This window comes from Callospermophilus lateralis, chromosome 5, assembly GCF_048772815.1.
Source record: "Callospermophilus lateralis isolate mCalLat2 chromosome 5, mCalLat2.hap1, whole genome shotgun sequence".
NCBI classification, from domain to species: Eukaryota; Metazoa; Chordata; class Mammalia; order Rodentia; family Sciuridae; genus Callospermophilus; species Callospermophilus lateralis.
Genome location: NC_135309.1, coordinates 5,068,271 through 5,140,094, shown reverse-complemented (window position 1 = coordinate 5,140,094; position 71,824 = coordinate 5,068,271). Strand labels below are relative to the sequence as shown.

Here is a 71,824-nt window from a genome sequence, read left to right as displayed (position 1 = left end):
GTTTATTTCCATACTAATCAGATATGACTTTGTTTCAGGAAAGGCTCCGATTTCCTAGAAGCTGTGTGAGGCACAAGCCCTTCACATGACCACTGTCCCCATCAAAAAGACAGAGGAGTCAAGGCTGACTTTAGGGCCAGGAACACCAACAACATGAAGGTCATGAACCGTCCAGTGAGATGTTGGGAAGTGCTGTCACAGATGCCCATAACTTCCCCATGTTCCCTTGCATATCTCACGGGAGTTGACAGAAGTTGTGCCCGTGAGGTTAGAAAACAAATGTTGCAAAACCATCTCTGCACGTTACTCACACAGGGAAGAATCTTGAGAGAAAGGATGCTGAGCAACACTTTACAAATTGATAGGGTGTGAAACTAAACTTCAGAGAACCGGTAACACGGTATGCTAGCTGATGAAACTGCATGCTGTGTGGGCAAGGTTGATGATCCAGACCCTGCTGTGTGTGTGCTGGAGCTGCATCATGAAGTCAGTGGGTAAAGGAAGACGGCAGCTGTCCCCTCATTCCCGTGGGAATTCACCACCATTCACAGCAGAGATGGGAGTCATCTGCATGTCTCAGAGGAGAGCCTGTCAGTTGAGTGAGCATTAGTGTGACCCTAGTACAGACGTGAATGGTTCTACTCATAAACACGTGCAGACACGAGCTCTCAAGGTGAGGATACACACACGTGCCCTCCTCTGACTCCCGAGATGATCCACCCGGCCGCACAGGTGCCCAGAGAGCACCCAGAGCACCTAGCTCCCAGCCATGAGGTCTGACACCACCCTCCAGGAGGGCACAAAGGGACCCTTGGAGAGGTGGCTTCCAGGACTGGATTATAAAAGAGGAGGATGGAGCTTCCTAAAGTGTCAGAATGTAAGGAATTGGAAAAAACAAACAAACACACTCATCTAGATTTGTCAAGGTGACTAGATGGAATAATAATCTGCTGTATTTTTCAAAACAACTAAAAGAGTAAATCTCACTGTTAAAAAGATAAAGTGCAGCAAATTATATTTCTTGCACATTGATTACGTCAAAATAAACCCCAAGATTATGTATAACTATAATACACTAGCAAACACATAACAATGTTATTTACAATTTTTAAAAAATGACAGATGAGGTGAGGGCTATGTTAACTAGATTGATTTAACCACTCTGCACTGTATGCGTATATCAAAACATCGCATTCACGCCCTGACACAGCTGTGATTTGCCAACTAAAACAGTGCTGATAATATTAACTATAGTAATGATGAGAAACTCCCTGTGCCTAGAGTAGAACGGTTCCTCACAGGTGGCAAAGTGTCCCGTTCTGCAACCACAGTGTGGAACAGTGGTCCCCAGGTGCGCTGAGATCAATAAAGACCAAGGGAGAACCGGCGGGAGACATGTCTGCACCTGAATGTGCCAACTGCTCCAGACACCCTGTCCCCGGGACGTGGGTGCTTTCCTCCCCACTGAGACCTGCCCATTGTCCTCCTGTGGAGACGGCACCAGGGGACAGCACTGAGAGGCCAGGAGCCCTGGGGAATGCCACCTCACCCCTGAGCAAGGCCAGTGATATGGGCACTAGGGGAATGTTGTGGGAAGGCTGTTCTCTCTTGTGCCGTAGACAGTGTCCCTTTCACATTCTCATACCCTGCAGTGGGGTTGTTCTGCTTCTGTGGTTTTCACTGAAGAAATAGGCTTTTGTCTAACTGGGAGAGCAACTGGCAAATCCCATTGAGGGACTTTCTACTAAGTACTGCCCTCAAGACTATCATGGTCATCAAAACCAAGGAAAATCTGATAAGGTGACCATCCTGAAATGTGACGTGGTCACAGAAAATACAGAGGATGCTGGGGAGAGCAGCTTTTCCCCCGTCTGGCAGCGTGTTTGCAGGTGTGTTTGTCTTTTCTGTGTCATTGACCACCAAACCCAGGGCCTCTCACCCACAATGGTGGTGGGGGGCCTCTCCCACTGAGCAGCACCCAGCCAGGCCTCATTCAATGCCTTCATTTATCACTTTGCTTATTTCCACACTAATCAGATATGACTAATGGGGTTACAGAACTTAGGGTGAAACGGATTTCAATGTTTTATCTTTCCATTTTTTTTTCTGAAAATCAGAAACTCTTCTAAAAAATATTTTTTAAGTAAAAGGCTAAATGTCCCAACCAACAAGATTTTTCTTAGCTCATCAAATTTATTTTTCCAAATAGCAGGTTGTCGTATTGCAAAATGTATGATGTTTCCAGACTCTGGGGTGTTGTCTGGACTCGTGCTTCTTCCGCCGTGCATTTACCAATGAAATGTGTTTAAGACGCAGTGGGTTCTTTCCTTGGTGAATAAACATAAGTGACTCCATGACAAAGCCTCCATACTGTCCTCACAAGACCATCCTGCAAGTCTGATCCTGGAGTATTCAGATGTTTATTTGTATAATTAATTCATTATTTTGTTTTTTTTTTTTTTTTGGTCATTAAAAGGTGAGAAAATACCTTCAAATCGTTCTCTGATCAACAGTGAAATTTCTGCCATTCCACATAAAAGTGCATTTTTGTTGTACTTTCACTTGTTTTCAAAAATATTTTAGTCAAGCACTTAACATATGGTGATGTCACAAAAATGGGCCTGTGGCACGGGGAGCTCCCGGGACCTGTCGTACACAGAAGACCACTCTGTTGTCAAAACTGTCAGAAGGAAAGTGGAGGGACTGGGATCTAAACTGTGACAGTGATGTCACTGCTCAGTGAAGTGCCAGGTCAACCCCAAGGGAGCAGCGTCTGCTTCACCCCAGGCCCAGCCCAGGGGCAGCTGTGGGTCGGCCACACCCTGCGCATCCCTCCTTCTCAACAGAATGAGATCTTGGTGTTTTGAGCCAGCTGGCAGTGCCATAGGAGACGGGCCCAGAGGCTGGCCTTTGGTCACCTCCTGCCCCTTGAAAGCATCAGGATACACACCACCTACAGCACACTAAGCCTGGGACAGCGAGGGGGGTGTAGGGGACAGGGCAAGGGCCCGAGAAGGAGTCTGTGGAGAGGAGGATGCCCTGGGGAAGGAGGTCTAGTGGGGATTCCGCATACTATCATGGGTAGGGGTTGCGCATCTGTGGCTAGAAGGATACTGAGGAAGTGACCACAGGTCCTAGGCAAGCCCCCAGGCTGTCGCTTGGGCTCTGCTAAAGGAGAGGGCCCCACTGTGCACTGAAGGAGCGTCCAGCTGGGAACCACTCTGCAAAGCCTGGGGTTCTTCTTCCTGTCTGGATGCTTAAATTTAGGGAGACGTCAGTTAGCTCAGTGGCCAGCTGACGGAACTTCAGTGACCACACACAGGAATGTTGTAATTGCAGAAATAGTTTGGAAAAATCTCTAAACAATAGATAGAGAAAAGGCACTCAATAAAATTGTTTCAATATTCTTCCATTTGAAAACTCAGAAAACTAGAGAAAGAATGTCCTTAACACAATTGAGGCATGAATCCCAGGATGCTGGAGGCTGGGTCGTTGGAGGCTTTCCTCTGTACCTGGAACAAGACAAGCAGGCCCACTCGCCATTTCTGTTCCTCATGTTCCCGGCAGCCCTAGCTGGGCATAAGGCAGGGGAGGAAAGAAAAGTGCTGAGGACAGGGCAAAGCGCCCCCCCCCACTGCGAGAGTGCCTAGCATTTGCCCACAGAGCTTTTCTTTCAACCAACAAACAGGGCAAGGAAGCCTGTGTGGAGAACATGGAGATGTACCTTGTGTGCCCTGTGGACCTGCACACCTGAGTCCATCCAGCCCCAGGGACAGCATGAACGTCCCTTCATCATGAGTGTGTCACACAGCTTGGTGGACTTGTATGTGGCAAACATAAACTACACCAAAAGGACAAGCAGAACAGGCTTCCAAATAGTTCATTTTAGAAAGAAATTTAGCTGAAGGTTGTTTGTTGCCTTCACCAAGTGAAAGCCAGGTTGTAACCCCGTTCATTTGCAGATGCCCGCCCCCTCACAGTACAGAATGAACTTCTACAAATATGACTGCAATCTCCATCTCAGAATTCGTTTCCTGCCACCCTTTTTCTCTTAATTTTTTCATTCTTTGCCCCTACCCCCACCCCGGGACTGGGGATTGAACCCAGGGCCCTGCACTTGCCTGGAAAGTGCTCTGCAACTGAGCTCCTCTCTAATTTCTACTGGGACAGGGAGGAGACCCCACAGAAGTAATTGCTTTCCTAACAATGTCCACCTACTCATTCCTTGAGTCCCCTGCCAGCATTCCCAGGGTCTCTCATTATTCAGGCTCCCGCTCCATGAGGATATCTCCCTGGGAGGCTTCTAGTCTTCACGGCAGGTGATGACACCGAGGCCAAGTCCTCCGGTAATTGGTGATCAGTGCAGGCTGCTGATTGCTCCTCAGAGAGTCCTGGGGCTGCCATGTTGGCAGCCGGTCCAAGGTGCCCTTCCCTGGGGCCCCAGTGCTGGATCAGGGCCGTGGGCATGAGGGAGCTGGGACCCCCGCCCCCCGTGGCAGGTACTTAGCCCCGCTATCTTCACACTAGTGTCCCAGAGCACGTAGAGTCTCCATCTGAATCCTGGTGCCATGGCGGTGTGCTGCACAGAGCCACGGTGAGTGTGTGTGGACGTGCTGTCGGAAGGTCACGGTCACATGAAATGGCCTGAGCAGGGATGGCAGGGACCAGCAACACTTCACTTAGTTTTTCAGCTGCAGCATGAGACAAAATCCATCCACAGGTTGTAACATAACCCAAAGCCTATTTATCCCTCTGCCTGGGGGTGCGGCTCCGAGGCCGGGATCCCTGCCCTTGGCCAGCACAGGTTGGGTCTGGCAGGAAGCCAGGTGAGGGGAGCACACTGTAGCAGGAGCAGCTGGGGAACCCCTGGGGGAGAGCCGCTGTTTACACCATTCAGCACCTGTGGCTGGGTCGGCTACCCGGGCCTCCGCACTCCAGGGATGGTCTGTGCCAGTGCTCCTCGTGACCTGGATGTACTCCCCTCTGTTTACCCGAGTCTGTGGCTGGCTCTGCCACATAGCCAGTGGGGAGTCACAGTTGAATGATTGTCTCTGCCAAGCCTGGGAGACCGCAATGCTCTACAGTTCACGTGTGGCCAGAAAGCAGGGACTGAGGGGCTCCCTGGGATGTAGGACGCTTGGTAGCAGCATCTGGATGTAGGACGCTTGGTAGCAGCATCTGAATGTAGGACGCTTGGTAGCATTATCTGGACTGTTCCTAGGCTGTTGCTTGTAGAGCCTGGGCCTGTGTGCGGGTGCTGGCACCCTCCCTTGGCACTCACACGTCTTCTTTCTGTAATTCCATTGCCTTCCCGAGTGCTCTGATCTCCAATGCCTTCCTCTCCTTGATCACTGAGAACCCTATAAAACTGAGAAACACCCCACATTCACCTCCCAGTACTTGAGCTGCGAGGGAAGCCAAGCTGGAGAGAAGGTAACACGTTTGTTAGACCAAGCCTCAACTAACTGACTTCACATCACCTCTGAGAGCTGCCCAGGGGCAGGCTGTCCAGAGTCATTCAGGAGCCTGGGGGACAGCTTAGTGGGCACCCACCTGTCCCCGGAACCCAGTGGCGGCTGTGGTGTGCTGTTATCTCTTTACCTGCACCATGCAGCCCTTCACAAGAGTCTCTGTATTGTTCACAGAGATGGCACAGGTAAACACATCTGATAGCAGTGGGTGATGATGGTGATGGTGCTGAAGGTGCTGATGATGGAGATGTGTTGCTGCTGTTGGTGTTGGTAGTGATGGTGCTGATGGTGGTGATGTTGCTGCTGATGATGGTGCTGATGGTAGTGAGGGTGGTGATGGTGCTGATGATTGTGGTGCTAATAGTGATGGTGCTGGTGTTGCTGATGTTGGTGATGGTAGTGAGTGCTGATGATGGTGGTTCATAGTAATGGTGATAATGATGGTGCTGATAGTGATGGTGGGGATGATAATGATGGTGCTGCCGATGGTGGTGCTGCTGATGGTGGTGCTGATGGTGATGGTTATGATGGTGATGCTGATAGTAATGGTGGTGCTGATGGTGCTGATGGTACTGATGGTGATGCTGATAGTGATGGTGGTGATGGTAGTGATGATAGTGATGGTGGTGATGATGATGATGGTGGTGATGATAGTGATAGTGGTGATGATGGTAATGGTGGTGCTGATAGTGATGGTGGTGATGGTGGTGATGATCATGATGGATGATGATGGTGATGTTGGTGGTGATGATAGTGATGGTTTTGATGAGGATGATAATGGTGGTGGTATGCTGCTCCTGATGGTGATAAAGATGGAGCTAGTGCTGAGCTCTAGCAGTTGGTGGTGGCTGTAAGATCACAGCATGAGGGAATTCTGTCTTTAGCCTCCTTGGCTTTAGGTTTCCCTTTTGCCTGTGTGTGTGTGACAGTGAGTGCATCTATCAAACCTCAGCCCTCAGCTCATGTGGAGGATGAATGTTAACTGTCCTGGTGCTCGGCCCTGGCCTCAAGATTGAGTGAGGCAGCGGGTGCATGGAGGCCCTGCTGCTTGGTGTGTGTCTTCCATGTTGGTGTGCATGCTGGGCCTCGGTCCCCTCCTCTGCAGAGTGGCTAATGATTACTGGCAAGGAATTCAGATCAGCCTTTACATTTCCCTGTCTGTAGTTTTATGTGATTAAGATATTTATTTTATTCCAGCAGGTAGTAATTATAAATAAATCTTAATATTAAATTTAACTGGATGGATATTGTTCCACAAACTGAAGGCTCAGCCTTGTCTGAACCCTGTTGTCTCCCCTGAGCCCATCTGCTATGCTGCTTTCAGGGCTGTCCTCCTAAACTGGGCACGCAGCCTGCCTCCTCCTCTTCCTCCTCAGAGACTGGTACTTCTCCCCATCATCCACCTGTCCACAGCCAAGGCCTCAGCTCGTCATGGTCTGGGCCAGTCCTATGCTGTCACACCTCTGCTGTCACACTGCAAGGCACCCCAGCCCAGGAACTGACCCATCCTCTGAGGAAGCTGAGGGCCATGTCCTACTCCAGGCTTCTCACCTGTCAGCACTGTTCCCAGAGTGGTCCCTGCATTCTCTGCCCTCTCCCTTCACACTCCTCAAATGCTGCACACAGGTGAGCACAGGTGCACACAGGTGAGCACAGGTAAGCACAGGTGAGTACAATGTGCACAGGTGAGCACAGGTGAGCACAGGTGAATGCAGGTAAGCACAGGTGCACACAGTGCCACCTTGAGGAGCAGGAGAGAGGGAGAAAAATGGGGAAGGGACAAGGAGCACTGAGGGACCCAGGCTGACAGAGCAGGAGGCCCCAGGTTCCTGGCACACCACACTGAGTCACACAGTCCTGGACCCCACTCCCACCCCACAGCGATGAGTACAAATATGACCTGTGAATACTTGTTGAATGAAAACACCTTTATAACTAGAGTTAATTAAATCATGTTATGAACCAAACCTGCTCTGCTTATTCTTTTATTAACATATTTATTTGGTAATCTGGGAAAAAAATTTGGAAAAATATTCCACGAAATCATGAGACTGCCTGATTGTCCCTCCACTGTGCCCACTGTGTCCTCTGCCCTGCAGAGCTCTGTGCTCTTAGGGATCCACACTCCTCTGTCTGGCCCTGAGCCTGAGCTTTGGCATCCTCTCCAAACACACCCAGTCGGCGGCCCAGACCCCCGAGGCTGGGTTCCAGAGGCTCCCCTATTCCAGGTTCCAACTCATCCACTTCTGAGTAGGGCTTCAGTAGGGTCCAGCTCCATCCTTCACATGGTCACACAGACTGCCCTTCCCCGGGGCATACCTTGGCACCCTGAGAAGTGAGCTGACTATTGGTACTTGCATTTATTGCTGGGCTTTCTGCCTTGTTCTGTTGGTGGATGTGTTGTTTTTTATTAAAGTGAAACAGGCAAGCCAAGACCTCTTCACGTCACTTGAAAGCATTCAGCTCTCGATATCTTAAGTATTAATTGTCATCATATACATGACATATCCTTGTAATATCCAAATATTTGAATTAAATGCCAAGTACAAACTGCCTGTCTGCGTTTTCCTGCTCAGGATCCCCTCTCATGCTTAACACAGCACCCCTCTGCCTTCAGACTTCTGCATAATTAGGTTTTGTGTGCGTTCGTCACCCTGTTTGAGGTTTTGCCTGAAAGCGTCTAACAGAGGTCAAGAGCAACTTCTTTGGATTCAGACAACCCAGGTGCCCATCTCCGCCCTTCCACTGGAGACTGGTGCTCCCAGTCACGGTTACTGTCTCTCTCTTACAGTGTTTCTGTGTTCACTATACAGAGACAGGAGATTTAAAGTTTCCTTAGGTTGTGAGAACAAAAGGATAGCATGTCTGGAGTGGCCCCCACAGCTCATCACACCATGACAAGTGATTGGCACAGGGGCAGGTTCCCAGGGCTTTATCTGTGCATTCCAGTCTGAGGAGCTACACACGGAGCCTCGGCACTCTGGGTTTATTTAACACAGGTGACTGCAGGCTTGAGGCAGCAACCATACAGGTGGAGTCCTTGCAAGATGATTTTATTTAAGCCTTTTTAAATTTAGATATCAGAGATACAGCCCAATCTCTGGAAAGATCAAGGACATTGGTAAAACAAGAAAAGAATGAATTTACAACTGCTTGAACACTCTTCCCAGTTTCCCTGGATTGCTCTAGTGCTGAAAGATGGGAGCTCATGTCAGTGACTGTCAGTGCATAAAAAGAAAGGTATACAACAGCCTAAGGGCAGGCAGGAGACAGAATGCTGGAGATGTTTGGATAGCATGGAACCAGGTCGTCCGGAGTCCTGATGACTTGTTTCAGGAAGTGTCTGCAGCTGCCCCTATCCTTCAGGTGTCCTTCAGAAGTTCACCTATGTAATGTGGAATATCATATAAATTTATGCAGTTTTTAGAAAGATGCAACTGAAGCTTACAGAGGTGAAATGGCTAATTTACAGCTATAATGACAAACACACAAATCTAGGTCTTAACACTTTTAAGGATAATTCCTTTAACATGATATGACAGCAAAACACATAATCAGTTCATTCAATGTTAGTAATTTACTTATCAAACTGGAGAAAAAATGCCAACCCAGACATTTGATTGAATTGCTTATCATTTGGATTACAATAGATTTGCCCATGATTCCATGAATATACAGCCTCAAAATATTATACTGGGCATTTTTCCCTGAAAAGGCTGCCAGTATGATTGGCCTGCCAGGTTCCACTGTTGCAGATACTCCAACTCAGGTGTGTTTCAGGTAAGACCTGAATTGCATGCAGTCAGCGGGATGACCGAGATGCATGTTTTTGGCTTACATTGCACAGGACGTGTGTATTAGGACATAAGTGGAAATCATTCTCAGACGCGTGGCTGAGGCCACAGAACCACAGTACTGGAGCATATTAAGCCATTTTTTTCTCTTGTATTTTCTCCCCAATCTCTGTCGTCAGTTTATTCCAGTCTTCCATGGAAGACCACGCACCAGAGAGTGGAAACTGCCTGGAGAGTAGAGGACCCTGCCTGGACACCAGAGCTCCATCCTAAGGGATTTGGGCTGCAGCATTCACCAACCCATATTCATATCGCAAGGCACAACCCCCTCCCCAGTGTGCCCTGGCAACATCCCCGGGTCCTTTACCCCTGTGGTGCACCAAGCAGCCCCTGGCACTTGTCCCAGGCAGGATGAACCACACCGTGGTCACTCAGTTCATCATGCTGGGGCTCACCCAGAACCCTGAGGTGCAGAGCGTGCTCTTCTGTGTCCTCCTCCTCATCTACATGGTTGCGTTCCTGGGCAACATGCTCATTGTGGTCGCCATCATCTGCAATGCCACGCTGCACACGCCCATGTACATACTCCTCCTGGGGCTGGCCATCGTGGACATCGTCTGCACCACCAGCATCATCCCCGAGGTGCTGTGGACCATGCTGTCTACGGAGAGCACCATCTCCTATAGCAGCTGCATGTCCCAGCTCTTCTTCTTCACCTGGTCCCTGGGGGCCGAGATGGTGCTCTTTACCACCATGGCCTATGACCGCTACGTGGCCATCTGCTTCCCCCTTCATTACAGCACCATCATGAACCCTTGCACATGCATGGCCTTGCTCAGCCTTGTCATGGCCATCGCCGTCACCAACTCCTGGGTGCACACGGGTCTCATCCTGAGGCTCACCTTCTGTGGGCCGAATACCATTGACCACTTCTTCTGTGAGATACCCCCCCTGCTGGCCCTGTCCTGCAGCCCTGTGAGGATCAACGAGGTGATGGTGTACGTAGCTGACATCACCCTGGCCGTGGGGGACTTCACGCTGACCTGCATCTCCTACGGCTTCATCATCAGGGCCATCCTGCGCATCCGCTCCGCAGAGGGCAAAAAGAAGGCCTTCTCCACCTGCTCGTCCCACCTCATTGTGGTGTCCCTCTACTACTGCCCCTTGATCTACACCTACATCCGCCCCGCCTCCAGCTATACCTTCAAGAAGGACAAGGTGGTGGCCGCACTCTACACCCTGGTGACACCCACGCTGAACCCCATTGTGTACAGCTTCCGCAACAAGGAGATGCAGGCGGGAGTCAGGAAGGTGCTTCTGAAGTGTTAGCAGGTTCAGGGGGCATCACCTCTGTCCTCCAGAGTAGGTGTCACATGTCTCAGGCTTGAGGGGCTTTCATAGCTCCGTCCCCAGTTTCCCTTCCTGATGCTTCTTCCGGTCTCTGGTCTTCTCCACAACTCCGTTCTCCTCTTGTGGACATGTTTATGGTGCCACACGCACAGCACACTCACAAACACACCTCACTGCACTCTCCCAGTGTGTGTAAAATGCACACCTACAATTCTCCTGTGTGCATGGACACAGTGACTTACAGCAGCCCATGTGTCCCACGTGCATACATGATGAATGTCACCGCTGATGGGAAAGAATGCACTAGTCTATGAGCCAACCCCAATTTACACAGCAGAGAAATATATTTTGTCACTGTGGAAAATATTTGTCACAGGAACAGCACAGCTTTCCCTCCTTGAAATCCATGTCACAGTCAAGGTTTTGAGGCAGTAATTTTTAAGTATATGCAGATGAATTTTCCATAGTTATTAAAATAATACCATCATTTCATTGCTGTCTGCCATAGAAATTTTGGATACAAGAACTGTAAATTATCATTAAAAATGCTTGTGTTCTTAACATCAATTCTTAGTAAGCCTGCACCCAATGGCGAGAGGGTGAATCGCATGGTACCCTGCAGTGAAGGCCAGTGTGAAGGTTCGTGGGTCCACCGACCGGGCTCCTATGGGAGGCCACAACCAGCCTATGGGACACGGTGGCTGTGAAGAGAACTTACTTGGGATTGTGTGGGTCGAATTGGCGAAGGACCAAGGAAATGGGCGATTTCCCCTAGATTGAGTGGCTATGGGAAGGCAGTTGACTTGACACAGGTGGGGGAAGGTCACTAAGCAGTAATTGGTGAAGACACAGCGGTTCTTGTCTCTGCCAAAGGACCCTGCTCGCTCCTGAGGTGTGGGCAACCCGCTAACATCTGTGCTCATGGTGTCTATGGAGGGTCTTGCTTCTCTTTCCCTCCACATCAGTGGCCAGCTCTGCTCCCACTGTTCTCTGACCCAACATCACCAGGACAACAGCACCTCTGAACTCTTTAGGGTGACAGCTGTCCCTCAGTCCATCACAGGCACCCTCTTCCACTGCGCTATCCTCCCAAACACACAAGTCAGACTGATACAGGCCCATCTTTGCAGGAAAGAACAGGCTAGACAATCACATGAATGCGCGCCCCTTGTCTGAAGTGAAGAGCTGTGAGCGCGGTTATTTTGTCTAGTGCAACGGCACCTATTCCCAGCATGTTCCCAGCCCTGCTACAGCAAACTGAAGCCATGCAGCTGTGGTGAGCAGCCTGAGGCTTTGCATGCTCACAAGGGGAAGTGGTCACACCCAGCTGGGCAGTGTGCGTGGCTCCTCACACTCACCATCTATCTGAACATTCAGTATCTGCTCTCAGCAACTTTCAGTCACCAAAGCTATTGTCACCCATAATCGCCACACCCACCCCACCCCAAACCACATCACCCCTCACCTCACCTCACCTCACCTCACTATACCTCACCTTATCACACCTCACCTCACCCCACCTCACCTCACCACACCTCACCACACCTCACCTTACCACACCTTAACTCCCCACACCTCACCTCACCTCACCAAACCTCACCTCACCTCACCTCACCCCACCCTACACCACTCCACATCACCCCACACCTCACCTTATCTCACCACACCTCACCTCACATCACCTCACCACACCTCACCTCACCTCACCTCACTTCACCACACCTCACCTTACCACACCTCACCTCACCTCACCACACCTCACCTCATCTCACCACACCTCACCTCACCTTACCACACCTCACCATACTTCACCATATCTCACCTCACCTCACCTCACCATACCTTACTACACCACACCTCACCATACCTCACCTCACCTTACCTCACCATACCTTACTACACCACACCTCACCTCACCTCACCACACCTCACCACACCACACCTCACCTCATCACCTCACCTCACCACACCACACCTCATCTCACCTCACCTTACCTCACCACACTTCACCAGACCTCACCTCACCTCACCTCACCTCACCACACCTTACCACACCTCACCTCACCTCACCACACCACACCTCACCTCATCACCTCACCACACCACACCTCACCACACCACACCTCACCTCATCACCTCACCTCACCACACCTTACCACACCTCACCTCACCTCACCACACCACACCTCACCTCATCATCTCACCTCACCTCACTTCACCACACCTCACCTCACCTCACCTCACCTCACCTCACCACACCTCACCACAGATCTCCAAACAGTCTTTTTTTTTTCCCCTTAGTGTTTGAACACCTCAGTGGGGACGGGGAGCAGCTTGCGCAGTGCAGGCTTACCAAGAACAAGGCCCTGGGTTCACTATCAGCTCCTCTCAAGAAAACACTAAAGTGGAAAATTTTCAAACAGGATGTTTTCTCAACTCTCAGAACTTTTTACTGTTGCTTCCATGTTATTTTCTGTCAGTGTCACAGAGGGCACTGAGTCATGTGCTATGTGATATGTAAATACAGATATGGCAACTCCTTGTATTTAGGCTCTTATGTGATTCTCAGCAGCCCGTCACACCCAACATGCATTGGTGAAGCCCAGGAGGAGGCTAATCGCTGCTATCTACCTGACCAAGGTCCTGGGTGTGCACCTGCAGGTGTGTCGGATCTGCCCAGGGTCCTGGATATGTACCTACAGGCTGTGTCGGCTGGGTGGAGTTGGAGCTCCATCTTTACTCCCTCTATACACAGTGGCTAACACCTTAAACTGCACAAACATCCATCTATACTGTTGGGTCAGGGGTCATTTCAACTTTCCGGGTAAGGGTCAGCGTGGTTTGAGTGCTTTGTGCCATTTGTTTGTGGCTATGTGAACAGGAATAGAGAGGATCAGTGTGTAAGTTGGATTTGTTTCTCCACAAAGAGTTGCATTAATTCACTTGGAAGGCTAGGTGTGGGGTGTACACCTGCAGTTTCAGCGACTGGAGAGACTGAGGCAGGAGGACCACAAGTTCAAGGCCAGCCTGGCAACTTAATGAATCTGTCTCAAAAATGATGACAAGTTACTTGAGTGATACTTTAATTAGTCACTTCAATTATTGTGACTTGTTTAAAATCTTCTGAATCCATGATGTTCTTTAAATATTTAACCTCAGGGCCTTATTAAGGGAAGTCTTTGTAGTAACCAAAAAGACTTCCAACATTCACTGTCTCAGTACAACGGCGGTTCACTGCGTTTCTCAGCTTCCCATTGCTATGACAGAACACCTGAGAGGATGACCTTGAAGCGGGCAGGGAAAGGGTTATGGTTTCATAGGTTTCAGTCCATGCTTGATTGGCTTCCCTGCTGCGGGGCCTGTGGTGAGACAGATCATCATGGCGGGGAGGCTGAGCTAGAGGAGGCTGCTCGCCTCATGGTGGGTGGGAGACAAAGGAGAGAGACCAAAGAAAAACTAAAAGACACACAGACGAGCAAGGTGCAGGAGCAGAGTAAAAGGGGCTGCTCATCTGAGCTGCCAGCTTTACTCATATCCATAGGTTACATTAGGTCATTGACATCATCCATTCGTTTTGCTCATTGTGTGACGTTACTCTTGTGTGGGCAGGTTTAGGTGCAGTGACACAGTGGTGTCTAAGAAAGTTCCTGTATTCCCAGCTGAGTGTCTGAGATCAAGGTCAAGGCTGATAAGACTCTAGCACAGAGCCCCCTCTCCAAGGACATTGCCATAGCAGCTAGCATTGAGCATGTATTAGTCATCTTACTAGTTCCAGGGAGAAACTGTAGAATATTCCTAAGTGGATAACAGAGTGCCTGTTACCCACCAGAGGAAGGCGCCTTGTACATTTCCACAGCCAGAATCCTTACAGCTTGCCTTTCTTGTTTTGTATAGACTTTTGGATGACTAACATTTGTTTTCTCTTTAATATTGGCAGAGGCAGAAAAAATAGAGTAGGTATTAACAGTATCAAGCCGAACATAACAATCCCAGTATTGGGAAACATCCACTTATGAACAAGGAGTCTGATTTTTTCTGGATTTCCCATAGCTGAGGTACATCAGCAGAACAACATTATCATAAGGATCAAAACATTTACAGAGTTTTGTGTGTAAGTTTGGCAAACAAAGCAGTGACCAAATTTTCTGCAGTGTGTTTTAACCCCTTTTTAGCCAACAGCCGTTGATCTGAGGTTGTTGATGATTTTTTATCTCCCAAAATCACTGGAGGTTGAATATCACAGGGTCCTCTTGTTCTTTCTTTTTTGAGGACAGTGGTTGTCTTTTGGTTCACTGGAATCCTCCTCATCCAAATGGAACTTGGGGATCGAATTGTGAAGTCCCTGATGCCAACTCATGATTGACAAGTCTCACCCACCGAGCTGGAGTCCACACAGGACCTGCTGGTGTGGGCACAGCAGTCCATCCTTCCCCATGTGATGAGAGGCATAGGGTCTTCTGGAATCTTATATTTTACATAAATTTTTTGGCAATGGATGTTTGGAAATAAAATGTCTTATCTAAGGCAGTTGAGCATTTGTGTGTAGTAACTTTGTATTGCATGTTGAGTGCTTTAACTGTAAATAAAGCAATATTCAAGGCATTATTAACATGAGAGAGTCTAGATCCCTTTTTTGTTTTTGTTTTAAGAGATATGTCTTCAGAGCAAAACGTTTACTTAATTAGATCTTGTCAGGAATTTTATAGGTTAAATTATATTTTAGTGAGTATAAGATTGTGCAAAACCATAGGATATGTATGCAGGGGCATTATCTGTTTTTTAGACTTTCCCACAGTGGCAAAGTAGAGTAATAAATAAGAAAGGTAAGTAGATACTTTTTTAGACCTGTGGGCACTACCCCAATAAACCCAGAGTGATTATCAACAAAAAGATGAAGAAAGGTTCAAGGATGAAAAGGAGGGAAATGGGTCACATCCACTCATCAAAGTACACTAGAACACAGGCCCATGGATTTACACACTCCCACACAGGAGCCTGGAAGGTGGGGGAACAGTTACTGACCACAGATGAGCCTGTTGGGAAGAAATGGAAACATCTTTACTAGTGAGCAAGGGTTTGGATGAAGAAATGCATGAGATTTTACAGTATCTGGAAATGAAGGGAAAGGGAATCTCATGCTTCGTCCATGTGAGTGTTACCCTCTGTCAGTGTGTGACAGAGGTGTGGCTGTGTATATGAGCAAGGAAGAGAGGAGATGTATGGTGCTGTAAAGGAGTTTAAAGGGTAAAAATAAAAGAGACGGTAAATTGGAATCCAAATGAGGGCATAACACAGCCATAAAAATATAAAGAACAAGTTTAGCTATGTATTGAGAATCTGTGATAATGTTTCAAGTAGTAGAAAATAACCTCAGCATCAGGATAAAGGTGACTAATTCAGCTTGCTATGGAGAGGTTTGAGGCAGGGTATAACAGTTATTTTTCATTAATAAAAATAGATATTACTCCCCTTTGTTTAGTTCCATCTGTATCTGTTAACCCATGTATAAGAGGAATGATAAAAATTAAGGAAGAGGGGAAATGTATAACCTGATATAACAAAGAGAATTGGCCATCAAGAGATGGTGAAAAGCAATTGGTGCTAAAAAAAAAAATCTGTTAATACAGCTTGATAGTAGAGGAAAACTGTAAGTTTTAGAGAAGTAAAGTTTTTTCATAAGTTAGGTATAAAATGTGAATGTCCTTGCCTGTTAAGGCTAAAATTTTAATATAATCATCAGCAATTAGTTGAGCATACATATTAGCAAAAGGCAAAACATTGCAGCCTAAAAAAATGAGGAGAATATAATTATTTTCATATATATATATATATATATATATATATATATATATATATATATATATAAAATTTTGTATTATAATTAGCAATAACTGCTATAAAAATCATAAGGTGTTTTAACAAAGATTATTAATAACAATAACATATTAGATACAGGAAGTCAATCCACCATTACTGTTAATAACTTTTTAAATTTTTTTTTGGTAAAATCTGTTTTAAAGAAGGAGTTAAATAAAGAAAGGAGGCAAGGTCTTGTTTCTTTCACAACTAGAAAAAAAGGAGAGACTCGTTGAGCGTAAGCTGTAATTTTTAATTTATTTATTTAAGAAACAATACTTATGAAGATTAGTCCCATTTATGTAGAATTTAATATACTCATTTTAATTGTTAAAAAAATTAAAATATCAGAAAAATGTAATTAACAGTATTAGTCATCTCTTTCCCATTGAAGAAAAATTTTAGAAGCAATGAATATTACATTACATCTTAGAGATTTACAGACATTAACACTTTATTAATTGTCTAACCACCTAGAAAAAATTTGGGAGTTGGAATTTTAAAGATATCCATATTTTTATTTGATTACTTGATTTGAATTAAATTATTTGTATCCATTTTTTGTTTAAATTTTCATTTATGAGTGCTCATTTGTCTAAATGGCAATTTTGATATTAAGTACCTAATACATAGACATAGGGCAGGTCTGTACAACTGGAAATGTTGGGTATAAAATCCAACAGCCATGATGAACACTGAAGTCAAAGGTTTCAGATAGCCATATATTTTTGTCCTTGATGGTTATCAGATTTATCCCCAACATCACCATGTCTAGATCCTCCTAAGGATTTTACTAAAAGAAAATTTTGAATGTATTTGAGAACTAACCCTGTAGAAATTGGCCTCTGGACAAGGACAGAATGTAGAAACCTTTATAGTTAGATAAAACTGATCAGAAAAATACATTAACTTATGCAGAGTATTAAAACACTTACATGGCCTCAATACTAACTTCTTCATCAGATAAAAGTGCACCTTTAGCTCAGATAAGAGTCAGGTGGAAGTCTGTGAAATTCTCAGGAAAAAAAATACTTTTTGAAAAAGAAAACTTGTACATTTGGAATCTCTCTACTTTCCTCTTTCTGAGCTGTAACATTAGGGAGGAGCTGGTTAAGAAAGCTGACTGAACAGAGATAAGAGCCAGCCAAGTGGCTTGGACTTAAAAGGGATACTTTTTGTCGTTTGTCTAAACTGGTTTTTCATAAGCCTGGTAAATCTTGTAGGCCTGTAATTCACATTTTAAATATAAGGCTAGGAGAGTCAGAGATCCAGCAGAAGACAGGAAGTAAGGAAAACTGCTGTGACCATTTTTTCTTTTGTAAGATTATTCTCTTAAAGCACAGTGTTGCAATTTATATAATTTTTCTTGGAGAGTTACTATTTTTTCTTTTTCTTTTTTTAAAATTGTTCATGCTGTTGCTGTTGCCACCAGTGCTCCTGGGCCTGTGGTGTGGCAGGGCATCTTGTCAGGGAGCACTTGGTGGAGGAGCCTCGTCACTTCGTGGCAGCCAGGAAATAAGAGAGAAAAGGGGGGGGGCCTTGCTTGCACCACACCTCCAAGGGCACACCCCAATGGCCCACCTCCCACCATTCCCACCCCTCACAGCAGTGCACAGGCAGGTGACCAGGGGCCTCTGGGGACACATCCATATAGGTCCATAGCCCTGGCCACATAGCAGGGCTGGGATTTCAGGTTTCAATACAAAATGGTGTGTTTCTCGCACCTCCTTGGGTCCATCCCTGACTCTGCCAAGTGTTTATCTCAGAGTGTGGAGCTTTATATACCATCTCCATTTTTACCACTGAAGGTAGAGAGTTTCTCATGCATGGATGTACATGTTTTTAAAATGTTTAGATTAGACACATAGGAACTGTAGGTGATCTTGGGGTGGAAAATGAATAATGGTATGTTTTCTTCTCTGAAAAACTGTTGTCATTGCCAAGAGATAAATATGGGTTAGGGGAACATGTAAGGAAGCTGCTTGGATACTTCTGGAGTGTCGTGGGCCTCCCTTGCTCTATGGCCTGTTGGTCAAGGTGTCTTTGGCTGCTGTTGTGTTTTCAGGGTCCTATGTCTCTGTGCTGTTCATGCAGTTGCAGAGACAGCCAGCTTCTGGTCTGACAGAGGCTCCTTGGCAGGCTGGACCTGCACTGTGAAGGCTTCTCGTGGTTCTGGGTGGACCAGCTGTAAACGACCCTGAGCAATCCCACCTGTCTTCCATACTCTGGGAGGCTGGGCTGCTGCCCTCACTCTGAGTTACGGCAGAGCAGTAGGCCAGGCTCTGCTGCCCAGCAGAACTGGCGAGCTCTGCATTCTGGCCAAGCTGCTGGTGGGCTCTGCAGTCACCTGATTTAACTCACAGGTAAAGTCCCTGTGTAGACGATGCAAACACCACCAGTATGTGTTTTCTGTTTTTTTTTTTTTAAAGACCCACATGCTGCAACCACATGCTGCTTACAAGGGACTCTTCTTGCCTATAAGGATGTGCTCAGACTGAAAGGGAAGCCAGGGGAAAAGACAGTCCACACAAACGGGAACCAGAAAGAAGCAGGAGGAGTCACACACATACCAGATTTAAAAAATCTATAAAAACAGGTGAACTCTAAAACAGGACCAAGTTAAATAGATAAAACTGTCAAACCAGCAAGAGGACAAAACAACTGTAAATGCATTATTCCTCTAAAATCAGAACACAAACAAAGCAAATATTAACAGGTCTGGAGGGAGTAGTAGAAACTAACTACAGATTTTAACATCTACTTTTGGTGTGTGCAGATCATCCAGATAGCAAATACATGAGGAAACATTCCACTTAATCTATAACAAAATCATCTACATATTCAATGTACTCATTATCAAAATGTTGATTGTATTAGTATTCAAGAGCTGGGAAAAACCTAAACTCCATGGCAAGTATAATCTTGTGAAAAATACAGCAAAGCTGAAAGCATAACATTTTCTGACTTCAAAACACGTTTCAAAGCTGTGATAACCCACACAGCAGGATACCAGGAAAAAATCAGGCACATGGATCAATGGACAGAGTAGAGAATTCAGAAGTGAATCCGCACATTTACAGGAACTGGTATTTGATAAAGTTGTCAAGGGCTCACAGAGAAAAGAATAGTTTCCTCAATAAATGGTACTGGGAAAACTGGTTATCCACACAGAGGGTGGAAATAGACCAGTACCCATCATCACATGCAAAACCATCCCCCCAATAGATGAGAGGGTTAAAACATAAGACCCCAAGCTATGAACCTACCAGGAGAAAACACAGAGAGAATCTCCATGACGTTGGTCTAGACAAGGATTTTTGTGGAAAAGTGACCTCAAAAGCACAGGAAACAAAGCAAAAAGAGAAAAAATAAAATTGCATCAAACTAAAAAATATACACACACACACACAAAAAAAAAAGAAAACAGCAAAGTAAAGAGACGATTACAGAATAGAAGAAAAGCTTTTCAACTGTCCCTCCAACAAAGGGCTAGTGTAGAAAAGGTACTAAAGTACTCAGTAGCAAGAAAGTACAGCACCAGACTAAAAATGGGCAAGACCTGCTTAGACGTTTCCCACAAGGAGTCAGATGAATGGCAAATAGGTCAATGTAAAGGTCTCCAGCAGCACTGACCATCAAGGAAATGCAAATAAAACCCAAATGAATATCTCTTCACTTCTATTAGAGCAGCTGCTATTTACAGACAGCCAGGGCAGCGGGCGTGTGGAGGGAGGGGTCCTTGCACACTGTCGGTGGGAAGGCATACATCTTCACGGAAGATGGCATGGCTCTTCTTCCTAAAGTGGAAGTCGGGCTCCTGTGAGCCTGCAAGCCCAGCGCTGATACAAGATGAATAAAATCTTGCCATTCCCAGACAATATCATAACCAGGAAGCTACGAAGGGGGCAATTTATGGCTGCCTATCTGAAATGAATACTTTCTCAAAGATTTTCTCCAACCCCGTGAGAAACGCCTTCCTGTTCTATGTGCATCCTGTGTTCTGTGTGCCTCGCGTGATACACCTATTTCTGTCAGGATGTTCGTCTTTTATGTTCCTAAGATGCAGCCATTTGGACAGGATGCTCTGTGAGGAGCACTTGCCCAGCTGTGGCACTAACCAGCGTGGTCCCAGCATTTATGCCAACATGCTCTGCTTTGTGCTGCCAAGCATCTCCCCGGCCTCAATCTCTCAGACCTTGAACCCAGTGCCTCTGGCACAGGTATTTCCACTGCGATGCTCTGCATTGCCAAGTTAATCTTTAGGAAATCTTTCTCTTCATGTTAGGTAGGTCTACATGATTTTTCATGTCAATAAAAAGTAACATTCAAAAATATGTTGAGGCTTGGGGAAGGTGAGATACTAAAGAAAGAATAGTGCTGTGGGCAGAATACTCACTGCGGTGGCAGGAAAGAGAGGAGCTAAGGGAACCTGCCGTACTCCAGGGTTTCTGCAGGGAAATCAACACTCCTCCTCGTGTGGGCTGACATGGAGCTAAATGGGCGAATACATTCTAGGATTTCCATATTTTCCCGAGTACATTGAATGTTTTGCCAAATGGGTAACCTTTGTTAGTTTATTTATTTATTTTGCCATGGGGGAGATCTTAGCCTCACTTTTTAGGTTTCTGAATAAGTAAAACTTGTGTGCAAACTCTAAGTAATTAAATAGCTTTTTGAGAATTTAAAGAACTAGACAGTTTCAACACTTAAATAAAATATTCAATTATGTTTTCAGTGCAATAGTAATTTTACTCTAAATGCTGTACAAGGAAGAAGGTGAGTTATGAATCTGGAGTTAAGTTCTACAGATACCAAAATCAGCAGCCGCTTGGGGAAAATAGGCTCATCCTAGAAGTCAATATTTATTGCATCAGGAAAAAAATCATGGGCTGATGAGTCCCATGAAGCACAAACACAGGGATTAAATGAGCCCTATCAAGGGACTCCGCATCAGAAGCCCCATGTCCATCCTGCTCCCAGCTAATGAGCCCTCGCTGCCTCCTTTCTCAGCCCAACAGACAGAACCTGCTGGATAATCAGCAAGGTTCCTGTGCTGTGTTTGGAATTGCACTAGGCCCAGAGAAACCGAGTTCCTCTTTGATCTCACTGTCCCCAAGCTCCCCTGGAGTGAACTTGGGCTTCATTACTGTCCACAATGCTGGGGGAGCTGACTGGAACCCCAGGGATGCAACCATCGTCCTTCTCCTGAGATCCGTGCAGATGCAAGCGCTCGCAATTCCTTCTATTCAATTATAAGTTTTTAATTGCTACATTGTAATGCTCTAACAAGTCCCCTGTCGCCTGCAGCAGAGGTGGAACTGGCAGGGATCCCAGACCCTGAAGCTGCCAAGTGAGGGAAACAAAGGCTGTCAGGTCACCCAACTCCTCTGTGTTCTACGAGGGACCATGTACCAGGTTGCTCCTCCCCACGTTTTTAATAAGCCCCAATCTTTGTTAAAAAAAAAAAAAAAAAAAAAAAGTTCTGTCTGGGAGGCCCCTTGATGCTCCAGGTAGAGAAATAAGGCTGCCCGGGAACGGCGCTGTGGCCATGGTGTCCCCAGAACAAAGCAGTAGGTCGCATATCAATTAGAACCCGTGGGACACTGCTGCTTGGCCCTGTCTCCCTTTGGGAAGGAGAACAGATGAAAAGACTCTGGAGGCAGGCGACAGCCACCCACACCCCTGCTCTGGAAAGCCAGTGTGATTTCTTAGCTGACTCGAAGGCACTGCAGGGCTCCTGAGCTGGCTTTTCCTCACCACTCCTCAGACAGGAGGAGTTTGTTAAATGGTTAAATGAACCAGTTAAATGGTTAGTAGGCAGACTGGACTTCCTAGCTTATGGCCAGCTAGTCACACATACAACTGGGATAGGGACAGGTCAGGCAGGGCACCTGAGGAAATGAGCTGTGTAAGCATCTTGGCTACAGTCTCCACACAGGACACCCCTGGTATCCTCACCAGGGTTTCCTGCTGTCACTGAGTTTTGTGGCCCCCACCTCCATTTGCTCCCATGTGTTTGAAATGCTATATGGTATTAATAATCTGTTGTTTCAAGACTCATGCACACACACACACACACACACACACACACACACATAAAATCAGGAGTGAAACTGTGCCACATTACTTTCATATTATAAGATCATACAAATAATAAGATAGCATCCTGGAAAGACCAGCCCCGCCCCCCATCCTGCCATCTTTGATATGGGCATATAGCACAAGCTATGTAAATCATGGATGTGTGGCTTTTCTGGAGTCTGTTCAAGTGGTCTGTGTGTCTTCACAGCAATAATTTTGTTAGTGGCTCCTGGATTATGAATGGAGAGCAGGAGGACAGTGCAGGGCCACTGAGAGCCGCAGGGAGCCTCATCTGACAGGCAGGCACCTGGTGGACGGGCCTGGTGTGTCAGACCTCCCCACGTTTAATGGAGACAAACCACGTTTCTAGGACCATGTCACGACCCTCCCTTTTCACCAAAACTATGTCACAGCCCAAACACCAAGACCCTCAATAAGAAAGCCCAATGGGGTTCTTCAAAGGGCTATGACTAAGGAGGCAGGAAATTGAGGCAAAAGAGGGGGAATCGATATTCTTAAAAACTCCAGCTCTGGGGCCGCACCACCCTCTCCTGGAGGAGGTCCATGCAGTGCCATGCTGTCAGCCAAGAGTCAAGAGGTGGACCAGGCAGGACTCCGGAGACTTTCAAGGCCCCAGTGAAACTGGAAGGCAGAAGAGGCACTCTGTCCCTCTCCCTTCTGAGAGGACTCGCTCTCCTTGAGAGTGTCCTCTTTCCCCTGTCCCTTCAAAAATCTTGTGCCTGTCACTTTGAGCGACAGGTCTGAAGTCGGTCTGGGGGCCTTGGCTGCCTCAGCAGTGCAGAGGCCCAGCCTGTAGCAAGTCCACCCGCCCGGCACTGCGCCCCGAGAGCTGGTCTTCAGTGCACTTTACCCCCTGCTTAGTTCTTCCTAACTGGACTCTCTAAGCACTGCTCCTTTCTTTGAGGATCTGGCTCTCAATGCAGAAAAACAAACTGAAGGAGTTTCAGCTAGATCTGCAGCTACGGAAAACTGGGGACAGAGATTTCTGATTTTCAGAATGTGAACCCCTCTGACCCACCACGTGGTCTATTCTTCTATTTATCTAAGTCACCTTAAATTTCTCTCCATAATATTTTCCAGTTTTCCTAATACAGTTTTTATATATCACTTGTTGGGTTCCTTACAATTTTTGAAGGAATTCTAAATTATATCTCAAACTAAATTTTGTGTTCTCTTTATTTTTTTCAAATAACAATTTTACATTTCTCATAGTTACATTGATGATTTCTCAAGTATATTTTAAACTACATTTTATTTCATTTCTTTCTCATATGACTATCTTAGTTTCTTCTCATAGTTATCTGTAGATTAATTTAGAAGTTCTACATTAAAAGTCATGTTGTCTATGAATAATGATTTTTTCCTTCTGTTTTGCATCTTTAACGCTTTTATTTCTTATTCTTGCTTTACTGAAATTATTTCACCTTCCAACAAAATGATGAATAGAAATAGAGACCAGGGGTGTCTTCATTTATTTCTCAAACTCTGGAGGAAGATGCTGCAATATGTCACCATTGTGTAAGTTCACTAAAGTTTTTAAAAATATTCCTTATTATGCTCTCAAGATTTCTAAGGGTCTGTCACGTGTCTACTGTTGTTTCTGAGTTAGGCCTGTTTTCAGATCTTTAAATATTTCCCCGTTTGCTTCCATGGGTTCCTGAGGGACTGATGTTACTATTTCCATTTCTGCACCAATGCTTCATATTTTCCCCTGTGGTGCTGGAGATGGAACTCAGGGCCTCACACATGCCAGGCAAATGCTGTGCCACCGAGCCCCATCCAAGCCCCCAAAGCTTACACGCAAAAAATCCCTCTTGTGCTTGGTGCACCAAGAGCAGCCAGTACAGCATGGTGACAGGTGCCAGTGACAGATGCCAGTCCTTGTGCCTGTCCTCGTGACTCCGTGCCACCGTTCACTCCACAGGCCTTCCTGCTCCCTGTGAGCTTGTGCTCCGGGGGCGAGAGCCCTCTCCTCACCTGGAATTCCAGCCCAACACTGGCATGTTTACTTCTGGCCGTTCAGGCTTGATTCTGTTCACTGGTCTTTAAGTGTTTCTGTGTTGCTAGTTTGTCCTGGTGCATTGTAATCCCGCACGGCAGGGGACTTCACTGAGACACATTCACGTGTATCACATGATCTGCTCCATACACTGTGGCGCTTCTGTTTTGGTGCTGAAGAAAGTAGAATTCTGAAATGTCCTCCATTAAGTTACAGGAGGGAGGAAAGAGACAAGAGGAGGCCCTTGGGTTAACCACAGCTTCAAACTAAATCAATTTTTTTAAAGAGAAAAAAAAAAACTGCTCACATTCCTCTTCTGAATGCTGAAGATCACCATCAAGGCCACTCTGCATTCTGGTTTTGCAGACAAATCTCCAAGAAGTGGCAGAAATGTCTCTGGGGACTGAACCCTATCCCAGGACGTCACCTCTTTGGCTGGAATGTGTGGGATCACTGAACTTTGGGACTTTCCAGTTCCCTGTAGGTTTTTTGGAATGTTGCAAAGCAGGAACAAGACCTCAAGATGTCCTGAGGAAGGAGACTGAGCGGATGATGTTAAGTGCATGTAGGAATAAGGCATAGGAACCGCACTATTAGGTCAAATTTTAATACACCAATAAATAGTTATAAAGTGTGGAAAGAAAAACAAAGAGAATGAGACCATCAACCTCCTGAGCATAGGGCCTCCCATTTGATTGGTCCATGACCCCCTGGCTCAGTCACCAGCTGGACCACTCCACCCCTGGACACAGACAGAGCCTACACACCAGACCAGGGTCCCGGGACTGAGAAGGCACAGCCTGGCTCAGAATGCCCATCCCCTTGGGATCACGCATGTCCGACCTCGTGTGCACCCTAAGAAACCCAAGCCCAGCCTTCTTCCTGGCCACTGAGACCTGAATCTTCCTTAAATTCTTTTCTGCAGTGAGTTAAGGACCTGAAAAGTCCAAGTACAGTCTTCTCTGCCTCTAGAGAGACCTCCTACCCCTGGAGGGTAATAAGAGGAACTAAGTTCTTCCAGCTTTGGACAATTGCTTTTAGAAACCAGTGTCACCACGTAAGAATAGCTGCCCAACATCCAGGATTTTAAAGAGCTGAGCATGGACATTACATGGCCAGTGTCTCCACTCTAACCTGCTAAGCCTCAGCCATCCTCGTTGCCCACCACGCTGGAGAGGTTGTGTGGCAGAGGGCATAGCCGCTCGCTGTCACAGCAAAGGAAGCCGCGAGTGTTCTTAGTCAGGCTTTCTACTGTCCAGTGCTCGAAGCTGTGTGACAGACGCACTTGCCCTCAGAGCTGATGTAGAAGAGAAGTCAACAGTGAATTTTGTAGCCTCAGCAGAACAGAAAAGGTGAAGCATTTTTCCACACAACAGTAAGGAATGAGCAGTTCTTGTTCCACAGAGGACGGAAACTGGAAGCCAAACATCCTCTGCAGGCTGGGATGATGCCCAGAGATAGAGGCTGGCATGGCGTGGTGAGGCTAGACCCGAGGGGTGCCCTTGGGACACCTTTGCATTCCAAAATGAGGTCACAAAACATTTTATGGTTTTCTCTTAAATTACTAAGAAGCTGGGACCCATTAATCTGTCTTCCAGAAAACCTCAATATAGCGCTGAATGAATGGTGCAAGCTGTCAGGGGGTAAGTGATCAGCTAACAGTTTTGCTAGCAATTGACTCATTTATCCCCAATGGAGTCACACAAACCCATGGGTGAGCTTCCTGGATTAACTAGCACAGGAAACAAGCTTTGGTAAATTCCAAACTGCTGGGACGTGATCCGTAGTTTCACATCTAGAAAGAGTGAATGTTTGCCATGTTCAGTTAACGTGCACGGGACTGTCACAGGCTGACCAATAGATTGCCCTGATTCATGCAGAATTAACAACCTATTGGAATAGTGTAGCTTCAATACTGTGCAGGTGATCCTTAGCCCAACAGTTAAAAGATGGACTTGAGACTCAGCAGTCTTGAAATTTGGATGGGGTTTTAAAAATTTGCTTTTAGGAGTAGCCCCATTTAACTTAAATTTCTACCACTTGGTACCTGGGCAACTACAATTAAAAAAAAAAAAAAGTAAAGAAAGACAGGGAAGAAAAAAATGAGTCAAAATTTATAAAATAAAGCACTTTTGATGTGAAGATTGTCATGGTGAGGCTATTGATGTGACCTAACTACGTGGGATACTGAGCATTCATTGGGATTGATCGAATCATCTGTTCACATTACAGTGCATTATATGCAACAGATGTTTTAGGTGGTGAACATGATAAGCGAATAAAGTCAGTGTAGCTTGATTTAAATAAAAGAATGATAGAACAGAGACAATGAAACTCCTGCCCTGCAGGGCAGAGCTGAGGGGTGTGCCTGGGTGGATTCTGGGTTGAGGCATTTGGGTCCAGGCACCTGCATTTCAAGGAGAAAGGGGACCTGGACACTTGGGGAATCTCTTTACTGCCATGGTGCTGAGTTAGGGGCACCTCCCGAGAGGAGGGGAGGATGGTGGCCTCCTATTTCCAATCCCTGGTCACAGGGAAGTTGACCTTCCTCTTGTGTTGCCGGAAGCAGGGCTGGCAAGGGGTGGACCAGTGCGTGCTGTGAAGCACTTGGGCAGATGCCGTCTCTGGTCCAAATGCCTTATTACCTGACGGATAGCAGGACCAAAGTTGAACCTGCCACTTGGCTGCATGGAATCACTTCCTCCTGTGCCCTTCCAGGGCCCTGTCCCTGGAAGAAACCTGAAGCCTGCGTTGGGTTGGCATGGTCCCATTCACCTTCAAACTTCCTGATTTTTCCTGATTTTTTTTCTTTTAACTTTGTGTTTTTGGATTTAAATCAAGATTCTCAGACTTCTCCGTTCTTGCTTACCGATTTTACTGAATTTTTGAAATTGTTCCTGTCACCTCATTTCGTGACTTAAATGTTTTCTGTTTCTTTCTCTTCCTTGCTCCCATCTGGGCTTGGTCCAGTGTCATTTTCTTCACTCTGATGTTCCCGAGGGCTTTACTGTGACGCAGTCCCCCTGTGTGCTTCTTGTCTAGCACAGCCGTGGAGTCCTGCACCTCTACCACAGTCAAGTTCAGAACTTTGTGTGACTTGCCCGAGAAACTCCACACCCAAGTCACCACCAGCTGGGTCCAGTGCTGATCCCTGCAGAGCAGAAGTTCTCTTGCCTTGCTGGTGAAGGAGGGAGGCCACAGGCTGACGCTGCCCGAGGCTGCCCCCTAGTGCTGTTTTCCAGGAACTGTGAGAGGATGTACTGGGGGATGGTCCTCATCCTCAAGAGATCCGTTGCCCATTTCCAGGTCTGCAGCTGGGCAGTAGGGTGGGCAGTAAGGGAAAGGACAGGCAGCTTGGCTCAGGACAGACAGGCTCACCTGCTCTCCCTGCAGCCATAAAGTGGGAGAGAGAGAACGGGAGGGGAAATGTCCCCATGGGCAAGCAGCAAGGTTGACATTCAGATACAAAGTGGAGCCCGTCCCACCCCTGGGCCAGCAATCCCAAACCCTGGAGCCCACATTCTCCCAGTCCTAAGGCCCGCTGGCCACACTGACCCTGAATGATCCCTCATGCCCAGTCGCTGGTGCTCTTTGTTTCTGTTTGTTTATTTTTTTGTATTTTGGTATTAGGGATTGAGTCCAGGGGGCAGTTTACCACTGAGCCACATCCAAGACCTTGTTATTTTTTTATTTTGAGACAAGGACTCACTGAGTTGCTTAGGTCCTCATGGAATTGCTGAAGCTGGCCTTGAGACCCTCCTGCCTCAGCCTCCTGAGCCTCTGTGATGACGAGCATGCAACGTCATGCCCAGTATTTGCTGGGGCTGTCTTGCAGCCACAGCTACTGCTCTCATCAGCTCAGGTCAGCTGACCTTGCCTGGCCCAATGGCCTGGCTTTCTTGTTCCTGGTCTGGGTGATGGGCCAGGCACAGCAGCAGCAGTGTCTCTTGTCCTGCCCAGCCCTCTCTGTGCCCATGCTTACTGCTGGGATTTGGGTGACCCCTCGGTCATGCCAAGAGCCACACTGGCCTCATGGCTCTTTAGTTAGCAGACTAGTGTCCACGGGGGTCTCGAGCATGCAGCAATGCTGGGTACTGCAGGTGTGTCTGGAAGATGGAGACCTCATATTCTAGGGTAAAAGTGGGAAATAAATGCTGGGAACGTGGAGTCCATGAGGCAGTGTCAAGGGCCCACAGGAGTGTGGGGGTGAGGTGTTAGTGAGGAAGGCCTCGGCGGCATGAGGAGGGGGCGAGCCATGGAGATGGTGGAGAGGACTTAGGCCACAGGACCGTGAGTGTGAAGTCTTCCCTAGTGACAATGAGCGTGAGAAGCAAGGCAGTCCAGCCATGGGGGCAAGGTGGGGGCGAGTCCAGGACACTGAGTTCAGGCCTGGGAGTCGGTCACCCATGAAGCACCTGGGCTTGGCACAGGATGACACTGGAAGTCCTGTCCTGAATATGGGGACGCTTGCCAGGACGTGCACGCCTGCATTGCGGAGAAGCACACTGAGGAGAAGGATGAAGTTGGGGGGCAGCCTCAGCGATGCACCCAGAAGCCGCAGCCTTGGGTGGGAGCACTGAGTTTCTGGCTGGGTCTGCAGAAGAGGGCACTGCATCTGTGGACAGTGAGGACAGAACACCACACCTGAGGGGTTACGTGACAAATTCCTCCAGTCCTGGAGCCTGGTTGTGGGGTTGCATCAGGCTCTTGGTGGGATCTGCCACCTGGAGTGTGGTGGCACCACCTCATTGTAGCCACACATGGCTGGGAGACTGAGGCGGGTCTCCTGTCCCTCATGTGGCCTCTGAGTCCACTTTTGAGGGCTCAACTGTGGGTCCTTGCTTTCTCCCAGAGGCCCCCCTCCAGATGCCATCCTGCTGGGGTCTAGGTGTCGGCACAGGTGCTTTAGGGGACACTCAGGTTCAGGTAGTAGCAAGGCGACTCTGTGCTCTGACCTGTACACCCTGAAGTATGAGGCGGAGTAAATTGGGATGGGGAAGATGGTGGGCAGAGAGGTTTTCAGCAGGAGGTGAGGAATCTGCTTAGGCAGACTGTTGAGACCCCACAGGGGACAAGCCTTCCTCCTCCTGACAGACGGCAGCACCCTGTGCAGGGGAGACGTGACTTCTGTCACAGCGCCCACGACCGGGTGTGAAAAATGCTCCACCTGAGGGTTTTCCTAAGGTGTGGAACTACATTCTTGGAAAGATGTGGATTCATGCAAAAAATAAGATAGGAATTTGAACAAATCAATGCAAACCCAAGCCAAATCCCAGCCACCTGGGAAGGTGGCCTGAGAGCACCACACTGTGTCTGGTGGACCCAGGCTTCAGGGCCAAAAAATCTTGCCCCCAGCACTCCCCTGATTTAAAATTCCTCACTTGGATGGAAATGAAGACCTTTATGCTAAATGAATGCCGTATGTTACCACATGATACCATATGAATACCACATGATACCATATGAATACCATATGATACCGCATGAATACCGTATGTTACCATATGAATACCATATGTTACAATATATATACCGTATGTTACCATATGTATACCCTATGTTCTTAACTCACACGTGGAACCTGAAGAAATTGAACTCAAAGAAAGGAGAGAGAGGAGGGCGGGTTACCAGGGAGGGAGAGAGTGGGAGATGAGTGCTCAGGGCTCGGAGCCTCAACACACAGGCCAGGTATTCGTGTCCCCGAGACCTGCTGCAGCACATGATGAGCATGGCCAGTAACAGAGCATGCATTTCAAACTCGTCACGCAAGTCGGTGTCAAGAGCTCCCACCACAGGACAGCGCAGGGCGATGAGGAGAGGGCTGTGTAAGGATGCAGCTCAGTTAACACACGTGTGTGCACCATAACTTCCCTGAGAACCTCCTAAGTGTTCATGGCCACAGATTGTCCATTTTCAGCTAAAAATACAGAAACAAGGAGTTTAAATGGAAGATCTACAGAGAGACGGTTGGATGTTGATTAGAAAAGGAAATAAGACAGATGAAATAGTCTAGCTCTATTAGGGCTCAGACAGGCTGGATGTGGGATGGGCATAGGAAAGGTAGCATGGATACAAGTTAGCAGACGGTCTGTTAAAACGTCAAAGAATTTTAATTTTGGATGTCAAATTTTAATTCCTAATAAAGAATGAGATACATAAATACGTACAGCTAAATGTGCACCTACATGTATGTCTATGAATTTCTGTGTGTACAGAACTTTACCCCAAATCTTGAGAGAAAACCGTTTTCCCATGACTTCACTCTGGGCAGAGCACGGAGTCGCTCTGTTCTAATGCTCTGCTTGCTGTGAACGTGCTCCTCCACACAGGACCCTTGTGAGTGCTCCCTTGACCTCCGAGTTTCTCAGGCTGTAGATGAGGGGGTTCAGCATTGGGGTGATCACCCCGTAGAGCATAGAGACGAGTCTGTCTCTGGCAGGGGAATGTTGGCTGGAAGAGGGGCGGACATAGGTGAAGATGGTTGTGCCATAGAAGAGGCAGACTACCAGGAGGTGGGACGCACAGGTGGAGAAGGTTCTGCGCTTGCCTTCTGCTGACCGGATCCTGAGGATGGTGCAGATGATGTACACATAAGAGACCAGGGTGGTCAGGAAGGCGCTGATTCCCAGCATGCCTCCTACAACTAAAACAAGCATCTCTGTCATGTACGTGGAGGAGCAGGAGAGGGCCACAACCTGTGGGATGTCACAGTAGTACTGGTTGACCAGGTTGGACTTGCAGAAAGACAGGCGGAAGGTGGACACAGTGTGCAGGAGGGAGTTGAGGAACCCAGCTGCCCAGGTCCCACACACCAGCTGGACACAGCGCACCTTGGTCATGATGAGAGCATAACACAGAGGAAAGCATATGGCCACGTAGCGGTCATAAGCCATGACGGCCAGCAGGAAGACTTCACTCCCAGCTAGGGCCACCAGGAAATAGAGCTGCACTGCACACCCGAAGAAAGAAATGCTGTTCTCCCCGCTCAAGAGGTTGTGCAGCATCTTGGGGACGGTGGCTGATGGGCAGAAGATGTCCAGGAGGGACAAATTTGCCAGAAGGTAATACATGGGAGTGTGAAGCTTTCTCTCTGTGCAAAGGGCCAAGAGAATGGCCCCATTTCCCGCCAAGGTGATCTGGTAGATGACAGCAAAGACCACAAAGAGAGGGTAGCGCACCTCGGGGAGGTCGGAGAGTCCCATGAGCACAAACTGTGTCACTGTGCTGAAGTTGCCCACGTCCATCTGCTCCCTGCACAGGGCCTTCCTGGAGGGAAGGAAGCCAACAAGCCCGGTTATGTCTAGAGAGCAGGGAGCCTGGGGCTGGGGAGCTCTGGGAAGCAGTGGGCAAGTGGTGAACATGACCTGTCAGCCCTGCTGACCAGGAGGTGCAGCTATTTGAACCAGAGGGTGCAGCTATTTAAACACCTGTTGGACACAGCTGTACTCTTGCCATTTCTTGAAATAGTCCTGCTAGGTTCCTTTTCCAGAGGACGCTGCCTGAGCACCTGGGGATTCTGGTGCCAGCCTTCACCACCCTGTGGGAAGTCTCAGTGGAGCGAGCTCTGAGCAGGGCTCTGTCCTCTGTTGGGACACTTGCCTTGTGCTGCCCTGGGTGGTGCTATCCTTGGTACTAGATTCCTTAGAAGGTCCTGGACATTCATATTACCTGTTATAGGTATTTATGTCTCATATATTATCATTCTGATTAGGGGTGCAATCATTGATATGTGCACTTAAATCAGAATTAGAATCTGCAGACATATGGAGAAACATGAGGTGAAGGAGTGGATTGCACTAGAAGTACCCAGACCTGGAAAAAGTCAGCAGGAGCATCCCCACACAACTTCCAGAGCGGCCTCCCGGGTCAGCATGGCCCTGCCCGGCCCACAGAAGCCCAGTGTCACCGCCTCTTTTCAGGAAGCTTCACTCAATTCCACAAGTAAGCACTGTGGATTTTTTTCCCTCTAACACTACATGTATGCAATGGAAAATTCAAAGATAAAACTGGTCAGAAAATAAAATACAAAAGTTACTTTCTCTGGTCCTCATATGATCTATTTAGCTAGGTAGCAGCTGGGAATGCTTTCTTTCTCAGAGAACATGGGTGTTACCACTTAGACACAAGGATACATTTCCGACCTGGCAAGAAATGCTTTTAAGTCTGCTTTTCTATTTCCTGTAAGACTTGGGTAAGAATTGCAAGAGTTCTATTTTTCCCTCCTCAAGTAACACCAGGTTTGTTAACACTGTTCTTTGGAAATAAACAGTTTTTAGTGATCTCTTCGAATCAAAACCTAGGGAAGAAAATTGTTATAAGTCATGGATTGGCAGTAATTGTTCTTCATCTGAGGAGGGATGTGTAATGAGGGAGAGAATGGTTCAGGGAAAAGCCACCTGTCAACTCAACTCTTAGGTCTGGAATGCTCTCAATTCCACCAAGTTTAAAACTCCTGTCTACATCTTTATGTATTAATATCTTTAAAATGTACTTGTATGTTGAGAGCTATCCATGGGCTGAGTGTGGATTGTGTTGCACATCACAGCCAGTGAGGGGATGGGTCTGGCACTGGAATGTCCCATGGCACCCCCACAGGGATAGACTGCCTGGTGCAGGTGAACTTCCCCCTCAGCTCTGCCAAAGGTCCCACATAGCACTGGAGATTGGGTGACCTGCTGTAGCCGCACAGCCCCTCTGAGATGGGTGTGACCGACCAAGATGCGAGTCAACCTGCCGACTGCAAGACATAAGGAAGCAAGACTCCACCCTGAAACCTTATCCCTGCCTTTGATGTGCCCCATCAGTCAACATGGGAGCCATTCCTAACTGTCTGGCTCCAGCTCCTGTGTGGACTGGACCTATCAGGGACTCCCCTGGTGAATCTGTCTTTCTGACCTTGTCTTTTGTTCTTCATTAATTATTCTAGGCTTTAATTTCTCAGATAGCTTACATCCTCCTTGGCAGGAAGAACCCCCAAACGAGGCTCTGACGGCCTGGCCGTATTAGTACATTCAAGTGAATAAATAAGGCACTTTTCTAACCTGGGGAGCAGTAACTTGAGAAAGTGAACACTAACTTCCTAGATAGTTAATAATTTTCTTTTTACATTTGCAAATTTGACTTTAAAAAAAAAACAACACTATGAGGAATGAGTATCATTCAGATTGATAACATGCTCCGGTCCTTCCTCAAAGCTACATAATCAACAATTATCCTCCAAAAAATGTTGCATTTTCATTAAATTTTGCACTTGATTGTTTAAAACTCAATAAAATTTCCTGATTTGACATGTGGAACGTAGAATTTGCTCATGTGGTGAGGGAACTTGTGTTTGGAGTAGCAATCTCCTTCTACTAAACTTAACTAAATCCTGTTTAATCAGCCATCTAATTAGAAAAATAAGAGTCATATTTTTTTTCAGTGTTTTGCTGAGGAAGAAGTTCCAGAACCTTCCTTGTCAATGTGAGGAATCAGGAGTTGATGGACTGACTAGAGATTAAGAAGAGTGCTCATGAAATGCAGCCTTATAGGTGCTCTAGGTGGCCGCCTGGTCACACACACCATGGGAACCCACATGGGGGCTGGCGGGCATCACCTCCTTGGGAAATCACCCAGATATCCCACCCTCCATTGTTTGACTTACCCCTCTGCATATGGCCCAAGTCATGTACACCGCACAGGAAGCTTTTCTCTTTACCAAAGAGTTATTTCAAGTTTCCACTAGCTAGAGAACAAGAGAAGAAAATCATGAAGCACAAATAGCCCACATATAACCTAAACTTCCTGCAATTAAAATGACTTATTTTACCATATGCATATCAAGGCAATATGACTTTTAAGTATTCTTTTGTAGGAGGTTATATTACCCATAAAAATACTCAACCAGGAGGCCAGATGATCTGGACAGCACATCACATCAGGAAAGAAAAGCAAACTCATCGTTTGCATTTGGATGCAGTCAGGAATTTAGCCTGGTTTATATTGTACCCCTTTTCCCCCAGGAAAAATGACAGTAACGATAATGATCCTAGGGGGAATACTCTTCTCTTGCACATGATCCAAATTGAAACCAACTGACTAACAGAAACTCATAGCTAATCAATCTCAGGAAGTTTAAAAATGAGTCTAAATCCTGTGAGTGCCATCTTTGATTCTAATGATGGCCCTGGGTGAGGTAAAGCAAGACATTTCCTGCTAATGCACTTGTCATCAAGAGCAAAGAGTGTTGTTGTCAAGATACTGACACATGTACAGGTCCATGGCAAACTCCACACGTCGTCCATGCACCACTCCACGTCTCCTCTGTGAAGCTGTGTGCCGCCCACACGACACCTGCGCGTGCAGGGTCAGACCCGTGAGTGTTAGTGCACCCCATTCCAATAGTGACCCCAACTTGATTTCCTAGTTGGGTATTGATTGAGCAATAGAAGCTCTTTGTCTGTAAGTCAGATAGATGGCAGACAGACAGATGGATGACAGAAGGACAGATGGATGATAGATAGAGAGCGTTTGCAATGACTGAATGTGGTGAGGGCAACAAGTAAATATTAACCCATTTCACTGTTTCAGTAACTCTAGTTTCAGACTCAACAGGACCAAGTCAGACACAAACATCAAAAGGAACAGAAATACAAGTCCCCACGGCTTCTGTCTGCTCTGCAGGGAGGGAGCCACGGCTGCGCGGACACAGCTTCCACCTGAAGCAGCCTGATTCCCGTCACCATGGGGTGCGCTGCATGTGCGCCACATGTTTGCGTCAGCCTGGGAACCCTCCTGGACTGGACCTCAGGACACTCCCTCTCTCTTCAGGTCTCACTCTGGGGTCTCTTGGTACCTCTTTCTCTCACAAGCCAGGGTTGTGACAAGAGTCTCCCAAGCTGCTGTGGACATTCCAGTACAGTTATTCCAGCTTTTCAGAAGGGATGGTCTTGTAGAAGAGGGAGGTTCTGCAGCTCCTAAGTGGAATGGTCTGTGGTTCCCCCTGGGTGCCTCTGCTCTCTGCAGGCCAGATGGCCAGATGGTCTTCCTGAACGGAAGGAAGGTTCTACTGCAAAGTCCCTCCCTTGTCAGCTGGCTTTCCACAGCCGTCAAATGCTGGAGGTCAATCAACTTAACGAGAGAAAGGCTTTGTTTTGGTTCCTGGTGTAGGAGCTTTCCCCAATGGTCATTTGTCCCTGTGTCTTCGGGGCCTATGGCGAGGTACATCATGGCGGGACTTGAGGTGGTGGAATCTGCTCACTCCTGGCATCTGGGAAGCATGGGGATGCAGAAAGGGACAGGGCCAGCATCTCCAGGGCATGTCCAGGGTGTTGACCCTGCTTCCACTGGTCCTCCTCCACCACCCAAGCAGGCCACACTGCAGCCCAGGCTCTCACCACCCAGGCCCTGGGGACACTCCAGGTCCAGTCTGAGCGCCGACCTTTACTTCACTGCTCTTGACGTTTGTGTTCAGGTCTGTCCATGTTCCTACACAGCCCTTTTCTGTAGTGGGTGCATGTGTATTTAAAATTGCTGTGCGTCCTCTTGACAGGAGCCTTCTGTCGGGACAGAAAGACTCTGTCTCCAGAGCCGGTTATAATTCAAAATCTGTGGCATCCAGGGCACAGGACCGCCCTGCTGTCCTGTATTCACCACTAGGGCGTCCTCTCCTCCCACCTCTATAATGGTGCCGTACAGAGCTCAGGTCTCAATGCATCCATCTGTCTGCTCACAGTCAGTTTCCCCAGGCCTGCTCCAGGTAATTAAGCAAAATGGACACTTGTCCTTTTCTTCACCATGTTCTCCTGCAATGACCACATTCTTCTACTCCTCAGTATTTATTGCCTGCCGCTTTTTTAGTGTTCTGCTTTGGTCTTTTCCTCATTCTCTTTTGCATATCTGTTTAAGGTTTATTCTGTTTTTCCTGACAATGCTCAGTTATCCACAAGTGTGTTTAAATATATCTCACGGGCTGGGGATGTGGCTCAAGTGGTAGTGCGCTCGCCTGGCATGCATGCGGCCCGGGTTCGATTCTCAGCACCACGTACAAACAAAGATGTTGTGTCCGCCGATAACTAAAAAATAAATATTAAAAAAAAAAATTCTCTCTCTTCTCTCTCTCTCTCTCTCCTCTCTCACTCTCTCTTTAAAAAAAATAAATAAAAATAAAAAATAAATATTTCTCACTTACTGTCCTTAGAACGGTTACTTTTACTTTCTGTTAGGCTGTTTGTCGACCCCCCCTTTTTTCTGATTACTTGCAGGGAATTGCTGTGTTCTGAGTTATTTCGTTTCATTCCAGTTTGGGGCTGGTGTAAGGGCCACGCAGTCACACCTTCTGACCTCGCGGCCGGTGTCTGCTTCTTACTCTTTCATCACTTCTGGTGTGTTTGAATCACAATTAGAATTAATTTTTATTCATATACTTGAAATTATTTAATGATAATAATAATTCATGGTAGTTATAGTATTAGATATAACGCATTTATTATTTTCAATAAAACATGGAATAATTAGATCAAGCTAAAGTATCATGTTGAATATTTAACCTTTGGAAGGGGACATTTAAAGCAATATTGGAAGACATAAAATTCAAATTTTAGCAATACTCACCGCACTTTCCAATTGATCTCAACAAAAAAAATGAACTTTTTCCTAAAGCTAACTCCAGCTTGGTGTTATTCCTCCTGTTTTGTTATTTTTGCCCATAATTTCCTTGGCTTCTCAAGGTTTTTGTGGTTTTATATAAAATTTAATCTATAAAAATGACATTAGAAATTTGTAGGGATTACATTGTATCTGCAGATTTTATAATATGGTAATTTTAACAATATTAATTCTTCCTTTAATTCACAGAACATTTTAATTATGTAATCCTGAACTCCTTCTCTGTCATTCCTTCTGCTGTGCTGGCCATAGGTTCGAATCACGTAGCATCTTGATTGGTTTGGGGCACTCTCTTCCCTTGTCTTTTCATGTTGCTGTGTGTCTTCCCTTCTATCTCTGTGGATCTTAGATGTTACTCTTTTACCCTATAGGCTTATCCCCTGTAGGGATACCTCTCCTTTGAGGTGAAGGACAGTGTTATCAGATCCCAATATAAACAATATACACCCTAAAAACTGATGTTTGCCATTAAGACACTTACAGTTTGGTCACAATGTCCAGAAATGGTGAATTCAATTGTTATCTACAATATACTCAGTAGATTTGTAAAAGGGTTTACAGTTTCTGATGGTGGACAAAGAACCAGGGGCGAGGAGTAGGATGATATGCTGAGGAGGTAGTGGGTGAGGAGATAGAGTTGTTGTATCTTAGGAAGTGTGAAAGAGAAATCTAAAGAGGAAGGTTAGTAGCAGGAGAAGGGAGAGGAAGAAAATTTGGGTAGACAAGTAAGTGGGAAGACAGTAGAGTACATAAAACAAACACACATTCATATTAAGAAAAATAAAAAAGTTAAGATAGTAGAAACTGATGGAAAAAAGAAATAAAGGGTATACAACACAGGTGTAATATGCTAGTCAGAAGTCCCAGTCCTCGGTATCCTAATTCATGCAAAGCCCTTGGTTTCACATATGTTGGGGATGTGAGGGTGGGAGAATAGAGAGGGAGAGGAAAAAAAAATCTTGAAGGAAGCCACAGGGATTGTTTGATGGAGATCAGTATCTTTCCTGCTTCCCTTCTCATTCAGTAGGGGAGGGTCGTCTGTTGTTTACTGGTATCTCCACCCTCCGAATGGTGAAGAAACTGAGTAGAAACTGGGTTCCTGGCCAGCCAGAGTTCCAAACTGGAAGTTGTCCTTACTGAAGATGGTGATGAAGGTGACCCAAGATGGAGGCACCTGCTTTCAGCGGTGGGCTGTCGGGTTATGTGGGGGGAGCCGTGATGGCATTGGATGACGAGTTCAGAAACGACTCTGTGGTGTGCAGTGTGTGGCTGTTGGCTGACTTCAGAGCCTGTGGGAAGTTCTCGGGAGCAGGCCACTACATGTAGGGGACTATCTCCGCTGCTGCAGAGTTCCAAGATGGTGGTGATGGGGCAGCCCCGCGTTGGTAGATGGGGGTCCACACAGGAGTGGTAGCCAGATTCCTGCATGTGAGAAGCTGCCAGGTGTCCTGTGGGGGAGTGGCATAAGCAATTTCTGCTCTGGTGAGTGGCTGAGAGTTCTGCGCGGGTGCTGATGGACCCACTTGGTTGCCCAGTAGTCCTGTGTGGGCCAGTAATTGGGAGACCTACTCTGATGCGGAGGCCTAGATCCCTGTATGGGCACGGTGGCCGTGTTTCCCTCCAGGGAGCAGGAATATCACTTGCAGAGAAGCAGTATTCACTTTACTTGAGACCTAAGTCAGGGAGCAATACAGAATGCTGCCTCCCTCCCGCCCGCCATCTTGGATCTCGCCCAATATTAATTCTTCCAAGCAAAGAACACAGGATACTTTGCAATGCATTTTTTTAATTGTTAAATTTTATTTTGGGTTGACACATCACAATCGTACAACAGAACTTCAGGGAGACACCTTATTTCCAAACCATAACAGGTAGTCTATTTTTCTCTTTTGTGGAACCTCTATAGTCATTCATAAGAGTTATGCTGCTAATTTACTTTTCTGAGCAGAGGCTGTTTGGGACATAATTGGGATGCTCAGAATTGGAAAAAAATATTTTAAAAAATAAATAATTGCATACCAAAAGTGGTGTAATTAACATAAGTAATAGTCTGGAAAGAAAGCTTTCCTGTTTCTACAGAAGACAGAAGGACAGAATGAAGCAGAAATGACAGCTCTCTAGTCGCAGTCCATGAAAATGCTGAGACTCGGGGATGGGGAAAGCATGATGACAAAGTCACACAGGCACACATGGTGGAAGAGTGTGGCAGATGATGACCAGGAAGGAGAGAGAGAGAGAGAGAGAGAGAGAGAGAGAGAGAGAGAGAGAGAGAGAGACTCCACTTACCAGACAAAAATATATACCCCAAAGCCATGGCCCCAGTGCCCCAAGTCCTCCAGCCACACCCACCTGCGTAAGTTACCACTCAATTAATCCCATCAGGTGATCGATTCACTGGTGGGGTTAGGGCTCTCACAATCCAGTCATTTCCCCTCTGAACCCTCTTGCATGTTTCCCACATGAGCTTTTGGTGGACAGCTCACATCCAAACCATAACAGGGAGCATGGCAGGGTGAGCAGATGAGCGGCCAAGAGGAAGAGGTGGAAGGAAGACAATAGATGGATGGTTAGGACAGATTCAGACTCAGGAGCAGGTGGAGGCTGAGGTACAAGTACGTGCACGGTGGGCAAGGGTCCAGGTGAACTTAGGATAGCCCAGCTTTCATCCTGTCCACCCAGGATCAACAGTCCTCCTTTCCTCTCCAAGACATTCACTATTGGATGTCAAATGTTAGGGTCCCGAAGTTTTGAGATGGAGATACACATAAATGGATAGGTCAGCTGAAATTACATATGGGTGCACAGACAGGCATTGTACCATTGAGGGGCAACTATTCTATGAATTCTTCCCATGACTTCACTCTGGGCAGAGCATGGAGTCGCTCTGTTCTAATGCTCTACTTGCCGTGAACATGCTCCTCCACATAGGACCCTCATGAGAGCTCCCTTGACCTCTGTATTTCTCAGGCTGTAGATGAGGGGGTTCAGCATTGGGGTGATCACCCCGTAGAGCATAGAGACGAGTCTGTCTCTGGAGAGGGAGTCTTGGCTGGAGGAGCGGCGCATGTAGGTGAAGATGGCTGTGCCGTAGAAGAGGCAGACCACCAGGAGGTGGGACGCACAGGTGGAGAAGGCTCTGCGCTTGCCTTCTGCTGACTGGATCCTGAGGATGGTGCAGATGATGTACACGTAAGAGACCAGGGTGGTCAGGAAGGCGCTAGTCCCAAAGATGCCTCCTATCACTAAGGCAAGCATCTCTGCCATGTATGTGGAAGAGCAGGAGAGGGCCACAATCTGTGGGATGTCGCAGTAGTATTGGTTGACCAGGTTGGACTTGCAGAAAGACAGGCGGAAGGTGGACACAGTGTGTAGGAGAGAGTTGAGGAACCCAGCTGCCCAGGTCCCACACACCAGCTGGACACAGCGCACCTTGGTCATGATGAGAGCATAACGCAGAGGAAAGCATATGGCCACGTAGCGGTCATAAGCCATGACGGCCAGCAGGAAAACTTCGGTCCCCATCAGGGCCACCAGAAAATAGAGTTGCACTGCACACCCAAGGAAAGAAATGCTGTTCTCCCCGCTCAAGAGATTGTGCAGCATCTTGGGGACGGTGGTCGATGAGCAGAAGATGTCCAGGAGGGACAAATTTGCCAGAAGGTAATACATGGGAGTGTGCAGCTTTCTCTCCATTCCAAGGGCCAAGAGAATGGCCCCGTTTCCCGCCAAGGTGATCTGGTAGATGACAGCAAAGACCACGAAGAGAGGGTAGCGCACTTCGGGGAGGTCGGAGAGTCCCATGAGCACAAACTGCGTCACTGTGCTGAGGTTGCCCACGTCCATCTGCTCCCTGCACAGGGCCTTCCTGGAGGGAAGGAAGCCAACAAGCCCGGTTATGTCTAGAGAGCAGGGAGCCCGGGGCTGGGGAGCTCTGGGAAGCAGTGGGCAAGTGGTGGACATGACCTGTCAGCCCTACTGACAAGGAGGTGCAGCTATTTGAACCCCTGTTGGACACATGTCCTTTACAGTACTTAAGATATTTCTTAAAATATTCACCCTTGGTTCCATACCAAGAGGAAATCTTCTGAACAGATGGAGAAATTTAAAATCTACCTTCTCCATCAAACATTTGAGGGGTTTCCGCTGTTCTGGGGATTGTAGAATTCAGTGGAAATCCACCTTCCCTTTGACACCTGCTTTGTTCTGCTTTGTATTATTTCCAAGTGTTTATTTTTATAGTTTGTCTCAATACTACCAACTTGTTTGAAAGTGTCTGTCTGGAATGGAACCACCATTTGATCCAGCTATTCCCCTACTCGGTCTATTCCCTAAAGACCTAAAAAGAGCACACTATAGGGACACTGCTACATCCATGTTCATAGCAGCACAATTCACAATAGCAAGACTGTGGAACCAACCTAGATGCCCTTCAATAGACGAATGGATAAAAAAAATGTGGCATTTATACACAATGGAGTATTACTCTGCATTAAGAAATGACAAAATCATAGAATTTGGAGGGAAATGGATGGCATTAGAGCAGATTATGCTAAGTGAAGCTAGCCAATCCCTTAAAAACAAATGCCAAATGTCTTCTTTGATATAAGGAAAGTAGCTAAGAACAGAGTAGGGACAAAGAGCATGAGAAGAAGATTAACATTAAACAGGGACGAGAGGTGGGAGGGAAAGGGAGAGAGAAGGGAAATTGCATGTAAATGGAAGGAGACCCTCAGGGGTATACAAAATTACATATAAGAGGAAGTGAGGGGAAAGGAGGAAAAATATAAGGGGGAGAAATGAATTACAGTAGAGGGGGTAGAGAGAGAAGAGGGGAGGGGAGGGGGGAGGGGGGATAGTAGAGGATAGGAAAGGCAGCAGAATACAACAGACACCAAAATGGCAATATGTAAATCAATGGTTGTGCAACTGAAGTGATTCTGCAATCTGTATATGGGGTAAAAATGGGAGTACATATCCCACTTGAATCAAAGTGTGAAATATGATATATCAAGAACTATGTAATGTTTTGAACAACCTACAATAAAAATTAATTAAAAAAAAGAACTTGACATAGAAGCTGTGCTTTGTTCCTTGGTGTGTGCACTTCAGTAGACACTAGGAATTAGCACTTGAAAGGATGGAGAGAGGGTGGTGTGATAAGCGGTGCACACCCTGCTCTGACAGGCTCTTCCCATTCTGAAAAAAATCAAAGGAAGGATGCTTCTTCATCTACAAGTCATCATCACTCAAACATAAACATAACTTAATAAAATTAAACTCACCCTGAAGACATAAACCAACTTGTTTGAAAGTGTCTGTCTGTCTCCATTCAGGAAATTATATCATGTATATGTGTGTAAACACATATATACTCACATTGTTCACACGTACCTTTTGAATATAAAACTTGCATACTTAGCCACATGCTTAATATATTTAGGGAAATAAGGTGGTTTAAATTACATATGCTAGAACGTGTTAGTTTTATTCATTCTTAAAATTTAATTTTCTAGTTTCACTAGTGTGTCTCATCAGAGTTCACATAATTGCAATTCTTAAAACTATTTACAACATGACTTTAAATGAAGGTCTACGGGTCCACACTTGTGTGAGGTTTTTCTATCCCTTTGAAAACTGGTTGTTTTTAAAATTTTCTTTGTTTTTTAATTAATTAATTATTTTTTAATATTTTTAGTTGTAGATGAACATGATACCTTTATTTTATTTATTTATTTTTATGTGATGCTGAGGATTGATCCCAGTGCTTCACATGTGCTAGGCAGGCACTTTACTGCTGAGCTACAACCCCAGCCCCTTTCATTTATTTTTTAACACACACATTTGACTGGAAATTCAGAAAAGACCGCTAGAACACAAAGTGCAGAAGTCCCTGTCTGTGACCCCCCCTTCTTTCTGCATTGCCTGATAAGACGATTGAAGACTTCTTTGCTAAGGTAAAATGCATAATTAATGCGACTCATACACAGTGATTTATTTATACAAACGGAATGAAACTACCTCCTCACCCTTTCTACCTGCAGGATTTAAACAGGAATCATGGATCCTACTTAACACATCAGTCCTCCCTCCTCATGGAGCGTCCACAGTGAACCATAGCTACATAGCACTCTCCATGATGAGCTCTCTGTCTCGTGGAACATACTAAAGAACATTGCTGTGATAACCATAAAGTCCTTGGGTATTATTATGCAGCTTTGAAAAAAAAAAAGAATTCCACTGAATGAAAGAAAATGTTAAAACAGGAAACATCTACTGGCTGGGGTTGTGGCTCAGAGGGTGAATGCTCGCCTACGTGGGAGGCACTGGGGCCCACCCTCAGCACCATATAAAATAAATAAATAAAAATAAAGGTATTGTGTCCAAATAAAACTAAAAATATGTATTAGAAAAAGAGACCATTTACTGTGACAATTCTACAATTCTCCAATGTCCATGAGTCTATAGAGATATGTAGTTTCAGCTGGCCCACCTTTTTATATGTAACACTTTGAAAATGAAATAAAAACATAAATTAAATGAAGTACTTTTTATTTCAAGAAAATTAGTGTCTTCAGAGAGTAAATATTCATTTTATATTAAATACTTGTTTTTCTTTATATACACACTGAACAATTTGGTTTTAAAACTCAGGGTTATGAGACATGAGTCTATAATATCTTTATAACCATGAACCAACTTTCAGTTACACACTCAGCTTGTCCTCACAAAGATAATAAATCTCCTTAAATTTTGCACTTGAATGTTTAAAATGTGTTCAAACTCATGATATAGAGTCCAGATTTTTTCCTGTGAGGATCTTCCTACTAAATTAAACACAATTCAATCCTAGGCATTTGCCATCTGATCAGAAGCACAACTTACAGGTTGCTAATAATAATGACTGGGGATGAAGCTCCGTGAACTTTCCCACTTACCTAAGGATTCCAGAGCCCTACATGCAGAATCGGGTTCGTCCTCAGGACAGGCATGCCATGTGTGATCTGTGGTCACTTGGTGAAGCAGGGGCAGGTGAGAGAGTGAAGGACACAGGCAGAGATGGGCTTCTTGGAGTCAGAGCCAGGGGCGTGGTGACCATCAGGGAGAGGACGTGCAGCCAGGGTCAGTCCACCAGGAGCTACCCAGAAGCCTGTCGCCTTAGCAGTTCTTGGCCTGCCCTTGGGCACATGCGGTCAGAGCACAGTGAACCATACGTACAGCTTTTCTCTTCAGCATGGGGTCACTTTTGTTTTCCAATTTATACAGAAAAGAAAAGCATTGACTAAGCACAAACAACCACTGATAGATGCTAAGATAATTTAAAACACATAATTTTCAGTATAATGATATCAGAAAACATTATATTTCAACTTTGTTTAGCAAAGAAGAATTTTCTTTAAAGCTTTATTGCCAAGCAACAAGTTATATAGCTTCCCTTTTGACTCCGTGGGTTGTACCCAGTAAAAAAATTTAAAAACACTTCTAAAGGGTACCTGCCACCTGGTTGGTGGCATCTCAGTGCCTGTTAACTCTCATGATCCCGTTTCACAGGGACACACACTCAGGACCTTGGGTCAGAAACAGTATCTAGAGACCTCTGTGCCTCACATGCAAAGGTGGTGGAAATGCACAGTGTGGGCATGTTTTATGAGTTGAGCTGAACTATTTTTACACATGTATTTAGGTACTCTAAATAATTGAAAACGTTCTCTTTGCTTGTTTAATGCTGTTTTAACCGGCGTCTTAAATGTGTGCATTTTCACCCTATATTATCTTCACAAAATCCAACAGCTTACCATTCAATGTCCAGAATTGAACACACAATTTTCCTACCTTTCCTGGTCCACAGGTGTCCTCAGCAATACCAAATTTCAGGAATAAAGCCAGATGACCAGAGAACTAAAAGCACATCAGTTAACCCAAGCCACTCCTCAGCTCTACGTGAGGCTCGTGTTCAAAGTCGCACTGTAGTTTATAGTGTTCCCACCTCCCCTATGACAACAGTGCAGACCCAGGTGGGAATAGCTGCACAAGTCCCAGTTACTAATGCAGTTGTGGGCACTCACAGCTGAGCAATTTCACATAGGTGTGAAAATGGACCTGAACTGTGGAGCGGTGACGAAGGGTTTGTTTTAATTGCCTAGAGTGAAAGAAAACAAAACTTTTCCCACTGATTGTATGACCAGACAAAGGTGAAGAAGAAATTGATGTTTTCACAAGAGTTTGCTGTAATCAGAGTAATCATTCCTGTAAAATATCATTTCACTACCAAATTGGTATATATTCCATTCATGTCAGATAGGGTGAACAATCTTATGCACAAACATTCATTTTTATGTTGTTAAGATTATTTACCATAAGCATGGAAAACTGTTGTTAGACACAAAGTGGTTGGAATTTCAAATTGATTTAAGCCTGTAATCAATAAATCAATTTTCTTGTAGTATACTGATTAGAAATTAAAAGAATCCGTGTGAATAAATTTTGTATCCACATGTATACAGGTAAATTCATAGAAAAATCAATATATTACAGTTAATAAGTCCAAGTAAAGGAAATATAGGTGTTTGCTGTATCATTTCATTTTTTAATATAACTTTGAAACTTTTCAAAATACAGTACTATTAAAAAATCAAACATAAACATGAAAATAATACAGGGAAAAATCTGTCTTGCATTCCACCTGCATGTCCACATCCTTAGTAACTAAACTGCTGACTAGTGTGAAAAGAGCCCACTCTGAGTTCTGTGCCATGGGTGGGGTGTGTGTGTGTGTGTGTGTGTGTGTGTGTAGAGACATATACACATGTATTTTATCCCACATGCTTTCCTTCACTGAATAGTCAAATGTCAGTTTTAATATTGGTCAGGAACTGGAAAATAATGAACTGTTCTGAATTATAAATTATATTCTGAATAACCTAGCCAAATTCTTAGCGACAGAAGATGGAGCGAAGGTTGGTGAAGGCCCATGGAGGGAGGAATCGAAAGTTGTTGAGGGTTTGGGCTTTCTGTCTTGCAAACTGAAGAGTGTTTGCAAGTGATCTTTAGACTTAAAACTGACAAAGACAGAATGTTTTATTTTAGGTGCATTTAATCATAATTCAAAAATTAAATTGAAAACACAATCCACATAGTGAAAAAAAAATTGCAAAATACCTGGCTGATAAGGGAGTGACAATTAAGGTACACAGAAATTCTCATAACTTATAACTCAAAACGCCCAGCTAAAAGTAGGCAAAGATCTGAATGGGCGTTTTTTCAAAGGAAGGTTTACAAATAGTTAAAAGCACATGAAAAGATGCTGCATTTGATTTACAGAAGATTGCAAATAGAAACCAGGATGAGGTGTCCCTCCACACCCAGGAGAATGGTGAGAATCAAGTGAGATGACAGAAGCTCTGGCAAGATGTGGAGAAACTGGAACCACACCTCGCCTCTCACAGTGACCTCAAATAGCTCCTCCATTTGGGAAAACAATGTAGCAATTTCTCAAATGATTAAATGTAGAGTTATCATGAAAGAAACTCACGAAGTCCACTAGTAGTGAGGAATCCCACTCCCAAGAGGAAGGGAAAGAGGTCCATACAAAGACCCATATGTGAGTGCTGACGACTGGAAAGCAGGCACGTGTCAGCAGCAGATCAGCGGATTAACGAGTATCCTACACGCACGCAATGGAGTAATGCTTGCAAGCCACACCTCTGATGAGGTATCACGAACCCATTCCTAAGAAAGAAATAATCCCACAAGTGGGCAAAGGCCTGGCCAGCCATTTCTGAAATGAGACACTCAAATGGCCGACAGATGCACAAGAAAGAGAAGCTCACCACCACTGACAACGTAGGCTGCAAATCGAATCCCCCGGACACTCCCTCATGCAGGGCAAAACTGCTGACACCAGGAGGAAAAAGCTTCCGTGTGCTCAGGGGTGAGCGCTTGCCTAGTACAAAAGAGGCCCTGGGCTCCATCCCCAGCACTGTGAACAAACAGAGAGACCATATGTGTCCTCAAGTGGAAGAAGGAGCCCTTGTGTCCTGTTGGTGAGAAGACACCTTAAGGCAGTCGTAATGGAAAACAGCACAGAAGTTCCTCAGGAAGCCTCAGCCAGGAGCACACAAGGTCCAGTAACCCCACTCCTGTGGGAGCCGGAAGGAGCTGAAGGGGATGTCTGGGAGGGGACGTCTGCCCTCCGCGCTCACCGCAGTGTGTTCACGACAGAGAAGGTACAGATGGACCTCGGCCTCCACCATACAATGAACAAATGGACCTGAGGTGTAAACACACAGTGGAGAACCTCCAGCCTCAAAATCAGGAAATCCTGTCACTTACGACAGCACAGTGACCCTGGAGGACACCATGCTGACCGAGGCAAACCAGGCACAGAAAGGCCAAGCTGTAGATCCTGCTACATCCTGGAATCCAGAAGTGTCAGATTCCAGGAGAGGGTAGGACAGGAGGGGGGGGGCATGTGATGTGACATCCAGGCATTTTAGGCAAGGTTTGAAAACACTCAGATGCACAAAACTTAACACCACACCATCATGAGACTTGACAAACAAGCCATCCTGTAACTAGTTAACTTCCCAGAAGAGTTTTATGCAAAATGCCTTGTATTCAAGAACCAAAATTAGTAGAAGACAGAAACTATTATTTTCTTCTGAAAATATCTTTAATTTCTGCCTTAGGACAATACCATGAATTCTTGTATATTTCCCTTGCTCATTCTGCTATTCTGGGCTGGTTTGGCTGAATGATAAGAAAAATATTGCTTTGCACTTATACCCGATTCAAAAGGGAAGGACTATTTTAATCACACTTTTATAGAATTGCTAGCATTCTTCATTGATCCTATGCCAACATGCAACAATTATGATTTCTAAAAGAATGGTTGCAATTTGGAAACTGAGTGTGTTCAGGATTAATGAACTTTCTGTGTTCTGTTTTAAGTTTATTTAGCTTTTGAAACAACCCATGCAGAATAAAGAGAATAAATTAATTTTATAGCCAGACATGAATTGGAAAATTTATTGAATCTCTTGCTATATACAAAACATTTTTAGCACTTCCCTTTATTAAGTGTCACACACAAAGTTGTTTCTAAAAATATTAGGAATTTAATGACTCTCGGTGGTATGGCCACGGAATCCTTGCCAGTTAGCAGCTGGAGGAAACTCCACCTACTTGGAGGTTGAGACAGGTCTCCAGAGATCAGCAAAAGCCTGACCCTGGCTGTTGTTATTAAAGACCTGGTGTCCCTATACATCATTCAGCAGCAGGGCTGTCCTCGGGATCTGCGCATGAGTCTCACTGAGAAGCAGCTTCTATATTTCACTCCTTGACCTCATCCCTCTCCTTAATTTATGCAAAAGCAATATTTCTGCAAGGGAAGTCAGCTACGTGGTCCTGGTTCACAGGTAAGCTTGTGTCTGTCATTTGTGCAATTCTCTTGGCAAAGAAATAGCTTGGTAGACTCCAAAATCTAAAGCATACTTAAATGTTTCCACTTCACAGATGTATATGAGTTCACAGAATAGAGTTTTAGATTTCTGTGTTTATTTTAGGCAATTAGTTCTCTCTCTCTCTCTCTCTCTCTTTCCTTTTTTGTATCAGAGATTGAATTTAAGGGTGCTAGGGCTTCTTTTAGTTGCTGAGGCTGACCTTGAACTTGCCATCCTCCTGCCTCACCCTCCGAGCCACTAGCATTACAGGCATGCACCACTGTGCCTGGCAGAGGCAACTAGTTCTTAGAATGCTCCCTGAAGGCCTTATACATGCACTGTCCAGGTCAAGGGGCCTAAGCCAAAGTGATTGAAAAATTCCCTTGGAACAGAGCAGCAGGCCCCATGAAGGAAAAGTTTCCTGAGCTTGATTCAGAAGGTCAACCAGGAAATCTACATGCAGAAGAAAGCTATGATGCCATTTCATGGAGGTCTAGTCATACAAGCAAAAGTAGTGTTTAAAATGGAAAAAAAAAAGATATTATTCCAAGGTACCTAGTGTGGATATTATGATGAATGATTTTTATAAAGGCTGGATTTATGAGGCATTAACATGATAATGCAGGTCATTTATATATCCTGTTGTGTTCAAGTGTTAACAGTGGTGGGGAATTAGCAATTTGGTGTATTCTATTGCCCTTATTTTAAAACTGTGAACCAAGTAATTTCCAAGTATCACTGCACACATGCAGGGGAGTGGGCACCCTGGACTTTCTGTACTGCGCAGTAGTCAGGAGGCCGTGCAGGTGCACCTTGAAGGGTAGAATGTGAGGTGAGGTTAGCAAGGGCAAATGTGAGCATTCACCTGGACCAAAGAGACAGCGGACAATCTTAAGAACCAAGAACATGACAAGATTTCTACTGGCCCCTGCTAGGGTGTCACCTGGTGAATGACACCAAGAACAGAGTGTGGTTTGCAGCTGCGACCTGCAGGGCAGTCAGTATCCACCTCATCCACCCACATGGGCTTCTGGCTAAGAATATTCTCTGATCGTGGACTCTCTTCACCTGGTAAAAGGAGGCTGATAGAGAAACTGTGTACAATCAAAGCAATTAGCATAAAATATTTGCTAAAACACTAAAAAATCATATCAATATATTGCACATCGTTACTTTTATGCACATAAAGGTAGAAAAATCATAAATGTTTTTCTGATGGCCAATAAGTTACATATAAAGTGTTTTAAAAAGACGAATGCTAACATTTTTATCAGTATTATCTCTCAATCCTGGATTTTTTAATTGATGAAAATAGAGTCATGCTGCGATCAGATCTTACCATACAACTAATTTTAGTCTTGAGAAGATAGGTTTAAACAGATTGTTTATGATTTGAAATGCTTCAGAAGGAGTGCAGGTAATAAACTGAATTTGAGACGGTTCCTTGAGAGCAAGCGTTTTTAGCAAAAGCCATGAAACAAGCAGAGCAAGGTCCAGAGGAGGACTGCCCTCAGGGGACTAGATTCCTGGCCCAGGACTCCCTGGTGAAGGTGCGGAGGAGGGGTAGGCAAGGGAGCTGGCCACCCCTTGGCAACCAGAAGTGGACCTTAGGTGTTGGATCAGACCAGCTCTTCACGGTGATGGGCTCAAGCCTGGGTTCAAGGACAGTGGAAGTGAAGGGGCTGCTCCGCCTACCTGGTCTCCCTCAGATCCACTCACCTCCAGAGGAAGCTCAAATTCACCCCCTGAGCTGGCTATGGAACCACTTTCCAGAGCAGCCAGCCACCGCTCAGGGGCTCAGGGCATGCTCAAGGCAGAGGGCGACCCAGCAGCTTTCGAGAATGTCTGGGATAACCCCTCAGATGGAGGGAAGGGGGATCCTGATCATGCCCTGCCTCAGGGTGAGGGTTTAGAAAGCGGTTCTACACCACAGAGTAGATGTATCAACAAGTGGAAGGGACATGGGATTGGGTTTCATTTTGAATACTTCATGTGCTTGGTTCTCTCATCCTAGGAGGATTAGAAAGAGTAGGGTATCAGGAGATTCGGGGAAGAAAATCCAGGCAGAAGGAGAGCATTCACCTGACCTCAATGCCTTACTCCACCCACCTAGGTTGTGTGTCTTTGGCTGTGGCATCCTCTCCTTGGCCTGTGGCTCTGGGGACAGCTCACTAGCAGGCATGGACAACGTCACCTCCTTCACCTACTTCCTCCTGGTGGGCGTCTCCAGCTCCCCAGAGCTCCAGGTTTTGCAAGGTCTGCTGTTCCTGGTGATCTATCTGGGAGCCTTGACGGGGAATCTTATCACCGTTGCTCTTATTGTGACAGACTCACGCCTTCACGCTCCGATGTACTTCTTCATAAGCAATCTGTCCCTCTTAGACCTTGGCAGCATCTCGGTGATTGTTCCCAAATCCATTGTTAATTCCTTGACAGGCCGTCGGATCATCTCACTGCAGGAATGTGCTGCACAGATCTTCCTTTACATACTTTTTGCCACTGTAGAGTTTGCGCTCCTTGTGGTCATGTCCTATGACCGCTACGTTGCCATCTGCCACCCTCTGCACTACGGGCTGGTGGTCACGGCGCACATGTGCATTCAGGCCGCGGGTGGCTCCTGGGCCTGCGGGCTGGTCTACTCTGCCATCCACACGGGCTCCATGTTCAGGCTTCCCTTTACAAAGACCAACCTGATCCACCAGTATTTCTGTGATATGCCTCAGATTTTGAGCCTCTCATCTCCTGATGTCCAGTTTTCTGAGTTCGTCATCATTGCCGCAAGTGTTGGCCTCGTGGTGGTGTGTGTCGCCTTCGTCTTGATGTCCTATATCAACATATTCTCAACCGTGCTCAAGATCTGTTCGGCGGAAGCCCGCAGCAAAGCCTTATCCACCTGTGTCCCACAGCTGGCGATTCTCCTCCTGTTTGTGATTTCTGGGTCAGTGGCTGTCTTAGGGCCCGTGGCAACGGAAGGATCCCTTAAAAATCTACTAACAGCCATGTTCTACACCATGGTCCCCCCCTTCACCAACCCCATCCTTTACAGTCTGAGGAACAGGGAGATTAATGCTGCACTCAGTAGGATGTTCAACAGGCATACCGAGTTCCCAATCAAAGATTTTCTTAGCTAACAACAAATATCAATTTATCACTAGAAAGCAGTCTGACTTATGTTTCATTCTCGTCAGTTGTGTTATGCGTTTGCTGTTTACACTTGTGATGGTGAACTACACAGTTTGGTCTTCATTTTATTGCTCGACGCTATATTGTAAGTGCAGCTTCCTGAAACACTGAGGCCTGAGGCCAGCCCTTGTGAATGCCCACGTGAGCAGGTACACGTGCTTTTCAGAGAATTCTGGGCACTGGGTGTTGCCACCCTGGAAGAGCATGTGAGAGGCTGGGCAGGGAACTCCCACTGTTCACCCTCACCCTGAGGCTGGAGCAGAGATAAGTGATTAGAGCAGGTGGCAGGTCGACAGAGTGCCAGAGAAATGGACGGCGATGTTTGATCCAAAAGGGCACACTTGCTAACTCCCAGCTTGGTTTTGGTTTCTGATTGTCAGTTAGTTCATATAAAGTCACCTTGATCCTGCTCTGACTCAAGGTAATGGGATGTCTGGCAATCGGTGCCAAGGTGCCTAGTTCTCAGGGTGGAGGAGCGTTGGCCAGGATAATAACACAGACCTCCCTGGCCAGAGACTGTGGAGGCCAACACCCTCCAGGGCTGGGTAGCTCGTCCAGTTAGGACCCGTGTGCACAGGCCAAGATGGCCCAACGGTGCCTCTAGGTCCTCAGCATGTCACAGACTCTCACTGTGACTGTGAATCTTCTCCAAACCTGGGCTTTGCTCGAACACTTCTGGGTAGAATCATACGGTAGGGATTTAGGGGTCTGATCCAGAGCTCAGAGGTGGTGCATCTGTGGGACTCCCCAGAAACGTTTCCTTAAACTCCAGTTAAAACCTGGGACTCAAAGGAATCAGAGCCATCAGTCTCCTCTCTGAGCCAAACTATGGTCTCCTTGCTTTGTTTCTTTCTTTTCTAATAAGCTTTGCTATACTGTTACCAACTCTTGTAACTTGATCAAAAATCTTCTCTTTTGAGAAGACAAGCACCCACAACACAAAGCCCTCACTGGTAATGCAGGAAGACTCCTAAACAGGGAGGAGATCAACACTGAGACCCTTTCCAGACCCCTGAAGTCGGCTTCCCCCAGGCTCCCAAATCCATATTGCTTTGCTCAATGAAAAACAGGACATAAACCACCCACCCTCAGAGAGATTGTAGTTGAGAAGCTTTTGTTTCTTCCTGAGCTCTGAATGAAAAGATGCCCTGCTCCTTTCATTCAAACATGTGAGTAATGAGGAAAAGGGATTCAGAACATAGAACAGAGACAGATGAACCCTGGGATTGGAATTAACCTGGAGAGCAGCAGATAAGGAATGCTCACCCGGCTGGGTGAGCTCTTCTCATCAGGTGAGACACACAAATCCACGCTCTTCCAGATGGATGTAGTTTTACTTTTCTGATGCCCAAGAGCTGCGTCCTGATGACTAAAACGCACATTAAGGACTTTTTGCTTCCAACTGAATCACCAAGTGTCCTCTTTGTAGTTCAGAAGCATATGGGAACCCAGCTCAGTTAACGCAGCCTGGGACCTGACAGCCGGCCCTCCACGACTGTGTTGTCTCAGAACTTATTCTTCAGTGAGGAAGCCACAGCAAGAATGTGGGCCTCATGAACCTCTCGGCATCCAGGCGCAACCCTAGTGACCATCTGAGCTTGGTTCACACTCCTCTAATCCCTGAAATAGCCCCATATTTTCAATGTTTTCATAATCGAGAATTCTACAAATGTTTTTTTCTCCAGCTATATTTATATGTATGTGACAATTAAAATTGCATGCATGTGATCGTAGGACTTAAGTGTTCATTGTGAAATATTCACCACAATCAAGCTAATCAACATATCCACATTTCTTCTCTAAATCCATTTGTACCTGGGTCATTTGAAGAGATTTCCAAAGAAAACACATCACTGTCAATTACAGTCAAGTAACAGTCTTACAAAGTTTGGGTTTTATCTTTAGGATTCTTTGCATGTGTGGATTTGCATTAGCTTTACACCATTTCTTCCTTTCTATTTAAATGTATATGTAGATTTTCCACTGAGGTTTATTCTCCTCCAGATATCTGAATATACAGATATATGGATTTCTAATCCCCAGGGTTAATAAAAAAGAAAATTCTATTCTGATGCCCCTTCCTTTTGACTCTAGCCCTAGGACACAGTAATATTGTGTTGGTGGGTTTGTGAAATGCCACATTAGTATTTCTGATTGTGTTTTCAGTTATTGTTACATCACAAGGTAGGTTTCGTCTATGTTGAAATTCAAGCCTTCTGGGGAAATTTTTTCTAGATTTTTTTTACTTGTTTATTTAATTTTTAGTTGACAAATAGCAAGTATACATGTATTTGTGAGATGCGATTTACCACCAAATCCATTACCTGCTGCATTTACCCTTTGGGGGAATGAAACATTCAAGATGTACTTTTTCAGCAATTTAAAAATAAATTACAAATGAACCTGAATACATTAACTCAGCAAAGTGACCCTTATTATCTACCAACCGTTGCCATCCCTCCCTCTGGCCACACAAGCCTCAGTGACACCCCTAGACTCTGTCCCCAAGCCTCTTGTCCTACGGCTCCTGCCCAGCATGTGCCCCTTGCCTCCATCCACAGCAGAAGCCACCTTCACTCTCCAGCCTTGGCTGTCCCTATGCGTGACGTCAACGAAGCTCCTAGCTTCTCTCCTGTGATTCAGCCTCCCACGGATTCGGCCTCTGATCCAGTGGCGCCCACAGGAACCCCCGGGGGTGCTGGGGGTCCACACCCTGCACCTCTCCCCTGGCTCCTCCTTCCAGGGACCTCATCCTTGTTCCTGGATGTGTGACCAGGTCTTTTTCTCTGCTTTCTCTCCTTGGGCAGAATCACCAGGATCATCCTGAACGTGGGCTCTTTCCAGGGCAGCTCCCTGGGGGGTGTGTGCCCGGGAGGTCCCCTGCTTCCACCTCGGCTCTCCTTTTCAAAAATTATTGTGCAAGTTTAGCACTAAGGGCGGTGGCTTTGGAACTCAGGCACTTTTGGTTAAGTTGATTTAGATTGGAGAATGAAATGCCCAGACTCTGTGTTACTTATTTATTAGCTGGTTTATCTTGCACATGTTTTTAGATAGATTTATTTAGTCATTGAATTACCACTCCAGAAACCTTTATGGAGAACATGCTCTCTTCCGAGTTTTTTTGTTTGTTTGTTTGTTTGTTTTGTTTTGTTTTGTTTTTTTGCACAGAGATGGACAGAAATTTATTTCTACTATGCAGGTATAGTCTTGGTTCTAACAACATAGGGCAAAACTAACAGAGAGGCACTCTGTTATACAGAATATCAGTTATTACAAAGATACAAAACATAACCAACAAAGCTTGTAACAGTTTATAGGCAGGAGGAACCAGCTCTGGCCTCTAATAGGCTTCCCTTGAAGTTTCCAAAATGCCTTGCTCCTATCCACACCGCCCCAAAAAGCAGTCAGAGGAATGCTTTGGTGCTCCTGACATTAGCTAAAGTTAAGGAGGTGTTGCTCTAACATGGGCATATTGTTTAACACTCATTTGTTTCAGACTCATCCAGTACAATCCAGTGTATTTTTGTTTTTTAAATGATCTGTCATCTGTTTAACACATACAAATTGGCAGACTCATGACGGATATTAATACTTAACACACAAGTGGACTGTGTATGAGCCAAAAAGAACTTGTTACTTTTATCCTGGGAGTTCAAACTATACCTCAAGTTTACATAGAACATCTCTCACTAACAGGCCAGGATACAAATCTTTATACCATAATGAGCAAGGATCAATTCCTCAGTTTAATTTACCATGCCTATATTCAACAGTACATCTTCTAAAGAGAAAATTATTTAGACTTTGATGCTTAAGGTGTTAGTGAACAGACTTTAAAGAAGCACCTCCAAGTCTAAAATTCTGTTTGCAATTTGCTCCCAGTGAGGGGGTTCTCTATCCCAAAAGCAGCCATGCCATTTGTAATGGGAGCTCTTTCCTTGGGAGGAAGGAAGAGGGTGAGGCTGGGATGGAAGGGAAGGGTGAAGATCAGTGTGCCTTTGTTGCTCTCCTACATTAATCCACACCAGACCACGCTCTGGCCTCAAGAACAGAGGGAGCGCCCACCCTAACCCCACGCCAGGCAGAAAGTCTTTCTGGCAATGTCCACAACAGATTTTTGAAGCATAATTAGAGCTCCTACCATGAATGTCATAATGAAAAGCCAGCTTGATAGCTAGTTATAGCTTTTACTACAGCTCAACTTTCTAAAATAAACTTATTTTGAAGAAGCATGATTAAACATAAAAGGAGTGAAGCTTAAGCTCAGTAAGACTAACTGGGCTTCTAAATAGTACCATTATGAAAAAAGATACAATGCACTTAATTTCTGTACCTATTTAAAAGTCAAAATGCTCCGTACATTACCTATATCCCCCACCCCACCCCCAAAATTCCCTAAAAACTGGCTAAGAAATCTCCAGTATTCACTTGCTCTAGTTGATATTTAGAACAAAGTTGACAACTTAAAGCTTTATAATAGTCTGTTTTAATATAAACAAGTGTAGGAATCAATCAGTGTCCATTTTAGGAAGCTTCTTGTCTGAATCCGAAGGCACAGCTGAATCTGCACCCTGCTCAGCAGCCTGAGGGCCTGAGCTATCTCCTTGTCCGTCCACTGGTCCATTCTGCTCTGCATTTTTTTGTTCCTCTTTTGGAAGTTCCACTTTGGGTTTGGGCTTTGAAATTATAGGATTACACATACTTGTCAGCTCCTTAATTTTAGCTTCAATCTCTTTTGTCTTGACAACAGGATCCATGGTCAGACTCTGCTTATTCTGCAGATTTAGCTTGTTATTCATCCACTCCATCGCCTCATTGGTGCTCTTTTCTACCTTTGCCACATCAGCAGCATCCAAATGGTCATACTGGTCCTCCTTGTTTTTGAAAGAGCTGATTATTTTCATGTACTGCTGAATCTGTTTCCCTAGTTCTTCAAATAATTTTGGTCTTTCTTCAGATTCCTGAAACCGTGTCTTAATAGGTTGACCTAATTTTTTTAATTCAGCCAATTTATCTACATAAACTTGCTTTGGCTGGTCTTCTCCATCTTCATACAACCAATTTTCAGTATCTTCTAGTTTCAAGGTAAAACTGTTACGATCATCTTCACTCACAATCTTCTCATATTCACCACTAAGCTTGTCTCTCATTTCATACACATATTCTTCTACTGCATTCTTTGCATCATTCCGCTCCTTCTCCAGTTTATCCTGCATGATCATCTTACCCTCATTTTCAATGTACAAGTTGAGCATCTCTTGGTCTATCTGCCATAACAGCTGATTCTCAATTGACAGGTCCACAGTACTGGTCTTCACTTTTGCCTTCTTAGCTTGAGGTGGTTGGTCCATCTTTTTGTCTTTCAATCCACCTTGAGAAGTCTCCATTTCTTCAGATTCTGACTTATTTTCTGCTGGTGTCTGCTGCTGTTGCTCTTCAACATGTTGTTCCTCCTGGTCTACCTGCATCTTCTCTGCTTCCTTTGCATTTTGATCAGTTTCCATTGGTTCCTCATTTTCCTCAGACTTGTGCACCTCCACTAGGGATGCACTGGACACACTGAAAATGCCATGGACATTTACTCGAATTTTGACTTTCACTTTTGAACTGGAGCCATCAGACTGGGGAGTGACTTTCTGAACTGAAAACTGAGCTATAGCAGGATCTGGATAGGGCAAATCCTGAGGAGAGCTATAATAAGCTTCAAGAGTGAAAGGTTCTTTTTCTATAAAATGTGAGGACTTTAGAGAAAGGAGCACCATGATTTTTTGAAAAGACTTCACAGTCACTTGACCCTTCTTCAACTGGAGAATTCCATCTCAGAGATATTGGATATGCCACCACATCAGTGATAGAAAATCTCTGACTTTGAAAGCAGGCGACAAGATTGCACATTGCAGTGCACATCCTCGAGTGACAGCTTCATCAGCATTTAATGTTGTACTAAGTTCTTTACCAAAAAATTTGCTGATCTCTTTTACTGCAGGAATTCGTGTAGCACCACCCACTATCTCCACTGCATAAATATCTTCTTTCTTTAACTTGGCTTGTTCCAAAACACTACAAAGTGGTGGCTCCACTCTAGCTAAGAGATCATCACACATCTCCAGAAATTTGTCTCTATTCATAGTTCCAGATACATCAACATCATTCATAAAACATTCAATGCTCAAAGGGAGGTCTGAAGCATTTGCACTCATCAATTTCTTCAGTTTCTCACACTCTTGAGCAGTCGTAATAATGTACGAATTTTAGACTTATGTCTAGTTTGTATTTCTTCCCAAATTCTTCACAGAAGTGATTTACTAACACCTCATCAAATTTTCTGCCTCCCAGTGTCGTGTCAAATGCTGTGGCCAAAACTTTCAGTTTTCCTCTATTAAATGCACATACAGAAACTTGATAAGCAGAATGCCCCATGTCTACAAAAACTACATTTCTTGATTTCTCTTCTAAGGCAGGAAGATCTTGCTTACAGATTCCATATGCAAGAGCAACTGCAGTAGTTTCATTCATTAATCTCAGGCAATTAAGACCTGCAATCTGTGTCGCATCCATCACTGATCGTCTTTCTGCATCAGTATAGAGACAAGGAACCAAAACAACACAGTCAACAACGGGCTTCTTAAGAACACTCTCTGCTGTCTCCTTCAATTTGGACAAAAGCATGGCAGTCACCTGCTCAGTGGTAAAATTCCGCTCTTCTTCCATATATGTCACCTTTATACCCGTTAATCCAGAGGACAACTGTACAATATCATAAGCAAGGCTGGATTTTTCTGCCTCGACAAACGGATCAGAGAATGCTCGGCCATGAAATCTTTTAAATCCTTGGACTGTGTTCTTTGCATTGGAAATTACCTGGCTTTTAGCTGCTGCTCCAATTGAACGATTCTTAGGACCAAAGGAAATACAAGCCCTGTAATTCCACAATCCTCACCCCACCACAGATGGCCATTATTATCATTTAGGTAAACTCTCCTATGGAATCAGCGTGCACCGGTCACTGTACTCGTTAGCGATCGTCTCGATGTTGCCGGCACGAGCCACAGCGACGTAGCAGCTCTGGAAGCCCAGGTCTATGCCCACCACCGACTTGGTGCCGGCTACTGCTCGGGCTCGGGCCGGGTCCGGCTGCTGAGACAGGACACGGACCCCGGCGGGGCTGGTGCGCGGAAGAACTGGGCCGCATGGGCTGGAGTACCGAGGTTGCTGAGGGACGGTCAGGTGTCCACGAGAGCGTCTAAGTCCTTCGTAGGAGGACCGCAGCGCAGGGCACTACTCTGGCCGGCTCTGGCTTAGCGGCAGTAGAGGGGGCGCCGGTAGCGGGGGCGGAGAAGATCTCCTCTCTTCCGAGTTTTTAAGATTCATATCCTAAGGTTTTTCTCTTACAAAAGACTTTCAAAATAATCCATCTCTCTGGACTGGGAAAAAAAATCTGTGGAAGCCGGTCACTGAAGGGGTCAGCTTTGCAGAAGAGGCTAGGAACTCGCTGCCCGGGGAGCTTCAGAGGCACCGCAGTGCCCGCAGGAGGAGGAGGGCGAAGCCTGCGGCCCGGTACACACACACACACACACACACACACACACACACACCGTGATGGAGAAGACCCTGGGCCATAGGCTCAGGCAGCAGGAGAGCCGTGGTGTGCAGAGAGCCACATCCAGTCCTCAGGTGCACCTGTCATCTGTCATCTATCGCTCATTCCTTTGTGATCTTATATTTTAATGTTTGTATTTATATTACATTTGGGATATTTCATATCCCACTGGAAGAAAGCTCTATTTTCTAAGGTGTGGTGCACCAGGCAATGTTGTTAGCATCTCTGTTTTCCCCTACATCCTGACTTCAGCAGGCACCCAGGGCCTCCCTCACCCATCCTAGGCCAGAATGCTGCAACTGGGCTCACCTCCAGTCCTCCTCATTCCTTTTGACCAGCCCTTAGGCTTAGCACATTAGATTACACTGAATGTGAGGCCTGTGTCCCCAGCCAACCTACGCACTCACCGCCCAGGTTTCCCCCAGCCAGCCTACCCACTCACTGCCCAGGTTTCCCCCAGCCAACCTACCCACTCACCACCCAGGTTTCACTCCCTACAGGTGAGGACGATCTCCCTCTTGTTTGTGGCATCATCTTATCACTGGGTCAGTTGACTTCAGGCTCTGAGAGCCCACTAGCCAGCCTGAACACCCCAACTTCTTCACAAACTTCCTTCTGGGGGACATCTCAAGCTCCTGGGAGTCCGCGTTTCGCACGGTCTGCTGTTCCTATCGATCTGTGTGGGAACTCTGCCTGGGAATCTTCTAACCTTTGCCGTCATTTGACGGAACACGAAGCCGGGGAGCTTGAGATATTTTTTATAGGCAATCTATTCCTTTTAGATTTTTTTAAAAATTTTATTTGTTCTACTTAGATGTACATGACAGTAGAGTGTATTTTGACATATTATACATACACGGAGCATAACTTCCCATTCCTGTGATTGTACATGATGTGGAGTTACACTGGTTGTGTGTTCATATATGAACATAGGAAAGATATGTCTGGTTCACTCTACTGTCTTCCTATTGCTATCCCTTCTCCCTTCCCTTCATTCCCCTTTGCCTAATTCAATGAATTTCTATTCTCCTCCTCCCTCTTATTGTGTATTAGCATCCACATATCAGAGAGAACATTTGGCCTTTGGTTTTCTGCAATTGGTTTATTTCATTAGCACGATAGTCTCTGGTTCCATCTATTTACCTGCAAAAGCCATAATTTTATTTGTCTTTATGACTGAGTAATACTCCACTGTGTATATATAACACATTTTCTTTACCCATTCATCTGTTGAAGGGCACCTAGGTTGGTTCCATAGTTTAGTTACTGTGTATTGAGCTGCTATAAACATTGATGTGGTTACATCACTGCAGTATACTGATTTTAGGTCCTTTGTGTATATGCTGAGGAGTGGGATAACTAGGTCAAATGGTGGTTCCATTCCTAGTTTTCTGAGGAATCTCCATATTGCTTTCCAGATTGGCTGCACCAAGTTGCAGTCCCACCAGCAATGTATGAGTGTGCCTTTTTCTCCACATTCTCATCAACATTTATTGTTACTTGAATTCTTTTTTGGGAGGAAGGTACCAGGGATTGAACTAAGGGGTCCTTGACCCCTGAGTCACATTCTCAGCCCTATTTTGTATTTGATTTAGAGACAGGGTCTCACTGAGTTGCTTAGCACTTCGCTGTTGCTGAGGCTGACTTTGAACTCTCTATTCTCCTGCCTCAGCCTATGGAGTCACTGAGATTATAGGCATGTGCCACCACGACTGGCAACTTATATTCTTATTTCCCCCTTTTTATTGGCACATTATAATTATACATAACAGTGGGAAACTATGGAGCCAACCTAGATGCCCTTCAACAAATGAATGGATAAAGAAAGCGTGGTGTATATATATATACAATGGAATATTACTCAGCCTTCAAAAAAATGAAATCATGGCATTGCAGGTAAGTGGATGGAATTAGAGAATATCATGCTAAGTGAAATAAGCCAATCCCCAAATCCAAAGGCCAAATGTTTTCTGTTAAACAGATGCTGATCCATAGTAGGGGGTGGGGTAGTGAAGAATGGAGGAACTTTGGATTATGTAGAGGGAGAGAGGAGAAGAGTGGGCTGTGGGGAGGGGAAAGCAGTGGAATGAGACGGACACTATTACCCGCCATACACGTGTGGTCACACTACTGGAGTAACTCTGCACCATTACAGCCAGAGGAAAGAGAACTGTGCTCCATGTGTACAGTGTGTCAAAAGGAGAATTGTGCTCCATGGGTACAATCTACTGTCATCTATAACTAATTAGAACAAATTATAAACAAACAGAAGGGAGACCAGTAGGACAGAGGAAGGGAACGGGGGAGGGAGGGGTGGGAGGGAAGGAACTGGGTATGGAATTGATCAAATCATGTTGTTTCATTGTGTGCGTGTATTATGACCAACCCCTTTAGGTACTAGTCACATTTCTGTCACCATTCCAATCAATCATAAACTCTGTGACAGGAAGGAAACAGATCTCCCTTCCAGCCCGTGCCACCCAAACTTGCCTATTTATCTTCTGGTCCTGGGAGTTCTCGCTGTGGTCATGTCCTGCACCACTACCTTGCCGTTTGCTGCCGGCTGTGTTGGGGGCTCACCATGACCCCTGTCTGTGCGTGCAGGCAGCAGGTGGCTCCTGGGCCATCCAACTGGGATGCTCTCCAGATTCCCTTCACAGAGGCCAGTGTGAGCCCCCAGTTCTTCTGTGATATGCCTAGAGACTGAGCATCTCCTCCCGGGCTGTGTGGCTCTCTGAGTCGGTGGCCCTGGCTGTGAGTGTCCGCATGGCTCTGCTGCGTTCACCTTCAATGTCAACATCTTGTCAACTGAGATGCAGATGTGCTCCTCAGAAGCTCAAAAAAAGCACTTCCCGCCTGCTCCCCCAGATGGCCACTTCACCCTCTCGGTCATTTCTTCCCTGTCACTTATCTGAGTCTGGCCGCACAGGCATCCACCCTCAGACCCGCCCCACAGCTGCGTTCTACACCCTGGCATCCCCTTCCTGAACCCCATCATCTTCAGTCTGAAAAACAGGGAGATCAAGAGCATCCTGGGAAGGACCCTCTACAGAGCCCACCAGTGCCTGGTGGCTTCAGCTGCCAGTCAGATGTGGGGGAGGGGGTCTTCTAGTCCACATGGAAAAACCATGGAGAAAATGTCCATAATGCGGTCCTTGGGTCATTTTGATAAGGAGACAGATGAATAGATGGACTGGCCGGTTAACCATTTGGAGCAAAAGCTTAGCCTGGACAAAACGAGTTAGTATCTCCTGCACCCACGGTTCCTTGGTGGTGAATGTGGTTCACAGTGGCTTTGGCTCTTGTGCTGGTCCCACTGAGTTTTAACTGGAGACAGGCTGAGCAGCAGAAGTCTTTCTCCACATGCACCATGACTGGATTCAACGGTGGGATGGAACCTCACTCACACCTCACTCTACAGAGACACTTGACTGTCCTTTTTAACACAGAAGCATTTCATTGTTTAATGTTCATTTTTATTGTATGAACAGAAATCATCTGTTTATATTACAATGGCGATGTGGCTGTCTGCTCCACCCCTGACTTCAGCATGTCCACCCATTTCTCTGTGAACATCCAATCTGCCATTTCATTAGATAACTGGGGAGAGGGAAGCTTCCGACAAACTCGTCCGTGTCCACAGCACCTGCAGCATGAACTGTGACAGCTGCAGTCAGCAGCTACCAACCCAAGGAAGGCGATACCCAGGCTGAGGGCCAAGGCTGGTGTCTGGTGGGCACCTGTGCAGGAGACATCATAATGCCAGTCACAGATACAACCCAGCAGCTTCAGCACTTAGTGTGAGCGTAAATCACACAGAGATGGAGGCTAAGAATAAGGAGGCTGTATTCGGCTCCTCATCTTCCTACACTTGGAATGGGAAGGAGATGGCAGGAGGCGAGGCACCTCCGAAGGCCACGGAGGCTAGTGGGGAAGGGACCCAGCCAGTCTCTGGCAGAGAGAAGGCGAGGGCACAATCCCACAAGCAGTGCAGATGCCACTGCCCATGAAGCCTGGCCGCCCAAGGTGGCCACTGCACAGGAGACTGTGGCCAGCCCCCCTCCAACACTTCTAAGTGAGTGGGTGGCCTGAGGGGCTATTCCACCCTGTTCCTCATCTCTGCCTCTCATCTCGGCCCCATTCCATTTGTTTATTCTCAAAACCTTGACTACCTAGGCTGCATCCCGTTGAGCGCGGAGCTTGGAAACACATCTCTGTGTGAGGTGTGCCCGGGTGCACCTGAGTTCCACAAGGATGTGCAGGACTCCTAGGGAGCAAGCCAGGCCTCCAACCTGGGGACAGAACCTCTGGTCTTGGGGTGCTGCAGTGAGTGGGGCTCAGCAGCTGTTGTCTGTTCCTCTGAAGTATTCATTTCTGCCACAGTCACAGTGCGTCAGCCGTGGAGCACTGACAACACAACACCATCTCGTACTTTCTTTTTTGTTTTTTAAACCACTCCCTCAAGGTTGGATTGACACATCAGAGGCTGTACTGATGGTGGGTCTGCCTCGAAAGTCGGTGCAGGTACGAGCCTCGAAGGCAGAGCCTCCAGCCCACCTGGAGCCTGACCATCACTCCTGGAGTTTGCTGCTGTCCTGCTGTCCCCACCGCCCCTCCTTTGGGGGATGACGACCTCTCACCAGCTGTCCTGGGAGCTGTCAGTATGGAACGCAGGGCTGCTGGCCCCAGCAGGATGCCATATGGATGACCTCCAGGACTCACTGGCCGAAAGCCCAGCACTTCCATTCCTGGCTGGTGCCCCCTGTGGTGCAGGAGGCGTGTGCAGAGTGGCGGTTTTGTTGGCCCATCATGAGCACACGGTTGACAAGTCCAGTCCCAGACCACTACCCTTGCAGGGTCTCCCTGCTACTCCCTTGGCCTCCCTGTTTTCCATTCCCTTTCTCATTTACAATATTTAAGGGAAAATGTGATACTTTTGTCTCAGTGTCTGGGTTGTTTCACTCAGAATGATGGTTTCCAGTTCCATCCATTTTCCCGCAAATGACATAATTGCATTTTTCTTTATGGCTGAACAAAACCCCACTGTGCATCCATAGGTTGTGCCTTCTTCATCCTCTCAGCCGACAGCACCTGGGCTGGTCCCCTACTTGGCGGCTGTGAGCTGTGCTGCCATAAGCCTGGGTGTGCACGGATCTCTGCAGCTGACTCCAGTGATCTCAGGCAAATGCCAAGGAGTGGCCCAGCTGGGTCTTGGATCATTTGGGGCTTTTTGAGGCATCTCCATGCGGATTTCCACTTGGCTGCACTCATTCGTGTCCCTCTGTGGTGTGTAAGAGTTCCTTTCCCCGTGTCCTCCCCAGCACATGCTATTCTTTGTGTCCTCGCTGGCTGCCACTGTGGCTGGAGAGAGACGGGATAGCAGGGTAGATTTGATGGGCATTTTTTCTGAGGGCTCAGGTGTGGAGCAGGTTTTCCTGTTTGGTGGCCCTTGGTGCTTCTCCTTTTGAGAAGCGTCTGCTTGGTTCTTTTGCCCATTTCTGGATTGGGCTATTGTTTCTTTAGTGTTAATTTTTGGGGTTCTTCCTACATTCTGGGTGATAAACTCTGTCAGATCAGCAGCTGGCAAAGCCCTCCCTATTCTGCAGTCTGGCTGGGCACAATTCACGAGCCACTTGTGAAGCAGAAATGAACTTTATTTTTAGAAAACACACACACACACACACACACACACACACACACACACACACACGCCGCACCACACGAGCTCTTCAGGAATTCCCTCAGAGCCCAACTGCCACCACCGGCTTCCAGCAAGCCTCTCAACCCCCACTCCTCCCACTCTTGAGGTCCATTGGCTGGGTCGCATGGGCGGAGCCAAAAGAGTCCCCCAATGAGCAGCTCCGTGGTCTGAAAGGGCGGGGAAACAGCCCAATGAGCATCACCCCAGAGGAGCCAATCAGCTGGAAGTTTGCTGGGGCGCTTTGGCTGTGGCTCTCAACATGCAGGCTCCTGCTCCTTTGTTGTGCAGAGGCTTTTTAATGTGATGCACCCCTACCCCCACCCCCACCCCAGTTCTTGGTTCCTGCTGACCTTTCCTGGGCTGTGGGGGTCCTGCTCAGGAAATCTTGCCTGTACCTTCATCTCCAAGTGTCCCCCTAGGTTTCCTCTAGAAGCATGGTTGACCAAAGTTTGTTTCTATTAGCAATGATTTAGAAAATTTTCTTCAGCTTCACATTCATGCTGAGCATCATCTAAATCTTAGCCAATTTAGAGAAATTTTTAAACATTTTGGGGTTCTCATTCACCATGAGTGTGCCTCTTGAGTTGGCAATACTCATTAACTAGCTTGAGACTGATAGTCTCGTTAATATGAATTTTATTTCTACTTCTATTCCTAACTCACAATAATTGGACATATTTATGGAGTAATGTTTTGTCTATGTATGCATCATAGAACAATCCAGTCAGGGCAGCTAGCATGTCTGTCCCTCAGGGATTCATCATTTCTTTGTGGTGGGAATACTCAAAATCTTCTCTTCCAGCTACTTTGAGATAAATAAAAGTAACAGCATCTGAATGGTTGCTCTGGGGATATATATATAAAAAACTTCAGATTTATATTGACTTCACTCCAGTGAGGAATTTAAACTTTGGTGTTAGGTAACATTATCATTTCCCCATTTTGTCTTTTTATTGCTATACATTTTACATCAATATGTGCTACACGCCCATTAATGTGTTTGCATAATTATTATTTAAGGTAACTGATAGAAGCCAAGAGAAGAACTTGTTCCGACTGCGTGTTTGCAAGTTTGCTTCAGTGACCCTCGGTGCCTTCTCTGGGCCTTCTGTTTGTTCCTGTGGATTTGTGCTGCCCTCCTGTGTGTGCTCTTCAGGACGTTTGCCTCACCCGCCTCCTGGGTCTGCTGCTGAAGTCACCGTCCATGTGTTACAGCCCAGCAACATCATGTGCAACTGTCTATTAAAATAGTCAAGTAAATAAATAAAGGTATGCACATCTCCCGCCTCCTGTTGGGCACAGCTCTCATCATGGTCACCTTGGGATGATGAAGGGGCTCTAAGGGGTCACTCCCTCTTGGTTCTCACAGGGCAAGTCTGGTGGTAACTTGGCGCCTCGTCTTCTGTTTCTTTGGGAGAGACTTAACTCCTCCTTCATTTTTTGAGGGATGCTTTTGCTGGAGGTAGAATTCTGAGTGATAGTTGTCAGCAGCATGGTCAGTGGGCAGACAACCCTTTGTATCCGTCCCTGGACAAAGCTCTCCTGTGGTGAAGCTTGGGATTCAGCCAAGGGGAGCTGAAACCCTGGGGGAGCCCAGAGAGGGCTGTCGTGGGAATGGAGACTCACCCACGGCAGACTCTGTTCCCAGAAGGATTTGGCTACACCCCCTTGACCTTGAGGCTGCCTCCAAAACCATGCTCTAAGGGCTCTGAGAGGAATCACACACATTGTTTCTTTGGCTGATGGGACTGTCTGTCCACTGACCTCAGCTGTAGACATAGGAGAGAGTTGGAGAACTTGTGATGGAAGGTAAGGTAGCATCCACCTCAGTTAGGACTTGAGAACTGCAAGACGTTTAACACTAGCCTCATGAGCACAAAGGAAAGCCCCCACAGATACCCAGAAGAGAGAAAGCAAGGATGCAAAGCAGGTCACCACAAGACCGCAGCAACTCCCAAAGAGGAAATCAAGCTCAGAAGACAAAAATTAGACAACCATGAAACAGAGAGACTTCACTCAATGCCAACGGCAGGTCCTCACCTCTCAATAATGACTTCATAGAGACTTGAACCAAACTACCCATAAAATGAGACAGAGTGTGGCTGGATGAAAAAAATCCCAAACTACCCTGCTTACAGGGACACACTTCAGCCCAGAGGACACTGACCAGGGGCTGAGAGTGTTTTGCCAGGGCATCTGAGGGAGCGGTGGCCAGAGCAGCGGTGAGCAGACTTCAAGAGAGAAGAGGGGTGGAGCCACAAGGAGGTAGCCCTGTCAGGCCCAGGAGCATCCAACAGTGCAACACCTAGACCTGTAGGTGACAGCAGCCCCCCCCCCCCCACCGCAGCAGGCACCGTTCACAGGGAAGGTCCTCCCAACAGAGTAGGAGGGAAACCGTGGGCTGGGACGGGGGCTTAGACCCAGCAAGTAGAGGCAGGACAGAAGACTTCCCGAGGGAAGAGAAGGCCACTGTCCTCCAGGATCACAGAACATTCTGCAGGCTGGATCCTGTGGCCGGCCACACATCGACTCCCACCAAATTAACAAGGTAGGAGTCCTACCAGGCATATTCTCTGGCCATATTAGAATTAAGCTAGAAATCAGTAATAGGAAACATTTTGGAAGATTCACAAATACATGGAAACTAACAGTAGGCTCCTGTAGGAGTGAATGAAGAAATTAATAGAGTCTAAAAATATCTTGAGAAAAATGGAACCAGGGCATGCCCAGATCTTGAGATGTAGCAAACCCATTTCTAAGAGAAGCTTACAGTAGTAGATGCCTCCACCAAAAGTGAACCAATAAATAACTCAAATAAACACTTTGATGCTTCTCTTCAAGAAAGTAGAGGAAAATAAACCCCAAATCAAGAAAAGGAAGGAAATAATAATGACTAGAAATGAAATGTAGACTAGAAAGACTCCTTTGAGCAGGAACATACCAACAAGTTAAACAACCTACAAGAAATAGGTAAATGCCCAGGAATACACAACCTGGAAAAACCGAATTAAGAAGAAACAGAAAATCCAGACAGACAAGTAATGGGTAAGGAGATAAAGTCAGTAATGAAACTCTCCCGTCAAAGTTGAGCCTGGAACCACACGGCTTCATGGAAGAAGTCAGAAAAATGTCCAGGGAGACCTGAGACCAATTCTTCTCACTCTTCCCTAAAATTGGAATGAAATGGAGGACTTACACCTCACTCAATGGGGCCAGCTTTGCCCTGATACCAAAGCCAACTAAGGATGCTACCGGAAAAGAGTAGCTCAACATCACTGAAATGCACAGATGCAAAAACACTCAATCCAACAGCAGGTCGGGTCAGACACAGACACACTGTTGGAATTATCCTCCATGAAACAGGTGTCTGTGGCATTTGCTTGATTTCCTTCTGAGGTTGGTGCTGTGTTAACAAAGGAGAAAAGTAAGCCCAGATGGAGAGAAAGTGCTGGTACCGCTCCAGTCTGTGCCATAGATGGATGTGGAAGCCTAACAGTTGCTGCTCTTGAGGGGTGGTCTGCAGCACATCTCAGCTTTTGGTGACAGTGGGAGTGAGTGGGTTCTGTGACCTGGAAGACACCTTCTGTACAGAAAGAGCAACCATGGTCAGCCCTTTTAGAGAGCACCGAATTCCTCCATGCCCCACCAAGGGGCACACCACAGGCTCCCGGGGCTCAGTGCCACCTCAGAAGCAGCTCCTGAGTTCTGAACTTGGACATGGCATTTCCAGTGTCTTAGGAATCTTGAGCAACCCAGAGATTGGAGAGGCTTAACTCCTCTTTTATTTTTTGAGGGATGCTTTTGCTGGAGGTAGAATTCTAAGTGACAGATGTCAGCAGCATGGTCAGTGGGCAGACAACTCTCTGTATCCAGGGAAGGTTTACACAGAGCACCTATAAGTGCTTCGGCTGTGGCCCATTGGGCAGAGGACTGAGCATCCTGGGCATGACATCCCCAGGGGCCCTGGAACCAGACCACACAGACACCGAGGGAGTGTCGGTCACATTAACACACACTCACGTGTATATCATGAACTCCAGGGAGCCACATATAACACACACGCTCCCTTTCTGTCACCTACAGAAGTCCTTGTGGGATGCAGCTCCTCGCCGAGTCAAAGAACAGCAAAGACATTGTAAGACAGGAGATGATAAAGGGAATGTGTGGCCAGGCACGTAAAGAGGGGTGGACTTTCAATGAGTAGAGGGCCAAAGAGGCCAGCTGAAGGAAAAGAGCCAGCCTACGGAGATGGGCTGTGCCTCACAGGACAAGTTTATAATGACACTAGACATAGTTCATGAGGAATATAAAACAGCCTCAAGTGTGCCTTGCCTGTTGTCAAAGTTCCCCAGACTGAAGGTAAACACAGCTGCCCTTGTTGAAAGGTTTTGCCCTCTTCTCCTACGTGGTAGATCCACGAAGTCACTCACATCACAGAAGTTTAAATATCACTGATGACGGGACTTAACCAATAAGAGAACGCCAGGTATAATCATGAAAACGCAGTCTTTCATGAAAATAGAGTATTCGCCAAAACAGACCCTGTGGTAGGCCATAAATCATGTTTTAATCCATTTAAAATTATGGATCATTTGTAGAACATTCTCTCTGGCAGTAACAATATTAAATCAGAAATCAGTATCCGGAGATCAGAAAAACTCCACAACATTTGCAAATTAAACATTGTTGCTTCAGTGAACACTTGTAAACACGGCTGAGAGATATTGAAGATGACGTACACAGATGGAAAGACCTGTCACGCTGGTCACCACTGTGAGCTCACTATGTTTAGAGTCCAGTTCTCCAGGAATTCCAAACGAGATATTCCAACAATCACTTAGAGAAAGTGACAAGCTGATCATCAATGAACTTGGAAATCCCTGCAGAACATCCAAAACAGTAAGAAAATAAAGTGACCTGACATATTCTAACTGGAAGCCTTGTCATGCAGCTGTGGTATCCCAGTCTTGTGAAATCAGCAGATAAACAGACCCAATGGCACATGGCAGACTGAGGACCACACACACACATATGCCTCTGTTGGCAAGACAACAAAGAATTTACAGGCAAAAATCTATTCAACAAGTAGTGTGGATATCCACAGTAAAACAATTTTAAAATATACAGAAAATGTAATTATACAGCATGATTATAAATGTATGTTGCCCTGGAAAACATGGAGACACAGGTAAACATCCTTGCAACACTGACTTTAGAAACCACACATTGGCCTCTGTCAGATTCAGAACTAGCTGTGCAGTCTGCAGGCAGATTAATGCCTTCCTGAGCCCTGGTTTCCACAGTTTTAACTGTCCTTTGAAGGGGTAGAAAGCAGAGCAAAGCATTGGAAATACGTCAAGTACAGTGATGTCAGAGCCCTGTAGGATGTGTTACAGACACAATCCCTGCCACTCAGAGGCCTCATGACCAATACAAGACACATTCAGAGGTGGTTGGTGGAGTCTCTCCCAGCTGGACTCCTGAGCCATGTTTCCACCACCTTGTGAAGTAGCCTCAATATGTGGCCACCAAGGTTCTCAAAGGGGACAACAGACTGAAGATTGCATGATATGTTTGTATTTTTCAACCTTTATTGATTTATTATTACTGACAGAAAGATCATACACATTTAAGATGAGCAGGATGGAGTTTGATGCACATATGCAACATGAGAATTGAATGACACCTGTTAGTCTGGTCAACATGCGTATCACATCATGGTGACCTTGCACATGTGGGTCTGAGGAGAAGATGTCAGACCCTCATCCCAACACATTTCAAGTACAAAACACATCCTGCAGTTGGCATGCTGCATGCACCAGAGGCTAGAACTTTCCTCCTGCCTGAAGAACTACACCCTCTGAACAGTGTCTCCCTGCTCCCCCACGAGACCTGGCAGCACAATGTTCCCTTAGCTTAGGAGCTCCTTTGTCCACTGTGTGCTCCTGAGAGTCCTGCCACAGGCCAGGAAGTCCTGACATGAGGATCTATGTTAGGACTCTCGACTGTGGTGCCTTGGGCTGCATGGCTGTTGCTATAATGGTACCACGATGCTTGCATAACTCTAGTTTTGTAATATATTTTGAAGCCATGAATATGACACCTGCAGCTTAGGGCTAGTCAGTATTTTGTGGTTCTAGGTGAATTTTAGGATTTTTTTCTATTGCTATGAAAAATTGCATTGGAGTCTCTGTATGGAAATTCCAATGCACAGGGATTCCATTAACCTCGGGTCATTTAGGCAGCAGGGCCAATTAGTGATACTGGTGCTTCCAGTCCCTGAGCACAAGTTCTCTGTCCATTTGCTGGTGTCTATTTAGTTTATTCATTAATGATTGCAATTTTCAGAGCATAAATCTTCCCCCGACTTTGTGAAATTTACGTAGTCTCTTTTCTTTCACGTTATTATAAGTGGAATTATCTGAAGTCCCTTCCCCTGGTTTTGTTGTTAGACGTTGCTGGGTTTTGCATGTGGTTTTGTGTGCTGTGGCTTTCCTGGGTGTGTTTTAACAGGCTTTGGGTAGAGTCTCAGGATTTCTGTGCATAGCATCACGGCATCTGCCATCAGGGCAACTTGGTTCTCCCTCTCCCACCTGGAGGACAATGTGCCCTTCCCTCCTGTGGCTCTGGCTGGGTCTCCATCTTAACCACAACAACAAACCCATCTTATTTAACCTGCTGTGAC

General features: G+C 46.1%; 4 protein-coding genes and 1 pseudogene across 4 annotated transcripts; 2 read left to right on the top strand and 3 right to left on the bottom strand.

Moving 5' to 3' along the window:
- The first annotated feature begins 9,676 nt into the window (after nt 1-9,676).
- On the top strand, nt 9,677-10,594 carry LOC143641702 (olfactory receptor 13G1-like). The gene has a single exon (XM_077109429.1). The coding sequence runs from the start codon at nt 9,677-9,679 to the stop codon at nt 10,592-10,594; it is 918 nt and encodes a 305-aa protein (XP_076965544.1).
- A 20,268-nt stretch (nt 10,595-30,862) lies between these two features.
- Nucleotides 30,863-31,816, bottom strand: LOC143390335 (olfactory receptor 5V1-like). Its single transcript, XM_076841659.2, has one exon. The coding sequence runs from the start codon at nt 31,814-31,816 to the stop codon at nt 30,863-30,865; it is 954 nt and encodes a 317-aa protein (XP_076697774.2).
- Nucleotides 31,817-40,106: 8,290 nt separating this feature from the next.
- Nucleotides 40,107-41,060, bottom strand: LOC143386866 (olfactory receptor 5V1-like). Its single transcript, XM_076841660.2, has one exon. The coding sequence runs from the start codon at nt 41,058-41,060 to the stop codon at nt 40,107-40,109; it is 954 nt and encodes a 317-aa protein (XP_076697775.2).
- Nucleotides 41,061-50,835: 9,775 nt separating this feature from the next.
- LOC143390333 (olfactory receptor 14I1-like) lies at nt 50,836-51,786 on the top strand. Its single transcript, XM_076842771.1, has one exon. The coding sequence runs from the start codon at nt 50,836-50,838 to the stop codon at nt 51,784-51,786; it is 951 nt and encodes a 316-aa protein (XP_076698886.1).
- Nucleotides 51,787-56,346: 4,560 nt separating this feature from the next.
- On the bottom strand, nt 56,347-57,580 carry LOC143390332 (heat shock 70 kDa protein 4 pseudogene; annotated as a pseudogene).
- Nucleotides 57,581-71,824: the final 14,244 nt, after the last annotated feature.

What these genes read in the sequence shown, in the direction of transcription:
- LOC143390335 (XM_076841659.2), bottom strand. Translation starts at nt 31,816, where the DNA reads ATGGACGTGGGCAACTTCAGCACAGTGACACAGTTTGTGCTCATGGGA.
- LOC143641702 (XM_077109429.1), top strand. Translation starts at nt 9,677, where the DNA reads ATGAACCACACCGTGGTCACTCAGTTCATCATGCTGGGGCTCACCCAG.
- LOC143390333 (XM_076842771.1), top strand. Translation starts at nt 50,836, where the DNA reads ATGGACAACGTCACCTCCTTCACCTACTTCCTCCTGGTGGGCGTCTCC.
- LOC143386866 (XM_076841660.2), bottom strand. Translation starts at nt 41,060, where the DNA reads ATGGACGTGGGCAACCTCAGCACAGTGACGCAGTTTGTGCTCATGGGA.